Source organism: Pinus tabuliformis, chromosome 6 (assembly GCF_031772625.1).
Source record: "Pinus tabuliformis cultivar Carrire ecotype Pingquan chromosome 6, CPIR1, whole genome shotgun sequence".
Classification (NCBI taxonomy): Eukaryota; Viridiplantae; Streptophyta; class Pinopsida; order Pinales; family Pinaceae; genus Pinus; species Pinus tabuliformis.
The window spans coordinates 518327155-518399243 of NC_142292.1; the positions used below are offsets into that span (position 1 = coordinate 518327155).

At 37.5% G+C, this 72089-nt stretch overlaps 1 long non-coding RNA gene and 2 other non-coding genes across 3 annotated transcripts; 2 read left to right on the plus strand and 1 right to left on the minus strand.

Moving 5' to 3' along the window:
- Window positions 1-23173: 23173 nt before the first annotated feature.
- Window positions 23174-23277, plus strand: LOC149259575 (U6 spliceosomal RNA). Its single transcript, XR_016261285.1, has one exon. It is a non-coding gene; the product is annotated as a U6 spliceosomal RNA (small nuclear RNA).
- Window positions 23278-23279: 2 nt separating this feature from the next.
- LOC149259576 (5S ribosomal RNA) lies at window positions 23280-23398 on the plus strand. Its single transcript, XR_016261294.1, has one exon. It is a non-coding gene; the product is annotated as a 5S ribosomal RNA (ribosomal RNA).
- Window positions 23399-28652: 5254 nt separating this feature from the next.
- Window positions 28653-29158, minus strand: LOC149259577 (uncharacterized). Its single transcript, XR_016247456.1, has 2 exons — window positions 29037-29158; window positions 28653-28901 (listed from the first exon to the last, which is right to left on the minus strand). It is a non-coding gene; the product is annotated as an uncharacterized LOC149259577 (long non-coding RNA).
- Between the last annotated feature and the right edge of the window lie 42931 nt (window positions 29159-72089).

The window sequence follows — 72089 nt, forward strand, 5'->3', positions numbered from 1 at the left end:
TAAAAATATGTAATTTATAATGAATTTTACAAATCATAAATACTAACTAAATTATAATTTTATTTTGAATTATTATTATTATTAATATAAAAAAATTAATATATAAATTAAACATATATACATTTGAAAGTCTATGGGACAATTTTTAATTATAGAGATTTATTATTTTTATATAAGAATCACTGATTTGCAGTGGAGGGATCTTGCTCTTCAACATGAGGTCCAAACAAAGACAACCATTGGACTTTATTCTTGGAGATTTAAACAATCATGTGATGGGGCTGAAGTGGATGGAAGCATAAACTGGGAGACTTGCACTTTATAAGTGGGTTATTTTAGGAGTTCAGTCAAAGGAACCGATATTTTGACTTTCTCAAGTTCCTTTTGAAGGTTGAAGACAGTTTCCAATCTCTACCGGTTCTCTTTCTTTCTCATAGGCCAACTTATGGGTGCAAGGTGCCTTCTCATCTTTAAGGACTTTGGGCTTATAGCAGTTTTGATTTAAGGAATCCTTCTTTTTATGAATATTTGGATATAAGGGTTGTCTCCCATAACTGGATGGTATGGGAGTCTCTTGGGAAGAACCACCTTCATTTTGGTCTTGTTCTCTTGATCCTCTCCTAGAGGACCGAAGATCATATTTCCTATGCAGTTGGGCCTGCATGAAATGAGCAAACTACTTGCAGTAATCACCAATATCTCCATCATTCAACGCTGCATCGAAATTGTTCCCTTCTTCTTCATAAGTTTTGATTTCTTGCTCCTCATCCAAGAAAGAGGAATACAAGTTCCCTCGAATTTCATGGATGTCTTGTATCTGCTCATTTGGCTTGTCCTCTATGTATAATGGGGGATGGATATGGTCTTGATGCTCCTTCCTTTCTCTTTACAATATATGTAATGCCTATCTTCTATACTGGGTATTAAAACCTCGATTAGGAACTTGAGCATTTTGTCTTGGGAGACTTTTATTTTCTACTTCCAAATTAACCAGTTTATTTGAAAAGTTTTTTATTAACTTGTCCATTTCCTCCAACTTCTGTTCCTGGGACTCTTTTCCATGAATGGAGGAGGCTTCTTCCTCTTTTCCTTTCTTCTTTTCTCCAGGATTAATCTTGCTTCTCGACTTCCCTGTGGATGTGAATTTGGCTTCTACCTCGAGAGCATCAATTTTGATTTGATCCAAAGTACGAGAATTCGTTTGTCTCAATGTGAAACCAAACTCAGAGTCAAAGACACTAGCAAAAACTACTCGGGCAATGACCTGGGGAGGTTTAATTTCAACAAGTAGGTTGTTGTATTGTTTATTAAACCTTTTTATAAATTCTAAAATATCTTCATCAAGTTTATTCTTCATGGCATTGAACTCAATGATAATGTACCCATTATCTCTCTTCTCTCCTCACTTCTGCATAAAGGAGTTCTCCATCTCCTCCCAAGTGGAATGGAACCATCTGGTAAGGATTTAAACCAATTCCTGGCTTCCCCATTAGGAGATTGGACAAAGAGCCTTAACACAACATCTAAGTGCTCAACATTTAAATTCTCTGCAAATGCACAAAATATTTCTATATGTCTCTCTGTGGAGATATCATCTTCTCCGTTGAACCTGGGCAAGATTTTGAGGTAGTCTTGCGGCATGCCACTGAAATATTGGGGTAGGTCTAATGGAGCATATTTATTCAGTAGGGAGCTAGGACAACCATCTGGAGTAACGAAGGTGGTCCTAAATTTATCAGGGGTCTTTGTACTGTGACACATTGTGGGAGAGTAGATGAACTGAGACTAGTGGATTAGTTTATACTGTGAGTAGGACGACTACTGAAGATATATATCCCGTCTTTGACTTCAGGGGGAGAAGGGAATGAGAAGGAAGGAGTGTTGGCTGAAACTTCCTCTTCTTTGACTTCTGAGGGGATGGTACTGTGTATCAGACCACTTTCGAAAGGATATATTAGGACTCTAGGAGTAAAGTTTGAGCATTGAATTATGGCATGCTGAGAGCTGGACGAGGAGGTTTCAAGAAACGAGGAGACAGTAGCATCGGTGGTAGGGGTTTTTTCCTTCCAAACTCTTCTATAGATTAGTTTTTCTGGATCATACATATGGTGTTTTTTGTTGAGAGGTATCTGAGCAGGTGTGAGGCCTTCTAAAATCCAGGATGATATTCGTATGGTTTGGATAGTGGAGTTACCAAGGTGATGAATCTACAACCTAGACATCTTTGATCACCTTAAAAAGGAGTGTAGGAATTTTGTACCCAGGGGAAAATTTTCTCTAATCTGCCCCTGACAACGACACCAAAATATTTTGTTGATCCTAGACACAGTCTCAAGATTGCAAGGAGACTAGTGCCTAGGACATCCAGATTTGGTGCATCCTTATTTATCTCTAAAGAACTTAGAGCACCATTTGATCTCATTTATAATTTGACTTTAGTTTGTTAAAGATAACTTTATAAAGATACAACTCATGAATTCTTATACATGAGAGATGCACAGTAAAATAAAATATAACTCAATGGAGTCCAATATCATTCAAGGACTTACAACTAATTTTCTTTGATATAGATACGATAGCAGAAGAAATAAGAGGTGAGATCCATCACATAGAGCTTGAGAACTCAAGAATTCTACACATATCTGGATTTCGAAAGAAATGATAACAAAGAAATATTGGTGGATGATAAGACACATGGAGTGCAATTAAATATATGACTTCCACAATTCATACAGGTATTCTTCATCAATAGTTTGATTTAAATGAATCCACATTTAAGAGGAAACACATCTAGCAGCTTCTTAACATTAAATCTGAGATTAACATGAAACATTTATGAAAACACTAAGGAGAAGAGACATACTGAAATCCCAAAACGAAGGAATCACCATAGGTATTGGATTAAAATTTTGTGAAACATACATGTAGAAAGAACCATAACATTGACAAAACAATGCAAAGTTCCTTTCCAAAATTATGAACCTTTCTTTTGTCTCTCAAAATTAGATAGAGCTAGGCCATTAGCGAGATATTCCTTTCTTGATATAGTTCATTATGAAAAAACATCTTAAAACTCTAGCGTGTGAAAACACACAACTATGAATAATTAGAATGTACTCATGCAACAAAACAAAGTAAAAACATTAAGTGAAAATTCCATAAAAGTAATTAAAATTCCAAAGTTGGCATGATCTCGAGGATCTTCAAGAGCAGTAAGACGATTCGTTCTGTTGTGGAGTGTGTTGTGCCCGTGGATGATGAAATTGTATGAGTGGCGGATTAATAAATTGTTCACACCATTTCCATAATATTGGAGGAGGGTGAGGAGCTGAACTGAACCATTTGTAGTTGATCTTCAAATCAATTATACTTGAGTAGTCCAACCTACAATGAAAGAGACTTCTAACCATCCCGAGTAATTGAAACTCTCCCTTTAATAAATTCACCATTGTTTTACACTTAAGAGTGACATTTTTCTCATGGGATTAACCTGCCTTGCTTTTAGCTTCTATCATTATCTGATTGTACTATCTTGAGGTAGTAACTCCCCACGAGGCCCCCAACAGTTAGGTATCCCAGTCTGTATGATTCTGTCAAACTCTTCATTGAATGAATCCACTTCCTTTTTTACCTTGACGAGGTTCTATTCTTCTCTAGCTCTGACTTCTTCTTTCAAAACCACTTTGGAGATCTCCATCACAACACTGACTCTGTATACTACGTCCATAGGTCTCAACTCCTTGGTTGGCCTTTCATTCAAGAAACAAATAAACTTATGGTAAATATGGAAGATGTTTATACTTATTTCTTTGGTGTTCATGATTGATGATTCATAATCCCTACTAATGACCCTTTTCTCTTGTATTAAAGTCACACATTCCCAACTGCGATCCATTTCCTCAATAATATCATCCCACACGAATTACCTAGCTTTGAGGAGAGACATATTTCCCTTCAATTTGGTCTTCAACTCATTTACCTCATGTGTTGCATTCTGTAGGTTCTTATTAGCATGTTCAACATTGGTAACTATAACCTGTAGCTATTTTTCCTTCTGAGATAACTTAGCTTTTGCAGTATCTAATTCCCTTTGTCTCTTCTTTAGTTCACTTTCAAAAATTTGAAGCTTAGGTAAGGCCTGGTGAAGCAGAAACTTCTTGGACAACAACATATATGTATAAATATTTTTAAATAGATGAAATTATAGATGATGAATGATTACAATGGGGTTCAGGGCTTATATACTACCATGGGCACCCTTTGGGAAAGGGCATGATCTTATGATCGTGCCCTTTCGTCTAACTAAACCTAAAATTAAATAATAAACCTAAAATTAACTAATTTTTTACATAACATTGCCTTCCTATTGAAGGAATTCTTTGTCCCCAAAGCATACGCAACGACGGATGTTGTTGACAAAATGCTTCATTCTCCCAAGAAGCGTCTTCTTCGGTAAGTCCTTCCGCTTGATAAGATATTCCAAGATGATCAAAGTCCCACATTTTAAAAGGTCTTGGATTAATCTTGCAATTTCCATTTTTGGGTGATGTGGATATCGGTATGGCTTGATGTTGACGGGACCTGATTTTGCCTTGACTTCTATTGTATGCCCAATTTCCTTATTAGGCGGCATCTTCATAGGTAGGTCTTGAATTACTTTTTCATGATTTCGAAATAGATCTTGTATCTTTGGTGACTCTTCACTAGTCATATTTGTAGATAACATTTCTAACTGATGACATTGTACTACATAAGCGGGTGCTCCTTTTCAACTCATCTTCATCATCTGAGATGATGATACAATTTGATTCTCTGGTGCTTGGAATCCATCTAATTTGTACTTCTGACCACCCCATTTTAATTTTATAAATTGTACTTGATGGTTGGCGGCATAAGTACCTAAAGTTTGCAGCCATTGGATACCTAAGACTACATCTACTCCTCCTAACGGTACCGTGAAGAATGGAGACTCTAAATTAAAGTCTTGAATTTGCAAATTGACCTTATGGCATTTCCCCACTTTTTCAATCTTCTTACCTTTAGCTACCATCACTTTCATGTTTGGTAAGGGAAATGAAAAAATATTGAGTCTCTTTGCCACGGTTGCATCTAAAATATTGTGTGTGCTACCAGAGTCGATGAGAACCACTACGTTGTTCTTCTTTATGTGTCCTTTTAACTTTAAGGTCTGAGGTTGTGATATACCTGTCATAGCACATAGTGACACTTGCGAAATACTTCCGTCATCTAATTCTGGTGAGAATTCTGAGGCATCTTATGTTTCTTCTATGTCATAATCTTCACTGTTTAAATCATTGGTTGTTTCACAATTATATAGGTTCTTTGGTTCTTTTCCTTTAGGACATCTATGTTTGGGGTCCCACTTCTCACCACAACGTTTACATTTACCCTCTTTTATCCTTTGCATTTCCACATTAGATTTTTCATCTTCACGACGATGTGGTGGAACATATCCGTATTATTTGAGTCCACATACTAGGGTATCCTTCATCTTGAATATGTTTTTTCCGTTTTTGACCAAAATATTGGTTCAGATTTCTTTTCGGCTATTTTTGCTTTCTGTCTTGCTACTTATATTGATGTAATGTCATGCATCTCAAGTTCTGCTTGTAAATGGGTTTTGAGTCCCAAGACGTATGACTGAATTAGATGAGATTCTGATAACAGAAGTACTCGTGTTACTAAGGTCTCCCATTATTGAGTGTATTCATCCACACTTCCTTTTTGTCGTAATTTGATGAGTTTTGAAAAGAACTCTTCTTCCTTTACACCTTGGAATTTTTAAAAGAATGCATCCTTAAATTTTCTCTAGCTAATGACGTGTGTTGTCTTTTTCCACCACATATACCAATTATATACTTCGCCTTCCATTTTCATGGATGCGTGCCTGAGCTTTTTGTCGTCATCATTGATGTCATATATCTCAAAGTATTCTTTTTCTTTATTTATCCATGCAACATTGTTTTTTTTCGTTTCCGTCGAATTTAGGCATCTCGACTTTTTCCCTTCGCTGATATGTCGCTAATGGTTGACCGAAAAAGGGGTGTTGATTGGTAAAGGTATCCCAGAGTTTCTTGTTGGTAAGAGTCGCATTACTCACTTCTTGGTGGGGTGTCACTGATTTCCTTGGGGATTCAACTTTTTCATGAGAGTCTGTTGACTTTGTTGAATATGATGAGATGTGTTCTTGATTCTCTTCATTTTGTTTTAGTAGTTTTTTGGGTTTACAATTCATCTTTTTACAAAGAAGTTTCAGCATTGTTAAGGCATCTCTGATGTTTACTTCTGTTTGGACATGTTGATTTTCCATCTTTATTTCTATTCGATTTGTCGTATCCTAAAGATTTTTGATTTTGTCAGCCTGATTTTTTATATCGTCAGCCTGCCTCTCAAGCCTGATATGGAATTCATCTAATCTTTTACTGACCTCATCGTGGTTGTTAGTTATCCTATGCTCTGCGTCCACCAATTTCTTTTGGAAATCTGCGATTTTCATTGTCGACATTGAGCGAGTTTGCGGGGGTGTGTATTTATCTGCTAGCTTAAAATTTTTAGGTAAATTTTATTTTATTATTATTATTATTTTTAGTTATAAATTATAATAATTATAAATTATAATAATTATAATTTATAATTATTAACTTTATATAGATATATATATATATATATCATAAACATCAACTAGACAATCATGTATTTTCTTTTGATTGTGCAGAAACTTATCGAATTTTTTTATTAACTGGTCGCTACATGTGATAATCGGCCAAGCAAGTGAGGGGCGAGTCATGTCGTAGGGTGAAGAAGTGTGCCTGTCATGGATAACTCGGCGTTCACCAGTGATACGACGGCTGCAAGAGAAAGGTGATTGGTGGAAGGCGGAAACGGACAGGATAAGTCTGGATAGCGAACAGATGGGGACGGTTATGTCAAATATTGCGGACGGAAGTTTGAGGTTTGTTGTGACAGTGTGGGGTGGATGCCAGGAGTTGACACAGGTGGGATGCACGCCGGCAGACAAGAGTGATAAAGGAAGTAACGGGCAGCCAACTATGGTTTGGCGGCACGAGCAGTGACTGAAGCAGGCACGATCAGCTACCTGGAGTAAGTACGATGAAGCACAGCGGAGTTAGAACAACAGACTATGATTGGCTGGAGGGCTACCAGGCGGAAGGATTGGAACAGTGGTGCGGATGGGAGAAATGGTGGCTGCATGCAAGGTGGTGACCTATGCAACAAGAATTTGTCCAGAGGATCAAACCTGCTCTGATACCAATGAAGCAGAAACTTCTTGGACAACAGCAATATATGTATAAATATTTTTAAAAAGATGAAATTACAAATGATGAATGATTACAATGGGGTTCCTGGCTTATATACTGCCTTGGGCACACTTTGGGAAAGGGCATGATCTTATGATCATGCCCTTTTCTCTAACTAAACCTAAAATTAAATAATAAACCTAAAATTAACTAATTTTTTACATAACACCTGGGTGAGGTGCTCAGTGGGGTTCTGGGGTTCTTCAAGCACTGCTACCACACATACATGAGTGTCGATATTCTTCTGCATTTTTGCCACCGATTTTTCTAGAGCCAATATTTCATCTCAACTCCCTGATTAGTTTCTCTTTCTCCATCTCGACCTATGCCAACTCCTTTGTCTAGACATGTTCACTGCCATGCATTTTTAGCATATGCCTTGATTCCTGATTTTCTTTCTGATTTGATTGGAGAATGGCTTCCACAACTATTCCATCATCTGGGTTTACACCCAGTTTTATCAAATCTTTATATGATTCCTTCTAGAGATATAAAGCTCTGGAGTTGGCCTTCTCCATTTTTACTCTATTGGAGACTATTCCTATAAATGTCTCAGCTTTACTGATTGTCATGAGGTTCTTTCCCAGGTCATTATATAACATCTCCCCTACCTACGTATGTAAGTTTACCTTATTTGACAAAGGGACGCTGGTTAAGTTCAGAGAGACATTTAGGGTTTTGAACTAGGATCTTGTAGGAAAAGATTGCACTAATGGATGTTGTGCAGTCAACTATCCAGTGTGACAAGGTGTAGATTGGGAAGCCATCACTCTACACTCTCTCCTTGACCTTTATGTTTCTTTCTTCAATAGATTTTCCTATAGGCCAACTAGATCCTATAGCACCAGCATTGTCCTCAGGGTCTAGGATGACTACTTCAGTAGTGGATGAAGTTGCGATTGGTGGTGGATTTTCTAGAGTAATTTGAAAGCCTGGATGATCCAACATTGGTTCCTCTAGATGTATCCCCAGTTCTTCTTCTTCCTCCTCTTCTAGGCCTTGACTCCTAGTATTTTTATTTATATGGCCCTCCTCTATCTCAATATCCCTAGTTGAGTCAGTTGTCCTCTTTGATGCTTTGCCCATGTTTACTAGGGATTCGGTCTCCATTTATGTATTAAGAGGCCATGAATCATAGTTAGCTTTCCATTCCGTAGTGGGCTTAGGGTCATGCACATACATTGATGCTTTAATCTTTTCTCTCCTTTGGGAAATGATGCCTTAGGGATCATAATGCCAAGTGTCTCCCTTTTTGAGCTCCATGGACTCAAGTAAGGTCTCAACTATTTTAAAATCCTTCCTTTTGTTCACTACAAAAGGACCTACAAGTTGTCCCATTTTAAAAACGTAACCTTTCTTTGCTGGTACAAAATGAAGCAGGTCTACACAGAGGATCTGTCGAATAAATTCAAAGGAAAAAATCATCATAGGAATGAATATTGGTAAGCGGTATGGACAAAATTCACAACCATAAACCCAAATCTTTGTCTAATCCTCATAGAGGTACCACTCTCCTATCATAGCGTCCTTTCTAAGTTGGAGGAAATATTTTTGTGGCGGGATGATTCTAGGTGGCAGGGTCCCATGGATGATCCTATATGCAATAGCCATGAAGGTCAAGATGATTTTGGAATACCCACCCAGGCCAGGTCTTCTTCTTACAGAGATATTCCAGTCAAACACAAAATTCTATTGTTTGTTGGGAGAAAACACACGGAGGTCCAAACATTGGAATTATTCAATATGGGCATATAGGAATAGGTAGAACAAAAGGAATAGTAGCGAAAGTAAGAAGTGGCGGGGAAGTAATGAAGCTGAAAACATATGGTCACGGATATGTAGAGTGGGATGTTGAGCAAGCAAGCAGGTTGTTTCATTTTATGCAGACACCCTAGGATGGCCTTATTTATCATGTGCGAGCTATCTTCGCCAATCAAACAGGAAATTACAAACAAAAAGGGTCGAACAAAATCCTGGATGAGGGTCATTGGGAAAAATTCCTCTAAGGGAAGGGATTTAAGTTCAGGGGCAAATATTTGATATAGGAAGGAATGTTGTTCATCAGGAGGGAGAGTAATGAAGTTTAATAACTAGGGTAGCATCAGTGAATGGTTTCATTATGGAAGATATAGTGAATATTAAAGCTCTTTGGATCAAGGTAGGGGTTACTTCTAGAATTTTAGTCCCTGAGGTAGAAACAAAGAAGTTCTTGTCTTTCTGGTATGCTGCAGCGATATAAATTCAGGGAAATGATGATCTGAAGGTGCAATTTGAAAATACAAAATGGAGTTGACAACCCTAAAAGTGTCTTCTTCCCTCAAATGGTTAGAAAATAGTTCGAAGCAGAGGTTGACGAGCTGATAAGAACAAGAGGGGTCTAAAATTTGACTCTCGGAATCCATTAAGGGCTCGAGACTAGAAGACTTGACTTCACAGGTTTTAGAGGTTGCGAGCACAGTTTGTTTCATTTTATTGAGTGAATCAAAGTAAAAATATAGTTGTTTGAGTTGTCAGGTTACCTAGAGCCCATAGGAGTATCTGAAATAAATGTTGAGATTGGTCCCTATATGGTTCTCGTATGTAGAGCGGGAGTTCCTAGGCAGGTGATCGGGTGGGGATATTCTTGTTGGGACTGTAGAGTAGTTGTCAGAAAAGTAGGTTTTAGCGACAAGTTACTATATAATAAGGAGAGAACAATCGTCAAAGTGGTGAGCTTAGGGATCATAGGAAAGGTACATGGCAACATAGGGTTGGCTGGGAGAAAGGGAAGCAGAGAATATGAGTGAGAGCAGACAGTTATGATTTAACTTTACCTTTAACTTTGGGCCTTGTGGTCACTGGTCGTGAGGAGCCAATGGGAGGAGCACATCTAGAAGTTGGCTCCCACCATGCTACGACAGAAAATCCTGTGACCAGAGCGAACTATCTCCTTGCCCCCGAAACCAATCAGAATTGTAGGAATGGTGTTGAATTTTCAACGTCAACGTTGTTCCTCCCTTTAATTCTCATGCAAGTTACACCCCCGGAGTTGGTTTAGGAGCATCAAAGAGCGGCGGAGGATGGTGGACTTGGTGAAAGAAACACGCCCTTTACCCTGTGCTCAAAATATCATCAGATCCCTTGATCATTTGGGTCGTGGTTAAGTCTGATCCCCTGATTTGCAATACATGATGCACTACGAATTATGTATTAAATGAGGTTGGTCCTTATGATTTCTCTTGAGAGAGGTTATTCCCTTTAACTTACACAATCACAGCCCTATTGTAATCTTTGGAGAAGCATATCAAGGCTGGAGATAACAGTGCCCATAACTTGATAATTTGTAATGGAATTAATAAGTGGCCAACCTCAAGCTAGATGAATTGTATTCATCGGCGTGGCAGTGGTGTTGTGGTATATGCAATATTCTGATATCCTTGTTCTTAACCGTATTATAAATTTTGACCTCCTAAATGACCACGAGCCTGATTATAACCATAGACCTCTAGCACTAACTCTAAACATTGACATTCACACCAGCTACATGCAAGAGAATTGTGAGAGTAAAAGGCACATTTGTCTTAATAGAGGTAAAATGGATCACTTATAAAAGGATTTAAATAGGGGTTTAGATTGCTTTAAATATAATGATAACATTGATTATATCTACCGCAATGTTACTACAACCATTTCCACTACCATTAACAAGTTCTCTATCGAGTTTCATTATAAAATGAATAATAGAACTTCTAACCCTTAGTATGATAATGATTGTAAAATTGCTACGAAAGTAGAATAGAGATGTTTTTGACAATACCATAAAGCTTGAAAAAATAAATATGTACAAATCTCTTATCAAAAGAAAGGAAAGATCCTATATAAATAGAAGCCAAGAGCATCTTCTTCACCTTTCTAAAGTTGATCCTTGGAAGTTTTGAAGGAAAATTCTTGTTCCAAAAAATGAAAGAAAATAATTTGATCCCCTTAAAGAACTGGGATATCTATCTTAAGAATCTTTATGATTCCCATGATGCCATGTGCACCATCTTGAACACTCCTATAGAGGAGGATATATTCTCTTTGGAATATGTTGAGTTTAGGATTAAGCAAGTCAGTAATGGGAAATCTATGGATATTATAGAATACCAAGCTGAAATTCTCAAAATGAGAAGGCTTGTCCTCATCCTTCATATACACAAACTCCTCAATCTGGCAGTGAAACAAGGTTTCCCTAAGACTTGTATGCAAAACCTTATTTTGCCTATATTTAAAAGGGGATAAAATGATTCCCTATAACTATAGGACCATTATGATTAGCCACATTTTAGCCAAGTTGTATGGGGTCATTTTGGAAAAGAAGATTAGCCTTTGGCTTGAAAGCCATGGTAAAAGAGATAAAGGGAAAGTTGGATTTAGGAGACATCACTCAACTATAGACCATCTTGTTACTCTTAGGATCATTGTACAATCTGGCAGTGAAACAAGGTTTCCCTAAGACTTGTATGCAAAACCTTATTCTGCCTATCTTTAAAAGGGGATAAAATGATTCCCTATAACTATAGGACCATTATGATTAGCCACATTTTAGCCATGTTGTATGGGGTCACTTTGGAAAAGAAGATTAGAATTTGGCTTGAAAGCCATGGTAAATGAGATAAGGGGAAAGTTTGGATTTACGAGACATTACTCAACTATAGACCATCTTGTTACTCTTAGGATCATTGTAGAGGAATGTCACAATAATAAGACTGATCTCTTATGTTGTTTTGTTGACTTTAGAAAAACTTTTGACATCGTTCCTTAGGATAAGCTATGGAAGAGGCTAGAAGAGATCATGGTTCCTCTTGATTTGAGGGTTGTTGTGACTAGGCTATACGAGAATGTTATTTCAAAGCTGAAGACCACCGAGGGTTGGTCATAAGAAATTACATGCAATATAAAAGTTAAACAAGGATGTCTCTTATCCCATGACGCGGGAGTATCAATGCCAGTTGTACCATTTTGTCTAAACCCCAAAAGGGGACACTTAAATTCCATATGTAGGTCTTATTTTCTTCAATTTATTTGTATAAACTAGAGGTACAAAGATTTTTATTGCAATGAAAATTGTCCCGATCTAGAGGAATTTGGACTGTCAAGTTGTTAAGATATTTTGAGGTAAGTCTTTGTGAATTTTGACAAGTGTTGGCCTAGCTATTGGGTAGTTTTTGGATAGGTGTTTATTTTCTTGTTATGGAGAGATATTATCCCCATAAATGGGAATTGTATTTGTACAATTAGATAGAATATGAGTTTTGAGTAGAAGAGGAGAGAAGCTCAAGAATCGAGTCACTACACTTCCTTTGTAAATATTTTTTTTTTAATAGAATTGATATGGTTGTTTTGTTTTAATATCTTTTCTGAAATGTGTGTTTAGCCTGTTAGAAGAGTATGTGCCTCTGGTTTGGTAGAATGATGCATACAACAAAGGAGGATATGTGAAAATTATAAAACTTTGATGACTATAGGGTCAATGTTATTAATGATTATTGGCAGATCGAGTGAGAATATAACATTTCATTTGGACCATAAATAATTGTGTTGGTATAGGGTTGTAAGAGTTCGATGGAGACAAATTATTCTTGGTAAGTGAAAAAGGAGCTCCTGTACCCAGTAGGATAGTCTACCCAGGCAGAGGAATTGCCCGGTTTCTGTTGGCGCCCGGAAAAGCTTCCGGCTCCGGCCACCGGCAATTCCTCCACCCTCCACCACCTTCTGCGAGCTCTGCCCAGCTCCGTAACCCTCCGCATTAAATTCGACGCCTGACAGGAATTGCGGAGTCCATCACCGTCTTGCTGTCGGGATTTAATGCACCTTCCCAATTCGAATTCGAAAATAACCGTCGGCTGCTCCCTAGCCAATTTGACCTGGCACTCCCCTGCAGCTCACCTGGTCACTAGAAAAAGGCGGAAAAGGTCTCGATTCAGCTCCTGCAGCTCCCCAGAATAAGGCGGAAAACAGGTAGGTTCATTCATCGAACCCAATCCTCTAGTGATATGGTAGGACCTAGTTTTAGTGACTTTTATCAAGAACCTACCAAGGCATTTTGTTCCCCAATTTCAATGATTTTTACGAAATTGTTATCTGCCAAGGCATAACAATTTCATAATATCAAGCTTCAACACGTTCTCAATAGTACTGTCATTGCAACAAAATTTAAGGGCAATTTTGTGTGCTCTGCTGTATTTATATGAATAATCTAGCTTACATCATCAAATTTTTTAGGTTCCTGATAAAAATCGCTGAAATTGGGGAACAAAATGCAACCATCATGAGATTGAACCCTGCTTTTTGCCTGAAATTGAGCTTATTGAGAATGAAGAAGCAGAGCTCAATCAGCTGTGATCGCTTTCATCCCAATAGGAAGCATGCTTTCCAGATCTAACCAGCTGAAATATTAAAATGTTTTCATATAAACATGGTGAAGTTTTAGTTTTCAACATAAGCAGGCTTCTCAGATCTAACCAGCTGAAATATTAAACTATTTTCACATAAACATGGTGAAATATTAATTCTGTGTGCTCTTGTATTTATATGAATAATCTAGCTTACATCATCGAATTTTTCAGGTTCTTGATAAAAATCATTGAAATTGGGGAACAAAATGCAGCCATCATGAGACTGAACCCTTCCTTTTGCCTGAAATTGAGCTTATTGAGAATGAAGAAGCAGAGCTTAATCAGTTCTGATCGCTTTCATCCCAATAAGAAGCAGGCTTTCCAGATCTAATGTGCTGAAATATTAAACTGTTTTCACATAAACATGGTGAAGAAATTTAAGCCTAGAACCTCATAAAGATTAAACCCCACAAACAAACAAAAATAATTTTCACATTTAAATATGTCATGTGCTTTAAATTCACATAAACATGGTGAAGTTTTCCTTCTATTTGTATATTTTTCAACATCTCTTGATAGTCACGTAATTCCAGGGAAAATAGAAAACCATTAATCAACATTTGTAAAAGTCAGTGTGTAATAAAAGAACAAGGTGGTTCCATGAAAATAATGAATGAGGGTATTAAACAATTGTCTAGATAAGTCAGTGCAACGTTTTTCAACATCTCTTGATAGTCACGTAATTCCCGGGAAAATAGAAAACCATTAATCAGCATTTGTAAAAGTCAGTGTGTAATAAAATAACAAGGTGGTTCCATGAAAATAATGAATGAGGGTATTAAACAATTGTGTAGATAAGTCAGTTCAGCGTGACAAAATGACTCTCCCTGCCCTTGAATGTGGCAGAAGATTGTATATTTTTCAACATCAACTGATAATCACATGATGTTATGGAAAATAGGATACCATTAATTAGCGTTTGTAAAAGTCAAAGCCTGCAATAAAAGAACAAGGTGATTCCATGAAAACAACAAATGAGGGAATTAAAATTTGTCTATACAATTGAATGCAACTTGACAAAATGACTTTCCTTGTCCTTGATTGTGGAAGAAGACACCATAATCAAATTCACCATGAATTCATTGTCCTCTTCAAATACGCTTAAAAATGCCTATTATCTTCCAAAACTGGTGATGTGGATGCATTAGAGTACATGCATCGCTTCAGAGTAACAATGTAGCAATCCTCATTTTATACTTCAGAATATAACTGCTCTTTGTCATCTCTTTCAGTGTCCTGCCACAAGATTAATCTTGTGAATAAACATCTCTATATAACATGAGAGGATTAATCTTCTGAACAATAAACATCTCTGTATAACACAAGATATCACATAGTAAATTATAAAGGGTTTGCTTTATCTACCTTCCTTAAACTGTCTTTGATTGAATCTACTGAACCTCCCCAAAGTTTAATCCGATCTTCAGCTTGTGAAGCCTGCAATTTATGGGTAAAACCAACAATATACTAAATTCCTCTACTATGGAGAAAGTGCATACAAAACACAATCTACAGATTGCCTCTCCTATGTAAGCTTATTTTACAGATTTTGCCAGTAAATCATGATTCCAATTTTCCCAAGTTTTGCTTCAAATGAATTTACTTTCTCTTGAAAATACTTCCATTCATCAAATTTATTTTATATTCATATTTGCATGGTCAAGATATTGATCACCATACTACTAAAAAAGTTTAACCAATGAACCTCTGCTTCTTCTACCCATTAGATGTCTTTTCTGGAAATTTGTGGTATTGCAAACCAATCTTCTGTTGTGGAAGTTCATGACTATGAATTATATTACATAGTATTTTGAAAATATCCCAAGAAGAAGGTGAAATTTAGACAGTCTCCATTAGCGATGAATGTGAAAGAAAAGTGCCTCTACAAGAATGGAAATCATTTTAAAAGGAAAAAAATAGTTGGTTAATCAGCGACATAACTCCAGTTTTACTAACAAGATGCAAGTATGTACCGGTAAATCCATTTTCATCTCAAAAAGGAGGGTTAGGCCATCTTCCAAGTTTTGTATTTGTTGGAAAAGAAACAACAACTTGTCAAACTTCAAAGGTGGCAAAATAATAACAATAGGAACAATATTTCTTTTATTTTGATATTCAAATTGTTGTTTTTGATCAGCACAATTTTGCCATTTACACATAATATTGCTGGATTGCAATAAACATTCCCATCTGAGAAATTGGACAACAGGGAGAAAGTAAGAACAGAAAGCAGCCATTAACTGAAGTAAAACATAAAAACTGTGACTGACAAAAACATTAGAACTCGTATTGATTATTCAAACAACTGCACTGCATTAGTGTGTATACTGTCATTATTTATATGATTATATGGTAGAAAAAGTTGCTTACAAATCATTTCAAATGTTTGCTTTATCTACCTTCCTTAAACTATCTTTCATATGATAAGTATATTTATGTTTTCCTATTGTTATGTTGTTATGAAAATACCTTTTTCATAATCTGTTCATGTTCGTGCTGTTACTTTTTCCCTCTCCATCATGTTGGCTGTCAAATAGAATCTCTTTACTTATTTATGTTCATGCAACATGTTTGATTTTTATACTTAAACATGTAGTTACTATGTTCTCATACCTATGTTCATGGTTCAATGTTTATTAGATTTATAGATCTTTATATTTTACATCTTTATAAATTTATGGTTAGATGGTCAAAGGCCAATGAGGTTTGAACCTTATCATTGCGTTTTTTTGTTGTTGGATTTTTGATTCCTTGCCTCTAGTCAGAGATCTCGTTGGATTTTCATGACTTCATCAAGCTGATTTTGCCTTCATGGAATAGTATATGATAGCGTAGTAGATTGTTATGTTATTTTGAACATGCCCTCTTCATGATTTGTTGATATTCACTGAACGATGTTCTATCCTTTTATGCTTGTGATAAAGTGTTAACTGTCCTGTTTCCCAAATCAACGTAGGTTGTTATCTTTTAGTTGTGTGTTCGGTGAAAGTGTTTATTTTTATCTTGTGTGCTCGTGTATATATGCGTGTTGATGTCCCTGGTCACATATAGTTTATGGTTTGCTAGGATAATGATGGTGTTGATTAATTTTCAAAATTTTAACGTGAATGCTCTTTTTTTTTAGGTTGTTCTATAGTTTTGCTTCCAACCAGGATTGTCCATGCATTGAACCTCAATGTGGAAGACATAAATTCTTAGCCAAGCACACAATGTGGTCTTTTCCCAAGCATGCAATTCTCATCCAAGCACACAATGTGGTCTTTTCCCTAGCACACAATGTTTATCTATACAAATATTTTTTTGTTGTAAAACGCATCATGGAAGTGATGATCATGGTTGAAGGCTTGTATTTTATCTAGTCCATGGTTTTCCAACTCCCAGTTGTACATCAAGTGATAAAGATGTGATAGATTAATTTACCTTTTGTATAAGCATCATTACATGAAATGATGCTCTGGAAGCACAAGGGAATTATTATTCAATACTGTGGCAGTTTCCACAGTCTCGAGGAAACAATTCTAGCATTTTGTAATAAATTGAATATAATGAAATCCATTGTAGTGAATTTTTTGCTAGCAATCTATTATTTTTCTAAACTTTTGATGTTCAACTCCACTCCATTTGGTAATCAATAAAATACAAGTTTAGGAGTTCTTTGATGGAACCTCAGAAAAAGGCACTATTGTGAGTAATTTTCATCTATCTAGAAATCAAATTGTTGAAACAATTGCAAGATTGGGAGCTAGAACAACTATGAATAATTTATGACATTAAGGTTTCTACTCAAATGTGCTCTGAACAACAATGTTTCTCAGCTGCAGGGGTTTAGGGATTCTAGATTGTTAATCAATTGGATGAATGGTGGAGGACCGCTGCACAAGATTTCTTTAAGACTTTGGGTGATCATTTAAAATAAGTTGCAAATTCATTTCAGCCTGTTACTAACATTGATGTCTTTAGAGACCAAAATATGATAGCAGCCGCAACATCAAAGAGGGACTACAAGTAGTTGCAGGGAAAATTATAATCAAAGAGAACATGATATATTGTTATACGCTTCCTCATTTTGTCAACGCTATAAACTTTCAGTGGATTGCTTTGTTTGCTAATAATGTTCAATTTGTTTTAAATGGAGGCAACAAATATTTTGGGTAAAATATGAGAAAATTTGATTTGCAAAGCTACAACTTTTCATTTAGCTAGAGAGCCTATTTAGGGGTTAGTAGGTATTTCATATTTGCTGTTGAATTTTTGTAATCCTCTTTCTGGCAATTTTGTGATTGACATAGTTTACTCAAATTAGTAATTGTCTTATGCATTCTTTTAATATTTTTTAAGATTTGGGTGGTATGGATTTTCACATTTATTATTTTGTTATTTTGGTCAGTGCCTATGATATTATTTAGAATAATTGACGAGTGAAGAATTTTTAATTTGGCCAAAATGGAGGCCAATATCTATTTTAAGTGGGCTTTTGACAATTGTTGCTAGGTTCTCTGAGTCATCTTCTCAAGTGCTATGTTGATCTCCTTTCCGTGGTAGATCCATGTTTATATTAAAAGAATAGTAATATCTTAATGGCACAGTGTCTCAAACCAATGTTGTTGTATTTCATTGTTAACAAGTAATATCTGGTAACCGGTGGATGTGTTAATCAAAGTTCCTTCATAGCTTTAAAGGTTTGGATCACCAGTTTATATGTATCTAATATCTTTCTACTTTCAAGTAAATAATTGGATGGTTGGTTTGTACATTGGACATATACAAAATCTTTAAAACAATGGGGTAATATAATGGCCACTTATACATAAAATACAAGATATTTATGCTGACCCTATTTCATTTTAATATTTGATTTATTGCAATGTCATCATAAAAAAGGGCACTCATCAATTATTAGTCCATCCAAAAAGGTAACAAAATTCTGTGAGGCATTCCATATATGGCTTTTTCAATAACATATAGTTATAAATAAACAATAACATACAGAACAGAAACTAGCCAGGAGTTCCTTTGAAACAAATATATACAAAGCGAAAGCTTGGCATTTTCATCTTTACATACTATAGTCTCATCTCCTCTCCATTGAAATCATGCCACAAGTGCTTGAACTCAAGTAGGCTTCTCTTGAACACAGATACTTGGGACAAAATTGTGTCACGATGGTCTAAAGCCATTAAGGGAATTTTGAACTAGCTCATTATCCTCAATGGTGTCTCCGACTGCTACAATTTTATCTCCTAGTTTTGCTATCTTCATGATATAGCTTGTCATTATATTTGTCTTGCTCATGCAGTTAATGCTGAGCTTGTTCTTTAAGAACATATTTTTGGATACATTCACACTTTGTTATAAGGTTCCCAAGTCATCATACATCTCTTTTGCAGTCTTCTTCTTGATGATATGGGGGATAAAGTGATATTCACTAATTCCAACAGGATTCGCTTTGCTACCACTGCCTTCCTATTGTGTTCTACCAGATCTTGGGGATCTGTAGGTGGCACAGCCACCTACTCAACAAGTTACCACAAATCTGATTTTTAAAAGAAACTGTTATCTCAACATTCATGGTACAAATGACTTTCTTGCATATCGGGAGTCTCCATTGTTACAACATCAAACAAGCTACACTTTACAATCATTAGATCAACAAGGGCTTCTCACCCCACAACTTGTCTTAGGTCCATGTGCCAATCATTGGCACAATTCACTTAGATCACTAAAGTTTGGAACACTGGCTAACACATACTATAGAAAATATATCACTAAAATTCACATTTCTGTCCTAAATCACAGTGCTTTTAATAAGCAGGAATACAAATTACAACATACTAAATCACTGTTAAAAGCATTACAACATACTGAATCACTGTTAAAAGCAAAACAGAAGCTCAATAGATGAACTGTCAAAACTTGTTATTTCTTTCTCATTAATTATGAACTGGAATTTGTTATAGGAAAAATACAACAGGGTAATTCATTGCTTGTTGCTGAACTAAATGAATGAACCTATACCCTTGCTTTCTACTTTATAGACGAAGAAGAGTAAGCCCAATGAATCTGGACACATGTACAACAACGCATCCATTGGAGATGATCTGAAGCATTCAAACATGGATCCTCTTAGAGATCTGTACCCTTATCTGTATGTATGCACCTAACTAAATTTACACTTAATCTACATTTAAAAGACTGCTTAATAAAATGAAATTAACACATGCGACTGTATGTGCCCTCTTTTACTTAGAAATGATATGCAATCTTCTAGAATTGGAATCTAACAATAACCTTAGCTTATCCTAACTATAGATAGCACATGAATTCATGCATGCGCCTTCAATGGTGGAAGCCTAGAATCCTAGATATATTGATGTGCCCAGTGTTGTATGCATCCATTGTGTGTGTGATGTTGTTGTAACAGAAAAATGCTTATATCAGTAACACATGTGTAAAATGCTGTAGAAGACTATCTGAGGTACACTCTTTAACAACTTCTCACTGCAGTAATAATGTAAAAGCTAATTTAAGCCCAAACAAATTTTCGCTTTTGGATTTTCCACCAAACAAAATCTTTCTTTGGTTGGAGACATACATTCTACCACCTCCCTCCCCTAAGGAAGATTCAGAAAAACATGGAACATCCTGCAGTCACTCTAGAGAGTTAAGGACCTCAATAGGATGGGAAATCTGCCCCCAGAGGAGAAAAAGAATATCCTCATAAAAGTTCAGGATATGTTGAAAAGTAGTTTTAAGTGTAGAAGATCTAGTCCTCCATCATTCTATCCAGAATCCCGATATGGAAGCTCTTAGAGGCATCCCAACGTAGAGCCAGACAGGGAGGCCATCGAATAAAAAGCCCCGGGAACCCTCCTTTGATCAAGATTGGCTTGGGTATCACAACGTAAGATGAAACTAATAGGTGACTTGTTTCAAAGAGCTAGAAATGGGGGAATATATTATGAAAGGGAGGAGCACAGAAATTGTGTACTGTCTGAGCTGAAGGCATTGGATAACATCCTAAGAAAGTCTCTATTAGAATTCAAAGAAGTTTTGATTGGATCGCTCTTCGATTTGGTGATTGTAGCCAACAAAAATGTAGGCTCTTCCCCTATGCCTGCACCTCTCACTGTTCTTTGCATGGCATTTAATCCAATTTCTTATGGAGATCTAAAGCTGAATGTTCGTTTCTTGCATTTTGTTATGTAATCAGTTTGTAAGGCAGAATTCTTGTGACTTAGAAGGAGAGAAAATTGGCTTGCATGGAACTCTGTAGGAGCCAAGCCTCTCCCCATATTTTTATGGGTTTATGCAACAACGAACAAAGCGCTGATGAATCTCACTGTTACTCCTACCATACAGGAACAGCCACAGGTTTTTTAGAAGCAATTCATCATAACCATTACTTCTATTGCATTGAGATATGGTACTATAAAGGCCTCGGACTAGAGCATTATTACAAAATTATGAGCTTACATAGAAAATAGCTTTAGTAAAAAGAGTCTAATGCCCAATAAAGATGTCACGAGGTACACAACAATGAAAGAAAACAAAATAGTTGCGTCTTAATATCTTTCCTGAAGTCTTGTTATATAGTTGCGTCATTATATGCTATTGTTCAAGCTACAAACAAAATTTTTTATATCTACGGCAGTCTCGCAACAAACTCTTGTCAAAAGGCTTCACCTTAAAAAATCACATAAAACTCCAGTGACCAATTTGGGAAATTTCTGGAGGGAATTTAAACAAACCTTCAATCCACATATCTATATAATAAATAAAATTTCAATTTTTTTTTTTGTCATTTTAATAAAAATAATAAAAATCTCACTTCAAGCATTATTCTCCAAGTTATATAAAGGAAAAGCTCTCACTTTATATTTGGAGAAATGTAGCAATACACCTATATAAATAAATGAAAAAGCTATTCCTGAATGTGAAGCAACATCCAGTTGGTGCCTTTATAAAGAGCTGGCTAGAGTCAATCAAAGCTTTCGGTCCAACTTCGCTTTCTGGAGCCTGTGCTGCTTCTGAGTGCCTGCAAAAAGACACCCGAGGGAAGCAAAGAATTTATAACTTTCAGTAAACAATTAGCAAAACCGTGTTACATATTATATATAACACGACACAACATCTACCTTCATTGCAAACCATTCGTTGTATACCAATCTCTGTTCATCATGGTCATGGATATGTTTGGGGATGGTCAAGCAGGTAGTGGAACTAAGAGTGGGATTGCACTGTGATAAGTGCATTAAGGAAATCAAGAGGGCCATCAAAAAACTCGAGGGCATAGAGACCTACAAAGTTGACATAGTCGCCCACAAGGTAACTGTTACAGGAGATGTGATGTTATGTACCTATGGGGGGATAATATGGGGTACCAAGGGAGGTACCCAAGGTAATAATGTAATAATGGGATGGGCCATAGTAGTAAATAAGGTGGTTAACCCATGTCATGTAAGGGACCACAAGTAGTTAATAATAATGTAATGGGCCCATGGTATTAGTTGATGGTATGAGGAAACCATGGTAATGATGCATGGTATTGTATGTATGAGGCCTATATAGAGGCTAGAGACTCCACATGGATGAAGATGAAGAGAAGAATTATTGTATGAACAGGCATATGGCTTGTGGAGTGTTCTCCTTCCTTAAGGAGTGAATGTATGGCGTTGCCCTACCTTAAGGGTTTGATATCAATAAAGAATCATTTATATCTATTTTGATCTTGTTCTTATTGGGTATATTTTTTATTCTCTCATATTTTTGGATCAGATCTATAACAAGTGGTATCAGAGCTCTTTCTTGGGCAAACCGTGGAGAATTTTTTTTTTTCATTTTTGCAGGATTTCTAGGCCGGCGAATTTGCAGATCATATCTGTACGTTTTGGTGCTAGATCTGCAAAATATAATTGTAGATCTGTATTCCTGGTGAAAAAATAGCCGATTTCAAAAAAAAAATCGGTCGAATCGGAGTCCGGATGAAGGAGATATCGCTGATTTAAAAATCAGTAGGGTTGTAGACAATTTTTAGGGCAGCGATTTTGCGGCGCAGATCTAGACGTCCTGGTACAAGATCTGTAAAATCTAATTGCAGATCTGGATTCTTTGGGAAAAATTACCCAATTTCAAAAAAAAAAATCAGTCGAATCGGAGTCCGGACGAGGGAGATATCGCTGATATAAAATCAGCTCTTTTTGCAGAAATGTTGGGTGACGCTGGGAGAGTAGCAAAGCAGATCTGAAATTTCAGTGTCTAAATCAGGATTTCTATCACATGGGCAGATGCAGAATGGTTGTTCCATTTCCAAAAACAGGCTATAATAGAGATTCTGAGCAATATTGACGAAACTGTGACAATTACAAATTTTCGCCAAGTAAGTGAATTTATCTCATGGAGAATTATTATTTTACAGGGAAAGATAATGGTCTTACTATTGAAGAATTCATAAAACGAAAAAATTCAGCAATGGCCCCTGCGCAAGGATGACACGCACAAATCGAGAAATGGTCCAAATTTTTTTGGGTGCGATCATACCAGCATTAATGCACCGGATCCCATCAGAACTCCGCAGTTAAGCGCGCTTGGGCTAGAGTAGTACTGGGATGGGTGACCTCCCGGGAAGTCTTAGTGTTGCAGCCTCCCCCCCTTTTTTCTATTCTGCGCCACAGTGCGGAGACGCCACAGCGGCGCCACAGAAGGCGCAGTGCAGAGACGCCACAAAGGCGCCACAGTGCGGAGTCGCCACAGCGGCGCCACAGAGTGCGCAGTGCATAGACGCCACAGAGGCGCCACAGTGCGGAGACGCCACAGCGGCGCCACAGAAGGCGCAGTTCAGAGACGCCACAGAGACGCCACTGAGGCGCCACAGTGCGCAGTCGCCACAGCGGCGCCACAGAGTGCAGAGGCGCCACAGAAGGTGCAGTGCAGAGGCGCCACAGAAGGCGCAGTGCGGAGACGCCACAGAAGGCGCAGTGCGGAGGCGCCACTAAAGGCGCAACTCTTCTGTATCGGTTTCTATTGGTTCTTCTGTATCGGTTTCTATTGGGTGTGTTTTCAGTTCGGTTTCCGCCTTACTCTCTTCTTGCAGCAAACCCTTGTGATAGCAGAAATAAACCAAAGAACAATAATATAGAAATAGATAGAAAAGCTTCTTTATTATCTCAATCCCTTACGGTAGGGCAACACCATACAATCACTCCTTAAGGAAGGAGAACACTCCACAAGCCATATGTCTGTTCATACAAGAATACTTCTCAAAAATATATGAGAATAGAGAATAACCCAAGAATAACAAGATCAAAATAGGTAGAAATTCTTCTTTATTATCAAAACCCTTATGGTAGGGCAACACCATACATTCACTCCTTAAGGAAGGAGAACACTCCACAAGCCATATGTCTGTCATACAATAATTCTTCTCTTCATCTTCATCCATGTGGAGTCTCTAGCCTCTATATAGGCCTCATACATACAATACCATGCATCATTACCATGGTTTCCTCATACCATCAACTAATACCATGGGCCCATTACATTATTATTAACTACTTGTGGTCCCTTACATGACATGGGTTAACCACCTTATTTACTACTATGGCCCATCCCATTATTACATTATTACCTTGGGCACCTCCCTTGGTACCCCATATTATCCCCCCCTAGGTACATAACATGTGACCACTAAAAGGGTTCTCAAAACGCTGGTTAGATCTGGAAAGCATGCTTCTTATTGGGATGAAAGCGGTCACAGCTGATTAAGCTCTGCTTCTTCATTCTCAATAAGCTCAATTTCAGGCAAAAGGCAGGGTTCAGTCTCATAATAGCTGCATTTTGTTCCCCAATTTCAACGATTTTTATCAAGAACCTGAAAAATTCAATGATGTAAGCTAGATTATTCATATAAATACAGCAGAGCACACAGAATTGCCCTTAAATATTGTTGCAATGGCAGTACTTTTGAGAACGTGTTGAAGCTTGATATTATGAAATTGTTATGCCTTGGGAGATAACAATTTCATAAAAATCGTTGAAATTGGGGAACAAAATGCCTTGGCAGGTTCTCGATAAAAATTGCTAAAACTAGACTACCATATCACTAGAGGATTGGGTTGCATGAATGAACCTGCCTGTTTTCTGCGTTATTCTGGTGAGCTGCAGGAGCCGAGTCGAGCCCTTTGCCGCCTTGTTCTGGTGACCAGGGGAGCTGCAGGGGAGTGCCAGGTCGAATTGGCCAGGGAGCAACCCGCGGTTATTTCCGAATTCGAATTGGGAAGGTGTATTAACTCCCGGCTACAAGACAGTGATGGACTCCTCAATCCCTGTCAGACGTCGACTTTAATGGGGAGGGTGGTAGAGCTGGGTGGAGCTCGCAGAGGGCGGAGACAAAGTTCTGACAACAAATATCCCTAGCAAGTCATTGGACTATTGGTAAGTCTTGTATAAACTGATAGGTTTGTATGCGAGAAATTGAGCGAAGTCCTGTAGGCTCCAATCATTTGGTGCCAGGTCCATGTTACAACAGCTGAATGTATTGTTAATGCAAAGCGATCCAACACAAATTGAGAATAGCGGAGATAGCCAACAGTCAGAGGTTGGCTCTGATTCCTCTTTGGTGCCATAAGTAGTTTGTAAATTCAGTCTGTCTCTGACCTTGCACCGTGGGCCCGGTGGCTAGTCAGAAGTTAGAGGAAGCGGGTGTGTGGATTTGGCGATAGGAGAAAGGCCAACTCTCGACCACAAGTCAGGTCTGACCTCCCGACTTGCTCAGGTAAGAATGGAGTCGTCTAACGAGACGGAGGAATTGCTTGGCCGAATTGCTCGTCGGATCAAAAGTGGTCAAAATTCAGGGAAATTTTTTTTTCAAAAAATCTTGTAGAAACAGTGTTTAAATCGTGCTTCTGATGGTGGAAATGAATTCAGAACCATCAAAAACGTCTAAGACACCTATTATTTTAAAGTTTAACAACTATAAATTGGATTTACAAAAATCTTTGCCGGATTTTCTCTAAATATAACCAGAATTTTCATAACTCTCTGGGCAACCCTTCCACCTCATTAAACTACGCGGGTAAAAATTCGTACTCCTCATAAATTTAAATTTAACTTAGTGCCAAGTTTTTAAAAGGAAAAAGAAGGTCTCAATTGAATCAGCTGGGACCATTGGAATGGAGGTTAAAAAAACCCACAAATACCATATATATGAAATCCCAATTGAACTCTATAAGAAAGTAATATTTCCTTCAAAAGTAAAATAAAATGACGACGACGGACGAGATTGGATAGTAATTACACCAGTATATGAGGAGTTTCAAACTCATTGAAAATTATTGCTCCACCTACTAGGGAACCAAAGTAAGCGCCATAAAGGATTATCCGGGTCTTCTTTTTTCGAGAAATATGGTCAGCTCACACAACAAAAGAAAGAAGGCTTGTATGGAAGTAAACGGACCCCTCGTGTGAAAGGAAATAAGGTTTTTGGTTTAATAAGAATAAAATGAAAAAACTTCTCAGAGAAGTGTGGATAGAAGAAACATGATTGGATTGATGCAGAGGAAAAAAAAAGAGATTATGGGAAAATATAGCAGGCCAAGAAGGGGCCTACTATCATTCCATATTTTTATTAGCATTTATATTGATAAGCTAGAAGAATGTTTAGAAGTTGCAAGATGTGATGGTCCCAGGCTCATTGGTATGGTCATTACTCTTATCTTTTACGCTGATGATATCATTCTTTTAGCTAGCAACCTTGATGATCTAGATAAGCAACTGACAAGACTAAAGTCATGATAATTACATCCAAAAATATCAATTATGATACTATTTCATTTATGATAATAACTACTTGGAGAAAGTTTCATCATAAAAATATCTGGGAATCAACATTCATCATGAGCTCAATTGGAATCATATCATTGAGAAAAGGGTAATTGGAGGCTAGAAAACTTATTATGGGCTTGAAAACAATTGTCAGTTGACATATCTTTAGGCATGGAGTAAAAAAAAATCCTCTTTGAGACTCTCCTCGACGCTGTTATTTTATATGGATGTGAGGTTTGGAGTTGCAATATATCTAGAGAATTGTGGAAGAAGATTGAGCTAATCCAAAAGAAATTTGTAACCTACAACCCCACTATTAAAGGAAATACTCCCTACCCTATCCTCCTGATTGAATCCAACCTTTCCCCCATTGAAATAATGACTATGACTAGGTATCTCATGTATAAGAAGAAGCTACACAACATGGAAGCCTAGAGGTATCCTAAAATTGCTTCTAACTCTAGCCAAAACCCCTACTTGTGGGCTCAAGCTAGGCAGGAATAAGGATGCTTGGTCTTAGGTAGACCATTGGGGGGTGAAGGAGGAGATGATCTTGAAGAATAAGGATAATATTAAAAATATTATTACTTCCAAACTTGAGGATAAGATGTGGGACGATAAGGAGTTTGAGGGAAAAATGAAGCTAAGGTATTATAAGGAGGTGATCAGCTCCAATTTCCAAAACCATAATTATCTTTTTATCTTAACTAGTGCTAAGAAGAAATTGAACATTGGTAAGATAAAAACTGATTCTCATGAGCTTCAAAGTGAAACATGGACATTGTAAAGATAAAAAAGACTTTCTCTTGGATTGCCCAAAGCTTACTTACTCACATCCATTCTAATTTTCAAAATAGTTGCCACACTACCAACCTTTTTCACATGTTAAGTCATCAAAACTACAAATATATGAACACTTCTCTGACTCATTTTCCATCAAGAAATAAAATGTTAAAAAATCTCAACTAATTTCTTACTCTCTTAAGGTCCCATAAACCATACTAGTCTTAGTCGACATTAATAAGCATGAGCATTATCATCATCAATATACTTATGGGCAATATTTGATAGATTTTCTTATTAATTTCATACTTTTTATATAAACAAAGTGATACTGCTATACTTTTGATTTGGTTACTTGTAAGAGACCAATAAACATAACAAAACCATCTTATATTAATTTTTTTGAATATGATATATTACAAATTACTTCCTTATACACCTAAAGAAATCTAAATATTATTATTATTTTAAAATCTTAAAATTTACTATGATTTAGTTGATTTTTATTGATGTGACCAAGTCATTTACTTTTTCTATGTAAAAGAAAAAATATTTTAATTAATTACAAATAATTGTAAATATTATTTTAAAATAAAATAATTAATTTTAACATCAAATCAATAAAATATTTTAAACCAAAATAGCGCTGAGTAACTTAACATCATTGCTTAAAAAAAAACCACCATGTGCTCAAGAAATTATTACATCACTGGTTACCCAAAAAAAAAAAAAAAAAAAAAAACCACCATTTTTACCCATCTTTACCAGTGCTCCGAAAATTATTAGCAAAAAAACTTAACATCATTGCTTAAAAAAAAACCACCATGTGCTCAAGAAATTATTACATCACTGGTTACCCAAAAAAAAAAAAAACCACCATTTTTACCCATCTTTACCAGTGCTCCGAAAATTATTAGCAAAGATCACTAGTTACCCAAAAACAAAAAACACCATCTTTACCCGTGCTCAGAAAATTATTACCAAACATCACTCCTTACACACACCCAAAAAAAACACCTTTTACCCATAACATTTACCTTCATAATTGTACATAAAATCTAATACTAATCTAATTATAAATTTTTTTGGGTTAATTTCTTTAAACAATTACAAAATAATTTTAACCTTCATTATAATTTTATGTTTTTGCCATTCATTACACTCCAAAATACACGCTAAAAATACTAGAAATAACTCCGAATTAAAAGAATTCATTTCCCCGTATTTGGACTTATTTTGTAGACCATAAATATAAACATTTCGACTAAACCACAAATCTCAAACTCTAAACACGCCACACGAGGAGAATACAGAGATTCCAGGTCGCATCACACAGCACGCAAAAGGGGGCCTCTCGACTGAGAAAAGCTAACCGTGAGTATCACACAGCACCCACAACTTCGACAGCGATACCACTCGAATCGTTTTCTTCGCCTTCTGCTACAGCTGCTGGAGGCACTACTCCGACAGCGATGCCACTCGAATCGTTTTCTTCGCCTTCCGCTACAGCTGCTGGAGGCACTGCATTGTTGTCTTGGCCAGTCTGCATTATAAATAAAATCACAATGTTATACATATTTGCCACATATATTGCATATTTGGTATTTTGACATTAACTGCATTTTGGACATTAGTTAATCGCCTTAATATTTACAGTGAAGCAGTCAGTAAATTGTACCTGAAACAAAACCGCCAGACCCATGGCTTTCCCTGCAAAAAAGGATGCATGATACATCTTTTCTTCCTCACCGTCCACTGCCCATTTACTGCACTTTTGTATCAGTGCCTTTTCTAGCTCAATTTCCAAGCATAATAACTTTGGCCAACAAACACCCTAAAATTAAAATATGGACTGCGTTAGCTGAAGTATAATCGATCCCTTTTGATTTGATCACTTTCGAAGTTTCGTTCAAGCTAAAGTCTGCGGCGGCCGTCATCCAGTCCACGGAGTCGTGCATATTTTCCACCCTTTCTTGACTTTCTCCTTTGCGAATCCTGGATTTTATATCCTTTTGCATTCGGTTCCTGATGGCCAGCTTCTCGTCGGATTGAATGGGCTTCACCTTAAGATTCTGCTTCCAAATGTTTTTAAGAGTGCTGAATTCCTTGTCGGCTGCAAGACTTACTAAATTGGCTTCCGTGTCTGAACTTTCAATAAAGTCCATCAGAGCCCATGCCTCAGAACAAGCTTTAAAAGCATCACCAACAACTTCATAGTTAGTATCGTCGTAAGAGCACAATATAAAATGGATCAATGACACTGCTCTCATCTTCCACGACGTTTTGCTAAAGTACTTCAAATACTTTTCCTCTGCCCCGTATATTTCTTCACCTTCATCTGTAACAGGAGCCTCTGCTCTCAAGCGCCCTATCATTTCTATCAAATCTTCAGTACTACCCCTGCCTTGTTCCATATGTTTTTTTGTTGAATTAAAGGCCGATTCATTAGCAATCCACAGGCTCTTGGCATTTTCTCCGGGCATTGCTATGCTCTCCAAGACTTCTCTGTACTTGGAAAATTCCGACTTTGTTATGTTCGAGCCACACAACAACATAATCATTTCACGGGCCATTAGTAATGGCCAGAATAGAAGCCAAGAGAGAAGCAAGGAGGCTTTGCTGAGTAAGACCACGAATATTTGCACGAAAAAGCCCATGAACAATACAAAAGTGCGTAGCCGAAGTGGTATGATTGAATCCACCGTAGTAGTTTGTAGGAGAGTTCTGTTACGATCTTTTTTCTCCCACAACAGGCCATTTAACTGCCTATATTTTAACTCAATAAGACTTCTTGTCCAAAAATCCTCCACTTGAAATGAGCACTGTCCATATCTAGGAAAATATATTACAGCTGTTAACCATCTGATTGCGACAGCGATCCATCCTATTAAGATGAATGCGGACTGAACAAAAAAGGTTGTTCGATTCAGAACAATAAATTGTTGAGCACTATTGTAAAATAATATCCCTTGACGCGCAATCTGTAGAACATAAACTGTGACCACCACGCCGGCTAATGAACTTACGACTGACCTCGCCATAATATATTCTGGTTGGCTACAACGAACCACAATCCAACATTTGAGGACATGATCCCCAATGTTTCCACAGTCTCTACATGAATTAGAACAACAGGAGATCAGTGAAGGAACCTTTTGATTCATAATGAACCGAATGGTTTTACCAGCTAAGACGGCGCAGATACAGAGCAGAACCAATAATATATTGGCTGGCAAAAGAATATAATCATACGTATCATCTAACCAATACCAGCCATATATATATATCTCAGAAAGCATATGTGCTAGTACGCTTAATGCCAATACTCCAATGTTGGTCCAAACAATTCTAAAGCCAGAACTTACCAATCCCGGAAGCAAATAAGCAATGAACACATAGACCATAACTCTTCCACTATCAATTACAAGCCAGTAAGGATAGTCCGAGGTATGAGAAGGATGATCTTCTCTTGAAGCTACTTTGACGGTCGTATAATTAACATAGTTTATGAATTGGAGAGTCAAAGCGCTGAGAACAAGAAATGTTCCTGGAAACCAGTACGCTTTTCTCTTGATGGCATGCCTCGCATCCAGTGAGAGCAAGAGAGTAAATATGACCGCGCAAGCGCACCCACGTAACAGATCTGTGCGTTCAGGAGCATTCAGAGCCACCATTTTTGAACGATAATCTGGGAGAGTCCTAGATATCCCCGCCTTCACTACTATGTAACAAATGCTTTGCAAAACAGCAAACCCAAATTAATTTTAAGGTCGCAGCTTTTTCGTCACGACAAATTTGGAGAGAATGGAGGACACGTTAAAAAGTAAAAGCAAGATTAGACTGACGGCACATTTTGAAAGTAAAAGAAAGGGGGAGTTGTAATGGGAACCAATTAAGTAAAAGAAACGGGGTGGTCATGGTACACAGTGGCACTCAGGTCTGAAATTTCAAATTTGCTAATAACATAATTGCGATAAAGTAATAATATAATTGTGATAAAGTGAAAAACATTCATTTTGTTTGGATTAAATGAAAAATATTTATTTTGTTTGGGATTCACTATATAGATTGATAAATGGAAAAGCGGAAAAGTTTTGTCAGTAATATCTAGAAGATTTTTCTCACATTTCCGGATAACAATTCGGTGGTAATCGTAAAACAAAGTTGGTGAGAATATCATAGGCCATCTTCATCGCAAGACTCATTTTTATAATGAGAAATGAGAAACGATGTCGTGCTGGACTGAAAAGAGGATTGCTTTACCTAGAATCAACGTGATCTAACTTACGTATATATAATTACAATTATTCAAATTTACGAGAGTTAAAAATTTACACATCGAATTTACGTTTAACCTGTTGCTGTTAATATTTAAAAAAAAAATACCTTTTAATTTTTTTAACCCATTTAAAAAAGAAACAACTTTGTCATTAATATCTAAAAATTTACATCAATCTTTTAATTTGGTGGTAAGTGATGAGCAAAGTTGCTGAGAATATAATTGCAATCTTTATGGTAAGTTGCTGAGAATAAAATTGCAGTCCTTACTAAAAAACTTTTTTCTAAAAGAAAATTTATACTTTCTTTGGTTGAAGAAAAAATTGCTTTATACAGAATCAATCTCATCAAACTTACATATTTACAACCGATCATCATGACAGTTAAATATCTGCACATCAAATTTATCTTTTAATTTTTTAACCCATCTCTGTGTAAGTTTTAAAAATATTATTTAAAAAAATTGCTTTATACAAAATCAATCTCATCAAACTTACATATTTACAACCAATAATCATAACAGTTAAATATCTACACATCAAATTTATCTTTTAATTTTTTAACCCACCTCCGTGTTCGTTTTAAATTTTTTATTTTTATAAAATATATTTAAAAAATAAAATAAAATAATGTTTCTGGAAAAGTCAGATTCCAGGCCCGGTGGCCCTAATGAAGCCGAAGTACAACGAAAATACTTTAAATTATTAAATTCAAATTAATGGGACGAGGTACATCTCAGGTTAATAAGTTAAACTTGCAAGTGCACCAGAAGTTGTAAAACAAAAGTCTGATGGTATTAATGGGACGAGGTACATTTCAGGTTAATAAGTTAAATTAGGAATTGTATCAAAAGTTGTAAAACAAACGCTTTAAAGTATACATTTGAGAAAAATTATGATATATAGAAAATGGATGAATATAAAAATTAGTAAAAAGTCTTTTACAATTTTTTTTTTTAAGATGATTGGATTTTCTTTTACTTGTTTTTGCTTAACTATTTTTTGGATGCATTTGGATTAGTTTGTGAAAAAAGAAGTTTATTCAAATTTTTTTCCTAAAATGGAAATTTTAAAATTTATTATTGGATAAACTAGTTTAAAGAATAGATATGAAATAGATATATCAATAAAACTAATTTTCATGAGCAATTTTACATTGTTTAATATTACAGAAGTGGATCTTTTGTTGAGAATTGATTAAATAATTTGTTTAACTGACATAACAACTTAATTCACTCTTCAGAAATACCAGAGTGAACTTGTGTGGCAGCAACCACGAAATTTCCTTTACTCCATTAATACTCACCCTATAATTTATAAATAAAATAATTTATTAAATAAGTTAAATAAAATATTCCAATATAATGTATGTATATATTATTCCGTTCAAATATTTTTCACTGTTTTAGATCTCATCTCTTTATTACCCGTAACTGTCTACGTACAGTATCGGTAGTTAAAAAAAACATGAATCACTGACTTCAAAACATGTCTTCTTTACCCGTGACCGTCTATCGTCAGTAAAAGACATGAATCACTGACTTCAAACATGCCAGCATACGTTTAATTACCTGTGTATATGTACCAGCATCCCATCCACCCTGTCCATTTGCATTTCCAAAACTACTTCCAAAGCAAAGCAATCTCTTATAAAATCACGCAATCTCTTATACAGCTGAGCATGATAGGGATTTTGGGCTAGCATTGGAAATAATTCTTCGTTGAACCAGGTGTGGACAAACTGGTCATGATCTCCAAAGTAGATCGAAAGATACGACAATCAGTAAATATCTCCATAACTTTTCAGTATATTTGCTATAAATTGGTTTTGTTTAATTTACCAAAAAATAAATAATAATGTTATCTAGTTGAGCTATAAAACTTCACGGAAACTATTTCTAACTGACAGTTTAACCTACCCTGAATAATATGTACAAGCTACAAATTTTGAATATTCGTGTGGTCAGATTTGATGCCAAAAGTTCCAATCAAAAACTCAAATTTAGTATTTATAAAAGAAAGAAATAGATGGTCCTACCAGATTATGATTCAAGATGTACCACCAACCAAAGAATTAAAATTATTAAAATTTACGTACCATATAGAAAGAGCTTTTGACATCCTCATAAACCAAATACTTAAATATGGACGAGAATAGGAATCGATGAAATGAGAAGATCGGAATCTGTGGCTACGAAAAATCAAAGGCCGGAAACATGCATAACACAGGGCGCTACCGAGCTGGCATACAGGTGGTGGATTCATGTGCATTCCAGCTGGATCCCCAAATCAAATATCTAAAAGTTCCCCAAAACCCATAAATATCTTTTTTCTAAATAGATAAATATGAAAAGTAGAATTAAAAAACCGGTTTACCTCCTGTCCGCTGCCATCCTTTCATCGATTTCTATTCTTTTGTCCATGTTCTCTTTCTTTCCAAAACTGCGAATACATTTGCTGAAATCTGCAGTTTGTTTTTGTGACGCTTTGCCATTGGAACAGTTCACCTCATTCATGGCTTGCACGGTGTCAATGTTGTCTGTGCTGTATTTCCATTGAAGGAAACCAGAGCATTTTCCACGAGCTCAATCTTGTTCTCCATTATTGCAGAAGTAGGAAATGAAGTCCCCAAAATTGAAGCAATGGGCCAATCTTCGCGGCAGTGTCTGCAGACACGGTAGAATTTTTCATCTTAAAACAATTGCGATGAAAATGAAACGAGTGAAGCCGAAAAGCAATTTAACAAAGCTCTTCTTCTCAGCTGTTCCTCCTTGTAATCATTACTCCATTGTTTGTCCTTGTAATCATTACTCCTTTTGTACAAACAATGGCGTACGATGAAAATGAAACGAGTGAAGCGGAGAAGGAATTTCAGAAGCGTGTAGTCTAATCAGGCGGTACTCGGAAAGTTAGGCAAATTCTTTTGCCTCGATCGATCCACCGACCATTTTTGACAGTCCATGCAATTCCTCGGCATCCTCGATCGATCCACCGACCATTTTTGACAGTCCATGCAATTCCTCGGCATCGTTAGACGACTCCTTTAAAAAAGCCTTGCCTCTCAGCGGTTGGTCCTTGTAATCATCACTTCTTTTGTAAAATCAATCTGCACGAAATGTTTATGTTTATTATGTTTATTCTCACGCTTAAGGCTGTGATAGGGAGAATCGTACCATCTTCCTGGAGCGCTTTGAACAAATGCCAGGAAGAGGCTACCAGGCTCTGCAAGAGCCTCCGTATAATCCTTTTTCCAGGTAAAGGTGGCTTATCACTGTACCAAATTATAACTTGTCACTGACAATACCTGGCATGAAAGCACCTGGCATGAGAGGAAAATCTTTTCCCAGGGGAACGCCCCTGGCGTAATTATTAAAGTTATTATTATTGGCACCAGGCTATTAGTTATTTAATGCCAAACAGATGATGACATTTAATGCCTTAACAGATGATGATAGTAACTTGTGATCCGGAAGCCCATGCTCTTGCGCAAGCTATATTTCCTATTCTATAGGATATTTTATGCACGTGAACACTGACAAACATAAGCTATTTCATTCAAGTCGTCTAATTGTTTGGACAGTCAAAAGTGGCTGGAATCAGAGAAAAAAATTTAAAAATCTTGTAGAGACATTATTTGAATAGTGTTTTTGATGGTGGAAATGGATTCAACACCATCAAAAATGTCTAAAACACCTAAAATTTTGAAATTTAACAATTATAACTTAGATTTACAAAAATCCTTGCTAGATTTTCTCTGAATATGATCGGAATTTCCATAACTTTCCAAGCAATTCCTCCGACTAGTTAGAGTACAGTATTTCAGGGTGGGCATGTCATACATTAATTTCTAGCGACCCATATATAAAGAACCATCATGGTATGCTCTTCCGCGATTTTCTGGGCATCGTTGTTCGACAATTTTTTTTTTCCGTGTAGCTCAGCGAACAAGTTGTCACATGGTAGATAAGATAGTTGACCACCCTCAACTAGCAAGTTGTCACATGGTAGATAAGACAGTCCACCACCCTCATTTCCGTGGGATGATTGAAGGATTTGAAGCACCCTAAAAGATAACTTATATATTTCAAAATGTAACATGACCATGACGGCTTATTTGATACCTACCCCCAACAGTGCTAACCTAAACTATAAATTATTTTATGGCCCCTGTGGGGAAATTTAGTTTTTTCAAGTTATGATTGCTTTTAGGTGTCTTCCTTCTCTTATGGTGTGAAAAAGTAAGCTCAAATAAACTATGTACAAAAGCTCTTGAAACTTGATGCCCTTTGTTCAATGTATAGAGTAGCTTAGTGTGTGTAGTGCAATGTGTGTGTAACTGACAAAGTGAACATAAAAAGTGGAATGATGTGGATATACCATGATCCTTTACAAAATCCTCTACTTTCACTAGGTTATGCTTGTTCCTTACCCTCAAATAAAATAATCTGTGGTTGATGGGCCACTTACTACCTTCCTATTACACTATGTTAGCCTAAAAAGGGAGATGGAAAACCAAGTGTTTTGAGAAAGCTTTAGATGAAAGCCCAGGATCGTCTAAAAGACACAGGGGAAGCAGGGGCTACTCCCTTTCTTTAATAACACTCGGTTCCTAGTCCCACTGCTAATGAAGTAAAAATGCTTTGGTTAGTAAAAAATATGTGTGGATTATGGACCACTTACTCCTTTACTAATTAAATTATGTGACTTATGAAAAATAGAAAAACAAATTGAAAATGATGTCACATCATTTCTCTTAAGAGGCTAGCTATAAGCGTTCATTAACAAATATATAGTGTTTAATTAAATAAACGAAAGTATATCTAATCTCACAGTTATTTTCGCAAATGTGTATTATAAATTGAATGTATGTAGATAAATATGAGTAGATATGCATTTTTGAAACCAAAATCATAACAAATTCACATGTAAAATTAGGCCAAATTAAATTAAATGAAATTGAAAAATCATGCAACTCAATATGGTTTTGGTAACCAGTTTCTACTAATAAATCGTAACTAACACAAATGAACCAAATTATATAAACAAATATTATTTTAACTCAAAAATAAATGTAATTAATTTTTTTATAAAAAATAATTTATATTCCATAAAACTTAATTATATGTTAAGAAACTCGAACTAATCCAAATATACTAAATTTATATGTTAAGAAAACTAAATCAACCAAAAACACTAAATTCTTATTAACAAAACAAAATCCTAATGAAAACTTATCCATACAATAATGAGCCTGAGTTAAGTTAATCAAGCTCTATTAATATGCACTTAAACCTGGAATGCTTGATTTAAGGCATAAAATAGAATATTTTTTAAACTTGAAATGACAGATTTTTTAATTTTATTTTTTGATAAGAATATAGTATATGTTTCAAATTTTAAGTCATAGATAGTGATGACCGCTCTTTCAATGATCATTATAAACTAGCAAACACACTGATACTATCCTAAAAAAAAATTAAAATTAAAAAAACGGTTTTACGTTAAACCTATCATTACTTACTATTATTACTTAATTTTAAGATATGGTCTTTTAATAAATGAACAAATAATTAGACACCCGCCGCCCTCCCTGGTCGGTGCCCGGCCTCCGGAGGACACCTGCCTTACCTACGCTTCGCTAGCGAGAGATAAAGCTGGTCCCTATAGGCCGTGGTCGGTTGCGGTCACCCGCCCCCCTCCCTGGTCGGCTACTATTATTACTTAATTTTAAGATATGGTCTTTTAATAAATGAACAAATAATTAGATTTTTTATAGCATTTCTGGGTTACTTATATTTAAGTTTGATCATTATAAACCAACAAACACACTGATACTATCCTACTAATTAAAAAAAATAAAAATAAAAATTAAGAAAACGGTTTTACGTTAAACCTATCATTACTTAATTTTAACATATGGTCTTTTAATAAATGAACAAATAATTAGATTTGTTATAGCATTTCTGGATTACTTATATTTAAGTTTGATCATTATAAACCAGCAAACACACTGATACTATCTTGTTAATTTAAAAAAAAAAGAGATTTAAGAAAACGGTTTTACGTTAAACGTATCATTACTTACTATTATTACTTAAATTTAACATATGGTCTTTTAATAAATGAACAAATAATTATATTTGTTATAGCATTTCTGGATTACTTATATTTAAGTTTTTAAGGTCAATGGTTGTCAAGGTAATCTAGATTTTGATGGTTGTTTTATGAAAACCAAGGTGGGGTTTCGACTGGATCAATATTCTTTGATAAAGATTCTCATTGATGGCGGAGGCGACTTAGTTTTTGAAGTAGGTTGTCAACATGGCCCTGGTTAGTATGGGCGATGAGCTTTCTTCTTTCAATGATCATTATAAACTAGCAAATCTCAGTGGTGCCTGATACGAGGATGGATATACATCGAATGAAAATTCATAAATAAGATAGAATATATGAAGTGATGCTATTTTTAAATTAAAAAACATTAAATCTGCTCGAATAATCTCAACGAGCGGCCCCCTTACAGCTTCTCAGAGCTTCCTAATAGCTACAGGCACTTGTAAGGATATTATGTAGAAACCGAACGACACCACAGTTTCTAGATGCCACGAAAGTATGCTTGAATGACGTTGTTCTGTAGAAAAGGAAACAATCTGAGCATCTCCATAGGCATGAAAATTGGATCCAATATTGAGCTACATGACTAATGAAAACTCAGATAAAGAAAAAGAAAACTCATATAGAAAGGCAGTAAGCATCGTAATGGTACCATCGTAAACTTACTTGTGCAGGTATGAGAAAGCAAGTTTAGTGCCGAATATCTTTGTACAGATCTGAAAATAGCTCAAAATGCATAAAATAGTGCCCATTCCCTGTTTGCCCTAAACCTATAAAATAAAAGGCGGAATTCATTGCATCAGGCGGGAAACGGGGAATTAGTGCATTAGATGTGATTCGTGTTAAACGGAAGCCTTTAATCTGATCCTACCTATCATATCTATCTGCACAAATGCATTCATTGCCCCAGGATGGGGATGGGGATACCATCGCATGGTATGGTGTTGCATAAGCAAGAAGGCATAGGGTACTAGCAAGCATTAATGACCCAATAGCATAGGATTTATTGGTTGCCCAAGAGCATGGGCTTCTGGATCACAAGGTACTTTCATCATTTGTTAAGGCATTAACTAAGAGCGTGGTGCCAATAATAATAACTTTACTAATTACTCCAAATGGGTACCCCTTGGAAAAAAAGTTCCTCTTGTGCCAGGTGTTGTCATGCCAGGTATTGTCAGTTACAAGTTATAATTTGGTAAAGTGATAAGCCACCTTTACCCGAAAAAAAGATGATACAGAGGCTCCAGGAGGCTCTTGCATAGATGCTGGTAGCCTCTTCCTCGTATTTGTTCAAAGCGCTCCAAGAAGATGGCAAGAGTCCCCGAATCACAGCCTTGCGTGAGAATAAACATAAACATTTTGTGTAGATTGATTTTATAGAATAAGTAATGATTACAAGGACCAACAGCTAAGAAGCAAGGTTTTTTCAAAGGAGTCAGACGGTCAAAAGTGGTCGGAATCAGGGTAAAAAAATTAGGAGTCACACGATCAAAAGTGGTCGGAATTAGGGTAAAAAAATTTCAAAAATTCATGTAGAGGCAGTGTTTGAATCATGTTTTTGATGGTGGAAAATGGAATCGATTCAGCACCATCAAAAACGTCTATGACACCTAAAATTTTGAAGTTTAACAACTATATCTCAAATTTACAAAAATCGTTGTCAGATTTTCTTAAAATATGACTAGAATTTCCATAACTTTCCGAGAAACTCCTCCGCCTCATTGGACTAAGCGTTTCTGAAATTGCTTTCCACTTCACTCGTTTCATTTTCATCCTACGCCATTGTTTGTACAAAAGAAGTAATGATTACAAGGAGGAACAACTGAGAAGAAGGGCTTTCTTAAATTTCCTTTCAACATCACTCATTTCATTTTCATCGAAACAGTTTTGAGATGAAAAATTGTACCGTGTCTGTAGACATTGTTGCGAAGATTCGCCCATTAGCTTCAATTTTGGGGACTTCATTTCCAGCTTCTACAATAATGGATGACAAGACTGAGCTCATGGCAAATGCTCTGGTTTCCTTTAACGGAAAATACAGCACAAACAACATTGACACCCTGGGAGCCATAAATGAGGTGAACTGCTCCAATGGCAGGGCTTCACAAAAACAAATTGCAGATTTCAGCAAATGTATTCGCAATTTTGGAAACAAAGAGAACAGGCACAAAAGAATTGAAATCGATGAAAGGATAGCAGGGGATATGAGGTAAACCGATTTTTTTATTGTACTTTTCATATTTATCTATTTGGAAAAGAGATATTTATGCAGTTTGGGGAACTTTTAGATATTTTATTTGGGGATCCAGCTAGAATGCACATGAATCCACCACCTATATGTCTGCTCGGTAGCACGCTGTGTTATGTATCTTTCTGGCCTTTGATTTTTCGTGGCCACAAATTTTGATCTTCTCATTTCATCGATTCCTATTCTCGTCCATATTTAAGTGATTGGTTTATGAGGATGCCAAAAGCTCTTTCTATATGGTACGTAAATTTTAGTAATTCTAATTCTTTGGTTGGTATAAATACTAAATTTGAGTTTTTGATTGGCACTTTTGGTGTCAAATCTAGCAACACGAATATTCAAAATTTATATCTTGTACACATTATTTAGGTTAAACTGTTAGTTAGAAATCTAAGTAACCAGAATCGTTGATATACCCCGGCGAATCTGAATCCCATGTATCCGATATGATTCGCTGGAAAATCGTATCCCAAAATCGGATTCGACGGGTCTGACTAGGATTCGTACAAATCTTGTACGAATCCGGTACATGCTCAGTGAATCTCGATTTTAGGATTCGTATCCCAGAAAACGGCCTGCCGCGGGTTAAAAAGCACTCATTTCACTCATTTCCTTTAATCTTTCACATTGTTTGTCATTTCTATTTGATCCAGGTGGATGTTGGTGGCCACCCACCTATCCCATTTGGACCCCCACAACTGTCTCTTTCAGTTTTCCAGTTTCCTTAATTATAGCGCAGTTTACTATTTTTAGCAGTTTTTCGGGTCCTAAACTTCCAGAGCCGTTTTGAGACCCTAAACGACGTTTTTTGGGAAATCTACCTCTGTAAATTTTTAGGTAAAAAATTATCTTTTTCGTCGTAGTCCTCGGAGAGATCTTTCCAACGGGCTATCATGTGTGCCAAATGGAGATCGTATGCCAAAGTTACGGCCCCGGGAAGTTGATGTACCAATTTACCCAAACGGGGCCCATAGTTTGGCATTTCATCTTTTAGGGTTAGGTTTTGGAATGTTAAGGATTTTCCATTGTTTCTCAATAATAAATAGGCCTTCGAGCCTCATTGTAAACGGAGTTCGAAACAGTTCAGAGGATGTCGCCGACACATCTCTTCTCAGAGATAAGCTACCATCGCCCTAGCTGTGTTATTTCTATTTGTAAGCATATTTCAGTATTCTCCATTAATGAAATGAAGTATTATTTCCGCTGCATCTCTGTTTTTATGGTTATCGCATCTCTGTATTTATGGTTATCTCTGTAATCTATTGCGTTCCTGCTTAAATCCGGATCAGTGGTATCAAAGCGGTCTGCTTTTTCTCTGTTTTTCTTTGCATGTCCCCAACGAGGTCAGGATATAAGGAGTTAGGGCTTGAATTGGTCGAACCTTTGCAAGACCAGCCTCGCAAATCTCGACGACCTCCCATGGCAGATGAGAAGAAAGACGAGGGGGCAGGAGATCCTATCAAAATCTTGCTCGAAGAAGCCCTCGAGCGGCAAAGGAACGCGATGATGGATAGCTTTGCGCAGATCCTTCAGCGGCTACCCAGAGGCGACACATCGGCTTCCAACAGCTACTCTGGCAACGCCACACCGTTTAAGGTACAAGTTAATTTTGAAATCCCCATCTTCGAGGGTCAAATAGATGCAGATGTCGTAGATAAATGGTTAAATCTGCTAGATGGGTATTTTTCTGTTCATGAATTTTCAATTCGGGAAAAGATTGTTTTTGCTCTTCTCAAAATAGCCCCCCACGTCAAGGACTGGTGGGAAACATACTGTGAGCAGAAGGATGAAAGTACAGGCTCACTGTTTTCAGCCACCCCCACTTGGAATGACTTGCGGGATGCCATCAAGGAGCAGTACTACCCTGTCAAAAGCTATGAGGACAAATACATCAAATGGACCACACTGCGGCAGGGACGAGACCAAGATGTACCAGAGTTCACAAATATTTTTCATACCCTTCGCACACAGTTGGGTATCAAATATTCTGAGCTGCATCTGGTACTCAAATACCGCGGCTTCCTACACAGATACATCCAGGAGGCGATGGAGTTCTTGAACATCTCCTCACTCGGCACAGCATACCTATACACTGTCAAAATCGAGCAAAAGTTCAAACAGAAGAAGCGAGACTTTGGATCTGCAAATCCGAAGCCCAAAGGACAAAGCCAAGGCGGGGTGACCCAAGACAACCCCTCTAAGCTGCAAGAAAAGAACAACACCACGAAGCCAAAGAAGGACACAAGAAAGTGGTGTGAGTTCCAAAAGAGTCCCACTCATAACACAAGTGAGTGTCGGACCAAGCAGTCGCTGGTGGCCGAGTTGAAGGCTTCCGAATCAGATGCATGTTCTGACTTTGAGCCGGAACCCGACAAGGGGGATGGCAAAGGGAAGCAAATCATTGATGCGGATCCTAGTGCCACTGTTGCCACTGCCAAGATCCAGAAGAATGAGCCCGAAGAGCCAGAGGAGGGGGAACGTCTTTTCCACTCACAGATGTGGGTGAAGGGTTCGCCGCTGCAATTCATTGTCGATAGTGGCAGCCAAAAGAACCTCGTTTCAGCAGAGGTCATGAAGCAGTTGGGCCTACCAACTACGCCACACTCACAACCGTACAGTATCGGGTAGCTTCACGAAGGACGAGATCTCAAAGTTCACCAGCAGTGCCGCCTTCCCTACAGCATCAAGCCCTTCACAGATGAGGTATTGTGTGATGTTACACTTCTGGATGTTGTGATGTACTATTAGGCCAGCCATACTTGTGGAGGCGACATGCTGTGTATGAGTCAAGGCCTCGCTCTGTCATTATTTCTTTGGATAATTCATTATACAGGATACCAGAGGTAGCTCCACCTACCACCACCTCTTTGATCACTGCTAAGAAAGGCAGCAAGCTCATCTCACAGACTAGGAAATTTATTTTCTGTCTGGTTCGCTCCCAAAGTAACGGCCAACAACACAAACATTCAGTAAAATCTTAGAAGTGCTATGAAGCTTCAAAAAGCAACGATTTCGTTTCTTTTACCGTTAATCAACATATGAAGAAATACTACTTTACACTTCACTATGAAGTCTTGTAAGGTCCTTCACTCTATAAAAATTTAAAAACATATTTAAAATATTTATGTGTTATTCTTGTTATAGACATGATTGAACAAAGCAAAACATTGTTGAAGAAGGTTTATACCTTGATGAATGTCATAGATCCATTAACAAATGTCGTTCATATTAAAAAAACCATAGGAAGTAGATACTAATTAGTTACTTTCTGTAAAGATAGTGTGCATTCATTTTTAATATTTATTATTTATCGTATACCACTTTTTAAAATTCTAAATTGGAAGGTCCTAGTGGGGACCGAAGTTTTCTTTCCTATAATCTATTAGCTAGAGTCTACGATTGTTTCCTACAAGGATTTCTTTACAATGCACATGAAATTATTTTTATTTATACAATAAGTTGCATTTATCATGGGACGATATATTGTGCTTTGTTTATCATATACTTGTGTTTTATGTTTTTTTAAGGAAGTTTCTAATATTTTTCGTTTAAAACAAAGAATGATTATTTATGTATGGTACTCCCAAGTGAATTTCCAAATTGATATTTCTGCAAAAATTACATTAATCAATTAGTTGTAAAAAATATAATGCATAGAATCAATTTTATTAATTCATGAAGAGATTTTGATTAACTACTCATTCTCACTGTGAAGATCTTGGGCAATGGAGAAGACCACCCTTCCTAGGTAGATGCTGGACCACTTGGTGATGGATATAGGCATGGTGGAAGTGAAATAGGAAAAAAGGTAGTGGGTGTGGGCTATGATACACCCCCACTGATTATACAATAGTGGGAATCAGTGTGCTAATTGGGGCCCTTCGAAGAGGGATGAAAGGGAGACATAACACCTCTCCCAGCAAACCCCAAAATATCGAGAGTAAAACCACTAAAACATGTTGTGAATTAAGACAAGAGGCAATCCCCTCTATTAAATCTTCTTTTAGAAAACAAGACACAATGGTGGTGAATTAGTAATGTTATAGAATAGGATAAGGATCGTGCAAATCAAGTAGCTTCGAAAGTTAAGACTCACCAAATCAAACTTTATTTTGCAATCTAGTTACTCTAGCTAAATCCAAAAGCCTACAACCATAATCCCTGAAGAATAAAGGGTGGAATCTCTCGCTGGATTGAAATTGTGTGGAACCAAATAGTTGCTCACATAAGCGACGTGTGGATTGATTTTCATATATCTCGATCAAACCATTATGCTCCGTTAAAGCATGCAAGAAGTTAACCCTAGAGAGGTCTTAGATACCTTCTTCACCCACTTTAGTATTAAAGCCAAATGAGTGTTCAATGGAGTAATGTGAACCATACGCCTTGTTACATTCTAAAAATCCATCACCACCTTCAAAATATGAAAATCAAAGTTGATGGAGGCCTTCAAACCTTTCCATAGTGTATAAGATTCAGCATGATTATTTATTGAAATATCAAGAACCCAAACAAATGCACTTTCAATTAATCATATAGGATCTATAATAACCCCTTTATCACCCACCACCCCACTCTATAACATGCTAGTTAGTAAGTTAAGAAAATTAGTAGAGTTTTTAGAATTTTAATTGAATCATCAATAATTATTAGTGGTAGGAATTTAATTTTTCGTGGAATGTTCTAGAATATTTATGTTTTTTTGGTCTTTTTAATTAAATTGTTTAATTAAAAAAAAAATCCATACAACCAAGTGTCATATAAAATAAGTTATGGTGTTTGGTCATGTGGTATTGATAAGCCTTCATATTATATGAAAGCTGATTTACATTAGCAAATCTCCATGGTAAAGTGAGTGCAAATCCTCATGATTAAAAATCTGGATACATGTTTTTATAAATGTATAGATGTTTAATTTATGTATAACTTGTTTTTATAATTAATAATAATAATATAATTTAAAATAAAATTATAAATTAGTTAAGTTTTATGTTTTTTTAAATCTTAATAAAATGAGATATACTAAAGTAGTGTCTATTGTTATTGATTATGAATTGATATCTATTATTTACTAGTCATCTAATTTATATGGTTGCACTAGTTTCATTGAACTTTTGTAATCAAACATATTGTTTTTCAAAAAGACAAGCTTTGGGAGTAATTTTTTTTACTTTGATATAAATTGAGAAAGGCATGTCTCCTTGAAAATTGATATCTACCAATATTTATTAGCCATCTCATTTTTATGATTGCACTAATTTTATTATTTTGAATTTTTCTAACCGAACATAAACTTTGCAGCTAGTTCTAAGAATTAGAATCCTACTTAAATTGTTAGTTCATTTGATGAACTCGGTAGGTTATTTATTTATTCAATATGTGTGTGCTTTTATTAAAATGTGTTAGTTGTATTTCTTTCTCCACTTATAAATAAATGTTAAGAACATTGATTTGGATCCTAAGACATACAACTTAACAAACCATAACTGGTTCTATATCATTTGGTAACAAATTTCAAAATCTCAATGACAAATACGTTTGTTATTTCCATTTTAGTATAACAAAATTTCCATTTAGATATTAACAAGAGTATTTTGGGAACATATTTCAATTCGTACAAAATATATTATGAAATAAGTTTACACTTCTTTTCATTTTTTGAATTGATCATTTGAATTTGATTAAATTATTAAATTTTGGTAATAATAATAGTATATTTTACAATCCTATTTACATTTCTACAATAGTTAATGGAAAAAAAGGAAACATTATTTATAAGTAATTAGAATTTATAATTATAGTGAATGAAATATAGTTAATGGTTTCAATTTTCTTAATTAATTATAATTTGATTAATTATTTTATTATTTAAAAATATTTTGTTTGTAAACTTAAATATTTTGTTTCAATTTTTATTTGTAGAACTTATTTTAATGCATATTTAGGTGAAACGGGAATTGGAATGTTTTGCATATCATTGTCTATTCTTAATATGAAAAAGTAAGGTATTTATATATTGTTAAATGGATTGTTTGTCACTTCTGTGGTGAGGCCAGGGATATGTATACAAAAAAAATTGCATACATAAAACAAAGTGAAAAATAAATTGTTACTTTCCGTTTAAGTTAAGTTATGTGATCAATCAAACAAGAAAAATGGTTTTCGTTTGTTTTGTGTATGATAAAAGATCCTATGAAGACCTATTCGTCCTTTCCACTCTCAAAGTCGTTGGGCCTTCCGGAGATATCTTTTATGACGAGTGTTGGGGCTACATCTCAAAAGAACTAGTGACGCTTCCAGCAGCCAAAAAAATCAACCAAGGTAATGAATCAGGCTTTAGTGCTTCCCGCACCTCCACCTATAGGGAAAGATGCCCTAAAATTTGTCCAATAAGATACCTTCGTCTCACGGGGGAAGTTGAATCTTTAGCTTCTTCGTAATCGGTGATCAGTATCGAGCACTATACAAGTCGGGTAGCCCCATATAGTACCGCACGCACTGAGCGTAAGCCTACCCCCTTTGAATCGGGTCTCTGTGCTGCCCGGGTAGTCTTTTCCGTGGGATGATTGAAGGATTTGAAGCACCCTAAAATATAACTTCTATGTTTCAAAATGTAACATGACCATGGCGGCTTATTTGATGCCTACCCCCAACAGTCCTAACCTAAACTATAAATTATTTTATGGCCCCTGTGGGGAAATTTAGTTTTTTCAAGTTATGATTGCTTTTAGGTGTCTTCCTTCTCTTATGGTGTGAAAAAGTAAGCTCAAATAAACTATGTACAAAAGCTCTTGAAACTTGATGCCCTTTGTTCAATGTATAGAGTAGCTTAGTGTGTGTAGTGCAATGTGTGTGTAACTGACAAAGTGAACATAAAAAGTGGAATGATGTGGATATACCATGATCCTTTACAAAATCCTCTACTTTCACTAAGTTATGCTTGTTCCTTACCTACAAATAAAATAATGTGTGGTTGATGGGCCACTTCCTACCTTCCTATTACACTATGTTAGCCTAAAAAGGGAGATGGAAAACCAAGTGCTTTGAGAAAGCTTTAGATGAAAGCCCAGGATCGTCTAAAAGACACAGGGGAAGCAGGGGCTACTCCCTTTCTTTAATAACACTCGGTTCCTAGTCCCACTGCTAATGAAGTAAAAATGCTTTGGTTAGTAAAAAATATGTGTGGATTATGGACCACTTACTACTTTACTAATTAAGTTATGTGACTTATGAAAAATAGAAAAACAAATTGAAAACGATGTCACATCGTTTCTCTTAAGAGGCTAGCTATAAGCGTTCATTAACAAATATATAGTGTTTAATTAAATAAACAAAATTATATCTAATCTCACAGTTATTTTCGCAAATGTGTATTATAAATTGAATGTATGTAGATAAATATGAGTAGATATGCATTTTTGAAACCAAAATCATAACAAATTCACATGTAAAATTAGGCCAAATTAAATTAAATGAAATTGAAAAATCATGCAACTCAATATGGTTTTGGTAACCAGTTTCTACTAATAAATCGTAACTAACACAAATGAACCAAAGTATATAAACAAATATTATTTTAACTCAAAAGTAAATGTAATTAATTTTTTTATAAAAAATAATTTATATTCCATGAAACTTAATTATATGTTAAGAAACTCGAGCTAATCCAAATATACTAAATTTATATGTTAAGAAAATTAAATCAACCAAAAACACTAAATTCTTATTTAAAAAACAAAATCCTAATGAAAACTTATCCATACAATAATGAGCCTGAGTTAAGTTAATCAAGCTCTATTAATATGCACTTAAACCTGGAATGCTTGATTTAAGGCATGAACTCGAATATTTTTTAAACTTGAAATGACAGATTTTTTTATTTTATTTTTTTGTAAGAATATAGTATATGTTTCAAATTTTAAGTCATAGATAGTGATGACCGCTCTTTCAATGATCATTATAAACTAGCAAACACACTGATACTATCCTTAAAAAAAAATTAAAATTAAAAAAACAGTTTTACGTTAAACCTATCATTACTTACTATTATTACTTAATTTTAAGATATGGTCTTTTAATAAATGAACAAATAATTAGATTTGTTATAGCATTTCTGGATTACTTATATTTAAGTTTGATCATTATAAACCAACAAACACACTGATACTATCCTACTAATTAAAAAAAAAAATTAAGAAAACGGTTTTACGTTAAACCTATCATTACTTAATTTTAACATATGGTCTTTTAATAAATGAACAAATAATTAGATTTGTTATAGCATTTTTGGATTACTTATATTTAAGTTTGATCATTATAAACCAGCAAACACGCTGATACTATCTTATTAATTTTAAAAAAAGAGATTTAAGAAAACGGTTTTACGTTAAACCTATCATTACTTACTATTTTTACTTAAATTTAACATATGGTCTTTTAATAAATGAACAAATAATTAGATTTGTTATAGCATTTCTGGATTACTTATATTTAAGTTTTTAAGGTCAATGGTTGTCAAGGTAATCTAGATTTTGATGGTTGTTTTACGAAAACCAGGGTGGGGATTCGACTGGATCAATATTCTTTGATAAAGATTCTCATTGATGGTGGAGGCGACTTAGTTTTTGAAGTAGGTTGTCAACATGGCCTTGGTTAGTATGGGCGATGAGCTTCCTTCTTTCAATGATCATTATAAACCAGCAAATCTCAGTGGTGCCTGATACGAGGATGGATATACATTGAATGAAAATTCATAAATAAGATAAAATATATGAAGCGATGCTATTTTTAAATTAAAAAACATTAAATCTGCTCGAATAATCTCAACCAGCGGCCCCCTTACAGCTTCTCAGAGCTTCCTAATAGCTACAGGCACCTGTAAGGATATTATGTAGAAACCGAACGACACCACAGTTTCTAGATGCCACGCAAGTATGCTTGAATGACGTTGTTCTGTGGAAAAGGAAACAATCTGAGCATCTCCATAGGCACAAAAATTGGATCCAATATTGAGCTACATGACTAATGAAAACTCAGATAAAGCAAAAGAAAACTCATATAGAAAGGCAGTAAGCATCGTAATGGTAGCATCGTAAAATTACTTGTGCAGGTATGAGAAAGCAAGTTTAGTGCCGAATATCCTTTGTGCAGGTCTGAAAATAGCTCAAAATGCAGAAAATAGTGCCCATTCCATGTTCGCCCTAAACTTGTAAAATAAAACGCGGAATTCATTGCATCAGGCGGGAAACGGGGAATTAGTGCATTAGATGTGATTCGTGTTAAATGGAAGCCTTTAATCCGATCGTACCTATCATATCTATTTGCACAAATGCATTCATTGCCCCAGGATGGGGATGGGGATACCATCGCATGGTATGGTGTTGCATAAGCAAGAAGGCATAGGGTACTAGCAAGCATTAATGACCCAATAGCATAGGATTTATTGGTTGCCCAAGAGCATGGGCTTCCGGATCACAAGGTACTTTCATCATTTGTTAAGGCATTAACTAAGAGCATGGTGCCAATAATAATAACTTTAGTAATTACGCCAGATGGGTACCCCTTGGAAAAAAAGTTCCTCTCATGCCAGGTGCTGTCATGCCAGGTATTGTCAGTTACAAGTTATAATTTGGTAAAGTGATAAGCGACCTTTACCCGAAAAAAAGATGATATAGAGGCTCCAGGAGGCTCTTGCATAGATGCTGGTAGCCTCTTCCTCGCATTTGTTCAAAGGGCTCCAAGAAGATGGCAAGAGTCCCCGAATCACAGCCTTGCGTGAGAATAAACATAAACATTTTGTGTAGATTGATTTTACAGAATAAGTAATGATTACAAGGACCAACAGCTAAGAAGCAAGGTTTTTTCAAAGGAGTCAGACGGTCAAAAGTGGTCGGAATCAGGGTAAAAAAATTAGGAGTCAGACGATCAAAAGTGGTCGGAATTAGGGTAAAAAAATTTCAAAAATTCATGTAGAGGCAGTGTTTGAATCATGTTTTTGATGGTGCAAAATGGAATCAATTCAGCACCATCAAAAACGCCTATGACACCTAAAATTTTGAAGTTTAACAACTATATCTCAGATTTACAAAAATCGTTGTTAGATTTTCTTAAAATATGACTAGAATTTCCATAACTTTCCGGGAAACTCCTCCGCCTCATTGGACTAAGCGTTTCTGAAATTTCTTTCCACTTCACTCGTTTCATTTTCATCCTACGCCATTGTTTGTACAAAAGAAGTAATGATTACAAGGAGGAACAACTGAGAAGAAGGGCTTTCTTAAATTTCTTTTCGGCGTCACTCATTTCATTTTCATCGAAACTGTTCTGAGATGAAAAATTGTACCGTGTCTGCAGACACTGTTGCGAAGATTCGCCCATTAGCTTCAATTTTGGGGACTTCATTTCCTGCTTCTACAATAATGGAGGACAAGACTGAGCTCATGGCAAATGTTCCACTTTCCTTTAATGGAAAATACAACACAAACAACATTGACACCCTGGGATCCATAAATGAGGTGAACTGCTCCAATGGCAGGGCTTCACAAAAACAAATTGCAGATTTCAGCAAATGTATTCGCAGTTTTGGAAACAAAGAGAACAGGCACAAAAGAATTGAAATCGATGAAAGGATAGCAGGGGATAGGAGGTAAACCAATTTTTTTATTGTACTTTTCATATTTATCTATTTGGAAAAGAGATATTTATGCAGTTTGGGGAACTTTTAGATATTTTATTTGGGGATCCAGCTAGAATGCACATGAATCCACCACCTCTATGTCTGCTCGGTAGCGCGTTGTGTTATGTATCTTTCTGGCCTTTGATTTTTCGTGGCCACAAATTTTGATCTTCTCATTTCATCGATTCCTATTCTCGTCCATATTTAAGTGATTGGTTTATGAGGATGCCAAAAGCTCCTTCTATATGGTACGTAAATTTTAGTAATTCTAATTCTTTGGTTGGTATAAATACTAAATTTGAGTTTTTGATTGGCACTTTTGGTGTCAAATCTAGCAACACGAATATTCAAAATTTATATCTTGTACATATTATTTAGGTTAAACTGTTAGTTAGAAATCTAAGTAACCAGATTTGTTGATATACCCCGGCGAATCCGAATCCCACGTATCCGATACGATTCGCTGGAAAATCGTATCCCAAAATCGGATTCGACGGGTCCGACTAGGATTCATACAAATCTTGTACGAATCCGGTACATGCTCAGTGAATCTCGATTTTAGGATTCGTATCCCAGAAAACTGCCTGCCGCGGGTTAAAAAGCACTCATTTCACTCATTTCCTTTAATCTTTCACGTTGTTTGTCATTTGTATTTGATCCAGGTGGATGTTGGTGGCCACCCACCTATCCCATTTGGACCCCCACAACTGTCTCTTTCAGTTTTTTCAGTTTCCTTAATTATAGCGCAGTTTACTAAATTTAGCAGTTTTTCGGGTCCTAAACTTCCGGAGCCGTTTTGAGACCCTAAACGAAGTTTTTTGGGAAATCTACCTCCATGAATTTCTAAGTAAAAAAGTGTCTTTTTCGTCATAGTCCTCGGAGAGATCTTTCCAACGGGCTATCATGCGCGTCAAACAGAGATCGTATGCCAAAGTTACGACCCCAGGAAGTTGATGTACCAATTTTCCCAAACGGGGCCCATAGTTTGGCATTTCATATTTTAGGGTTAGGTTTTGGAATGTTAAGGATTTTCCATTGTTTCTCAATAATAAATAGGCCTTCGAGCCTCATTGTAAACGGAGTTCGAAACAGTTCAGAGGATGTAGCCAACACATCTCTTCTCAGAGATAAGCTACCATCGCCCTAGCTAGGTTATTTCTATTTGTAAGCATATTTCAGTATTCTCCATTAATGAAATGAAGTATTATTTCTGCTGCATCTCTGTTTTTATGGTTATCGCATCTTTGTATTTATGGTTATCTCTGTAATCTTTTGCGTTCTTGCTTAAATCCGGATCAGTGGTATCAAAGCGGTCTGCTTTTTCTCTGTTTTTCTTTGCATGTCCCCAACAAGGTCGGGATATAAGGAGTTAGGGCTTGAATTGGTCGAACCTTTGCAAGACCAGCCTCGCAAATATCGACGACCTCCCATGGCGGATGAGAAGAAAGACGAGGGGGCAGGAGATCCTATCAGAATCTTGCTCGAAGAAGCCCTCGAGCGGCAAAGCAACGCGATGATGGATAGCTTTGCGCAGATCCTTCAGCGGCTACCCAGAGGCGACGCATCGGTTTCCAATAGCTACTCTGGAAACGCCACACCATTTAAGGTACAAGTTAATTTTGAAATCCCCATCTTCTAGGGTCAATAGACGCATATGCCGTAGATAAATGGTTAAATCTGCTAGATGGGTATTTTTCTGTTCATGAATTTTCAAGTCGGGAAGAGATTGTTTTCGCTCTTCTCAAAGCAGCCCCCCACGTCAAGGACTAGTGGGAAACATACTGCGAGCAGAAGGATGAAAGTACAGGCTCACTGTTTCAGCCACCCCCACTTGGAATGACTTGTGGGATGCCATCAAGGAGCAGTACTACCCTGTCAAAAGCTATGAGGACAAATACATCAAATGGACCACATTGCGGCAGGGACGAGACCAAGATGTACCAGAGTTCACAAATATTTTTCATACCCTTCGCACACAGTTGGGTATCAAAGATTCTGAGCTTCATCTGGTACTCAAATACCGCGGCTTCCTACATAGATACATCCAGGAAGAGATGGAGTTCTTGAACATCTCCTCACTCGGCACAGCATACCGATACGCTGTCAAAATTGAGCAAAAGTTCAAACAGAAGAAGCGAGACTTTGGATCTGCAAATCCGAAGCCCAAAGGACAAAGCCAAGGCGGGGTGACCCAAGAAAACCCCTCTAAGCTGCAAGAAAAGAACAACACCACGAAGCCGAAGAAGGACACAGGAAAGTGGTGTGAGTTCCAAAAGAGTCCCACTCATAACACAAGTGAGTGTCGGACCAAGCAGTCGCTAGTGGCCGAGTTGAAGGCTTCCGAATCAGATGCATGTTCTGACTTTGAGTCGGAACCTGACAAGGGGGATGGCAAAGGGAAGCAAATCATTGATGCGGATCCTAGTTCCACTGTTGCCACTACCAATATCCAGAAGAATGAGCCTGAAGAGCCAGAGGAGGGGGAACGTCTTTTCCACTCACAGATGTGGGTGAAGGGTTCGCCGCTGCAATTCATTGTCGATAGTGGCAGCCAAAAGAACCTAGTTTCAGCAGAGGTCGTGAAGCAGTTGGGCCTACCAACTATGCCACACCCACAACCGTACAGTATCGGGTGGCTTCACGAAGGACGAGATCTCAAAGTTTACCAGCAGTGCCGCCTTCCCTACAGCATCAAGCCCTTCACAGATGAGGTATTGTGTGATGTTACACCTCTGGATGTTTGTGATGTACTATTAGGCCAGCCATACTTGTGGAGGCGACATGCTGTGTATGAGTCAAGGCCTCGCGCTGTCATTATTTCTTTGGATAATTCATTATATAGGATACCAGAGGTAGCTCCACCTACCACCACCTCTTTGATCACTGCTAAGAAAGGCAGCAAGCTCATCTCACAGACTAGGAAATTTATTTCTTGTCTGGTTCGCTCCCAAAGTAATGGCCAACAACACAAACATTCAGTAAAATCTTGGAAGTGCCATGAAGCTTCAAAAAGCAACGATTTTGTTTCTTTTACCGTTAATCAACATATGAAGAAATACTACTTTACATTTCACTATGTAGTCTTGTAAGGTCCTTCACTCTATAAAAATTTAAAAACATATTTAATATATTTATGTGTTATTCTTGTTATAGACATGATTGAACAAAACAAAACATTGTTGAAGAAGGTTTATACCTTGATGAATGTCATAGATCCATTAATAAATTTCGTTCATATTAAAAAAAACCATAGGAAGTAGATACTAATTAGTTACTTTCTGTAAAGATAGTGTGCATTAATTTTTAATATTTATTATTTATCGTATGCCACTTTTTAAAATTCTAAATTGGAAGGTCCTAGTGGGGACCGAAGTTTTCTTTCCTATAATATATTAGCTAGAGTCTACGATTGTTTTCTACAAGGATTTATTTACAATGCACATGAAATTATTTTTATTTATACAATAAGTTGCATTTATCATGGGACGATATATTGTGCTTTGTTTATCATATACTTGTGTTTTATGTTTTTTTCAGGAAGTTTCTAATATTTTTCATTTAAAACAAAGAATGATTATTTATGTATGGTACTCCCAAGTGAATTTCCAAATTGATATTTCTGCAAAAATTACATTAATCAATTAGTTGTAAAAAATATAATGCATAGAATCAATTTTATTAATTCATGAAGAGATTTTGATTAACTACTCATTCTCACTGTGAAGATCTTGGGCAATGGAGAAGACCACCCTTCCTAGGTAGATGCTGGACCACTTGGTGATGGATATAAGCATGGTGGAAGTGAAATAGGAAAAAAGGTAGTGGGTGTGGGCTATGATACACCCCCACTGATTATACAATAGTGGGAATCAGTGTGCTAATTGGGGCCCTTCGAAGAGGGATGAAAGGGAGACATAACACCTCTCCCAACAAACTTCCAAATATTGAGAGTAAAACCACTAAAACATGTTGTGAATTAAGACAAGAGGCAATCCCCTCTATTAAATCTTCTTTTAGAAAACAAGACACAATGGTGGTGACTTAGTAATGTTATAGAATAGGATAAGGATCGTGCAAATCAAGTAGCTCCGAAAGTTAAGACTCACCAAATCAAACTTTATTTTGCAGTCTAGTTACTCTAGCTAAATCCAAAAGCCTACAACCATAAGCCCTAAAGAATAAAGGGTGGAACCTCTCGCTGGATTTAAATTGTGTGGAACCAAATAGTAGCTCACATAAGCGACGTGCGAATTGATTTTCATATATCTCGATCAAACCATTATGCTCTGTTAAAGCATGCAAGAAGTTAACCCTAGAGAGGTCTTAGATACCTTCTTCACCCACTTTAGTATTAAAGCCAAATGAGTGTTCAATGGAGTAATGTGAACCATACGCCTTGTTACATTCTAAAAATCCATCACCACCTTACGCTGTCATTATTTCTTTGGATAATTCATTATACAGGATACCAAAGGTAGCTCCACCTACTACCACCTCTTTGATCACTGCTAAGAAAGGCAACAAGCTCATCTCACAGACTAGGAAATTTATTTTCTGTCTAGTTCACTCCCAAAGTAAGGGGAAGATCGTTGCTACATCCATGACCCCCGCAAAGGGTTCCTCCACGCAACAGCAGCAACATAGGGATACTGTCATGACAGAACACAGGAAAAACTTCTCCTTACCCAGAGGGGTACCACACAAGTTTCAGGTGGGTGAAAAAGTTTGGTTACATCTGCAGAGAGAACGCCTTACCAGAACCCATCAGAAACTCAGACCGCTTCGACATGGTCCTTACACCAGTAACAAGGCTGTGGGCAACAATGCTTTGAAGCACAACATTCCTCCATTCCTTCGCTTGCACCGATTGTTCAATGTGGACCATCGCCGACCATGCTTCCCACCATTTCTGGACACATCAGAGATTGCGGAACAGCCCGCTGGAGACCCAGCTCAGCAGAAGCTTCCTCATCTCAAGGAGGAACTCAACGCAATGGGGACCATTGCTTCCTAAGGGGGGAGGAATGATCCAGGTGGATGTTGGTGGCCACCCACCTATCCCATTTGGACCCCCACAACTGTCTCTTTCAGTTTTTCAGTTTCCTTAATTATAGCGCAATTTACTATTTTTAGCAGTTTTTCAGGTCCTAAACTTCCGGAGCCGTTTTGAGGCCCTAAACGACGTCTTTTGGGAAATCTACCTCCATGATTTTTTAGATAAAAAATCGTTTTTTCCGTCGTAGTCCTCGGAGAGATCTTTCCAACGAGCTATCATGCGCATCAAACGGAGATCGTATGCCAAAGTTACGACCTCGGGAAGTTTATGTGCCAATTTACCCAAACAGGGCCCATAGTTTGGCGTTTCATCTTCTAGGGTTAGGTTTTGGAATGTTAAGGGTTTTCCATTGTTTCTCAATAATAAATAGGCCTTCGAGCCTCATTGTAAACGGAGTTCGAAACAGTTCAGAGGATGTAGCCGACACATCTCTTCTCAGAGATAAGCAACCATCACCCTAGCTAGGTTATTTCTATTTGTAAGCATATTTCAGTATTCTCCATTAATGAAATGAAGTATTATTTCCGTTGCATCTTTGTTTTTATGGTTATCGCATCTCTGTATTTATGGTTATCTCTGTAATCTATTGTGTTCCTACTTAAATCCGGATCAGTATTTGCATTGTTTGAGATGTTTGCAAGGAGATAAGGGTTTGGAGCAAGGAGCTAAGGGAGTAGAGCGTTCGACAAGGAGATTCAAGCACCAAGTAAGTGCATTTCAGCTCCTTTTTTTTTGCATTTCTTATTCTGTTACAACAGTTTGTATATGATTTTTTGTTTACAAATTTGTGCACGTTTTGTTCATTTTTTTTACAGTATTCATGGCTCAATCAAAGGCAGCAGTTAGGGGGCAAAGGATGGGCAAGAATGTCTCCATTGGAGATGCCCCTCCTTCCCCAATATCATCAAAGTCTGCTGCAAGTAATGTTGAGGGAAGAAGAGGACCTAAAGACAACATTGAGAAATATCCCTTGTGGAAATATGTCACAAGAGAGGATGCGACAAGCACCAAGGGGAAGGGAGGAGGCAATGTGAAATGGAGATGTAACTTTTGTCACATTGCTTTCAAAAGCACATATTTCCATGTGAAAGCCCATTTGTTGGCTTTACCAGGTTGTGGGATTGGAGCTTGTAAAGCTACTCGTTTACAAAAGAGAAAAGAATTGGAAAAGGAGTCCACTGTTGGTATGGAAAATGTGGCTTCAAAATCAAGAAACTCCAAGAATGAAGACCCCCTTCCATTTTTGAGGAAAGCCACCACCAAATTTCCATTTGAGAGTTCTATTGGGGGACAAGCAACGAAAAGAAGAGCAATTGCACTTAGTTCAATGGACAAGATTTTCCAAAAAGAGAGACAAGAAGAGCTTGATCTCACCATTGCCTTCTTCTTCTATCAAAACTTCATATCATTTAATGTTGCATGCTCACCTCTATTTATTGAGATGTGTCGAGCTCTAACTCAAGGGGGTCCATCAGGGTATGTGCCTCCTGGGTCAGAGAAGCTGAGAACCACATTGTTGACGAAGGCAAAAAAAGAGGTGCAAAAAATGCTTGAGCCTATTGTAGCATCATGGCCAACATCTGGGGTTAGCATTGTTTCTGATGGATGGATAGATCTAACATGACACCCAATCATCAACTTCATGGTGTCTTCCTTGAATGGTCCAGTTTTCATGAAAGTGGTGGATACACTTGGAGAATACAAGGATGCACAATTTATTGGTGAGTTATTTATTAAAGTTATTGAAGATGTAGGTTTTGATTCTTGTTTGCAAATCATTACAGATAATGTACTTGTTTGCAAAGCTGATGGCATGGTTATGGAAGCTAAATATCCACAAGTGTTTTGGACACCTTGCATTGTCCATTCATTGAACTTAACACTGAAATCCATTGCTTTTGATGTGCTTTGGATTAGTAACATTATTGAGGATGCACGACATATCCGTAACTTTGTGCAAAATCATACAAATTCCCTCAATATCTACAAGGAGTACATCAATCTATCATTGTTGAAGATTGCTGATACACGATTTACCTCATCATTCATGATGTTGAAGAGGTTGAGGGAGGTCAAGACTGCTCTTGGGTCCATGGTTATTTATGAGTTTTGGTCTTTTTGGAGAAAGACATATTAGGTAGCGTCTAAAAGAGTGAAGGACACAGTGCTAGATGATGCTTGGTGGGAGAGGGTAGATCTAATTATTCAGATCATGGACCCTATCATTTTTTTTCTTCAATTTGCAGATACAGACAAACCCATCCTAGGATAGGTTTATGAGGGATGGGATACCATGGTTGAGTCTGTGAGGAGCATTATTCTACAGAGTGAGTGCCCCGAGTATGAGACATCACTAGAGGCCTTCTGTGATACTATACAGGATATTCTTGTCAGCAGATGGGACAAGAATTGTACACCTTTAAATTGTTTGGCTCACTCATTGAACCCCAAATACTACAGCGATGAGTGGCTGAATGGTGGACCTTCTCGCAGATTCCCTATTCAAATGGATAGTGAAATCTCACAGAGGAGGAAAGAGGGATTCAGACGGATTTTTCAGGATAGTGCATTGCTTGATGAGGTGGAGGATGCCTTTGCAGAGTTTTCCACTGGCAGTGGTCGATTTGGAGGTTATGATGTGATTAGAGATAGGGGGGCTAAGAAGCCCTATTCTTGGGGGGAAAATCATGGGGAAACGAGCCCTCCTCTTCAACAGTTAGGCATGCGACTCCTCTCTTAGGTGACTTCATCCTCTTGTTGCGAGAGGAATTGGAGCACATATGGGAATTTGTATAGTGTGAAGAAGAGCAGGCTTGAGCAGTCCATGGTAGAGACAATGGTGTATGTGCACACCAACCTTCGTCTTATTTACAGGCAGAGGGAAGAGTGGTTGAGTGGAAAGACAAAGATGTGGGATGTCTTTCCTGATGATATGGGTGTGGACAGCAGTGTTGAGTTGGCATTGGCCAACATGGATCTCAATGATCTAGTGCTAGAGCCTGTTAGATTTGATGACTTAGAGGGGTCATCCTCCACACCAGCAGATGCAGAGGTGACTATGGATATAGGGGAGGAGGAGGATGCAGAGGAGAGCAGTGGGGACTATGATGACGAGGACATTGATGTTGATTCTGATGGTGAGGATGAGGATTGATGCCTTGAGGCTTGTATACCTGTAGTTGTTTTATATTTTCTATTTCTATTTGCCATTGGCATTGCACCAGCACTACCTATGTAACACATTTTGATTTGATGACTTAATGAGAAAACTATAGTTGTCAGTGCTATCTTGTAGTTGTAAGTTGTCTTTCATTTATGAATTATGAATCATGATTTATGTGACCACTGGCATGTATTTGAATTTTGTATGTACTATGCATACTATAGATGAATATCTATGTTTGAAATCAATAAATTTGTATCATTAATTAAAATTTGTGTAAAAAATATCTAATCTTTACTATATATCTATCTATATATATATATATATATATATATATATATATATATATATATAACGAATCCTACGTGTCCTGTTCCGAGGGGTCAACGTGTCCGAATCCTACGAATCCCGAATCCCTGTGTCAGGTGACTTAGTTAGAAATAGTTTTCTTGAAGTTTTATCACTCAGCTAGATAGCATTAATTTTTAATTTTTGGTAAATTAAACAGAACCAGTTTATAGCAAATATATTGAAAAGTTATGGAGATATTTACAGATTGTCGTTTCTTTCGATCTACTTTTGAGATCATGACTAGTTTGTCCACAGCTGGTTCAACGAAGAATTATTTCCAATGCTAGCCCAAAATCACTGTGATGCTCAGCGGTATAAGAGATTGTGCGCTTTTATAAGAGATTGCTTTGCTTTGGAAGTAGTTTTGGAAAGGCAAATGGACAGGGTGGATGGGATGCTGGTACATATACACAGGAAATTAGACGTCTGTTGGCATGTTTGAAGTCAATGATTCATGTCTTTTACTAACGATAGACAGTCACAGGTAAAGAAGGGATGAGATGTAAAATAGTGCAAAATATTTGAACTGAATAATATATACATACATTATATTGGAATATTTTATTTAACTTATTTATTAAATTATTTTATTTATAAATTATATGCCGAGTATTAATGGAATAAAAGAAATTTCGTCTTCGCTGCCATACAAGTTCACTTTGGTATTTCTGAAGAGTGAATTAAAGTTGTTATGTCAGTTAAACAAATAATTTAATCAATTCTGAACAAAAAATCTATTTCTCTAATATTAAACAATATAAAGTTACTTTGTGAGAAACTAGCTTTATTGGTATATCTATTTCATATCTATTCTTTAAACTAGTTTATCCAATAGTAAATTTTAAAATTTTCACTTTGCAAAAATTACTTTGAATAAACTTATTTTGTCACAAACTAGTCCAAATGCACAAAAAAAAATTAAGCAAAGACAAGTAAAGAAAAATCCATTCATCTTAAAAGAAAATTGTAAAAGACTTTTTTCTAATTTTTATATTCATTCATTTTCTATATATCATAATTTTTCTAAATTTATACTTTAAAATAACTTTTATGCAATTGCTAATTTAACTTATTAACCTTAGATGTACCTCGTCCCATTAATACTATGAGACTTTTGTTTTACAACTTATGGTGCACTTGCTAGTTTAACTTATTAACCTGAAATGTCCCTGGTCCCACTAATACCAGCAACCAATAAATCCTTTGCTATTGGGTCATTAATGATGGGGAGTACCCAATGAAACCCGCCGCTATGAATGCATGTAGCCAAGCAGCAATTAAAATCGGAGGTAATCAATTTGAGGTTAAAATAAGATCTTGGATTAAGAAGTAATTTTTTAAGTTTAAGCGAAGATGAACATTGAGGCATGATATGGTAATCAACGCAATCTTCAAACTTCGGAATTTGTTTCGCATTTGTTCAAGTATGTTGTGTATTTTGGTTTAGCTTTTCCATGCTACCGATCAAGTTTAAAACCCTAACATATTGATACTACTATTCACTGTGAAAAACACTATTCACAAATATTAATAAAGTGTTGTTATGTTATTGATTTTTTAATTATAACATTATATATAAGTTTTTAAAATTTTGAAGTATTATTAATATAGATTTTAAATAAGCAAATGCCAATATTAAAATATTATAAATATTTTATAATATTTTATAATATTATAAATATTATAAGTTTTTTTCCCGCGGCTAGAGAGTTTCTTCTCTGGCCTTTTTGTTTTCTTTTGCGGCCAGAGGGTTTCTTTTGCGACTTTTTGGAGGGATCTTCGGCTAGTGGATCACATATTTCCAGATACGTTGGTTCGAAATCATGCAACTTCCAGCGATTGCGGGCAATGGAACCGTCGACAGGACTTGAAATAGCGGCGATCTGTAAGCTCAGATTTTACGTGTTATAGACATCTCTCCTAGATAATTGCTTATTGGATCTGTAACAAAGAGCCTTGTTTATGGGATCTGTATGATTCGACACACAATTATCTTCATTTTTTCTCTTAATTCCAATTAATTTTGGACATTTTGTATGATGATGTTGGGTCTAATCTTCTACGGGCAAGTAAAATATTACAGATCTGAACGATTTGTGTGGTTGGCTCCCTTTTGTAAAATTCTTTAGAAACATTTTTATACTTAGTAGGAGAGTACTCTCCAGCTTCGCGAAAATAGCTGCTGGTTCAATCCATTCGCCTCTGGGGGGCAAGCTCCTGCCCATATCGTCAGTGAAGCCCCAGCTCCCACTGCCCAAGTGGACCAGGCCTCACTCGATGAGGTTTTGAATTTTTCTGAAAGTGTCATAATCTTCCGATTCAATGGTTTTTGGCCACGATTGACAACTCTCCACAGTTGAATCTCGGAGGTATGGAAGCCTGTCGTTTCTGATGCAATTAATATCTACCCCTGTGCTAGGGGTTTCTTTATAGTAGATTTTGAAAACCCTGAAAGTAGACAATGTATTCTAGATTCCGGCCCTCGGTTTTGGGAAAACTTAGGCCTATTCATGAAGTCATGGAACCCATCATTCGATCCCTCAACAACAGTCATGCCTCAGCGCTAGTCTGAGTGAGATTTCCAAACATACCCTTGTATCTTTGGAATTCCTCCTCGTTAAAAGCCATTGGAAATGCAATTGGGAAATTTTACTACAGGTGCCCAGAAACAGAGGAATATGTCAAAACCACCTTTGCACGCATCTGTGTGGAAATGGACTTCAGCGCCGGATTCCCAGCTGAAATACACCTAACAAGTAAAGACTATGTGTAGAACCAGAAACTCGATTATGAAAATGTCCTCTTCAGATGTCAATCCTGCTTTGAGACAGACCATCTAGCCAAAAATTGCCCAAAAGCCTCCCAGAAAAATTTTGCTAGAAAAAATCACCATAGATCTACATGGTGGGAAGGAGCACAAAAAGAACACTACACTGTCATCAAAGAAGAATACTCTCGAGAAAACTCTGAATTACAAGAAATCGGGCAAGAAAGAAACAACTCTCAAGACAAGAAGGGGAAAAGCCTTGCCCAACAACAAAAAAGTGAACTCAACAACACCTCAAGCATCAACAGTTATGAGGATTCAAATACCACACAAAATAAATCTTCATTTAACAGCAAAGCAGATCTCCTAGACCAAACTTCTTCTCCGACTATCTTCAAAAGGACGAACACAATAGATCGCGAAGCTAAGACACCAATGTCCCAAGAACTAGAAGAGATAAAGGAGATGCAAGATAAAGGAAGTTGGAAGACCTTAGAAAAAAAAAAAAAAAAAAAAACTACAACACCAATCTCGCCAAAAAAGACGAGGAGCCAGACAATTAAAGACTAAGAAAATCATAAGTCCGATAAACCAATTTGATCTCAATAGATGTTAACCAGCATTATAATCATCATCGACAATATTAAAAAAAATAAAAAAAAAATATAATTATATCTCAATTTTTAAAAAAGATAATAGCTATTAATATAAAAATAAAAAGATATTTGGTTACAATTATACTCTCTATTTTATGAAACTTCTTATTATACTTGCCTCCCAGCAAGTATAACACATCAATTTTGTTATTGATGGTACATTAATTTAACTTTAATTGTTTTATTATATATATATATATATATATATATTCATCTTATTAATTAATATTATTAACTTTAATTGTTTTTAATATATATATATATTATTAATTAATATTATTTACTTTTTATTGCCTATAATAACCCTGAATAAAATAATAACCTCAGAGAGGATGCATGTTTCAAACATAAATAACAAGTGTAGGTGTAATTTATTTAATATTAACCGATTTTGAAAAGTTTGAACATTATTTAACATTTTGACTATAATTCATTTGAAGATATTCAAAGATATTATATTAAAATCTTATTATTTCCATGCTCATTCACATTATATATCACGGAAAAAGGAAAGAAATGTAACAATTCAAGATGACCACAATTGTTTTACATTAATTTATTCAAATGACATACTTAAATTCATTTATTCAAACAATATGCTTCTAGAATAAGATGACCGGTATATATCTACCAAATTCACCAAATTCCTTTGATTTAATGTTTTCGTGATCCTCTCATGAAAGAATTAGATTTGTTAAGTGATAAAATATATTTTTAATAGTTTATTTAATGAGATTTTGTTTATTCATATTACCTTTTTATATATGATTTTATTTGTGAGAAAGAATCTCCATTCTCCCATATTTTCTCTTTGTTGTAGGTATTTTTTCTTTGAGTTTTTCTTGAATATATTTATTCTCTATAAAATTCTAAAATTATTGACTGAAAATTACTACCTCACAAATTAGCTTTTAAAAATTTTTTTAATTATTTTTTTACTGTTTAAATATTATTTAGTTTTAAAAATTAAGACAAGTTTACTCTTTTATTTATTATATCTATCCTAGGTATGGTATTATGCATTCTATTTTTCTTTTGATTAGGTATTACTTTACTTTGTTTTTGACAAAAAAAATTGCTTCTCCATAGTTTAATATTATGGATTGAATTCTATTATTTTTATTAATATTTAAAATTATTTATTTGCAATATGATTGGTTGAGGTCTTATTTTGTAATGATTGTTACTGCAGCCTTTGAACAAAACAATGCCATGTGGATAACTACTTTAGATTTTTCTTTGCTATAATTTTTAGATGCAGTTACAATATTTATGTCATGATTCTTAGATACTTTTAGATTTTTCATTGTTAAGCTTCATAGAAAACCACCAAAAATTAAAATCCTTGAAATTAGATCATACTCAAGTCGCAAAAACAATCATCCCTTAAAATATATCTATCTATTTGTCCTTTAAAACCCTACACAAAATCTTCTCAACAAAAACATTATCACTACAATAAGACATTATTATTGTCACTCCATAGGATTGAATTTTCCATAATGAAATTACAATTAACAAAATAACTCAATTTACCAATCAGTAAAACATAAATTGACTATATTCTAAACCTAAACACTAACTTGAATTCAATATTTTTACTTTAATTTAGTTATATTTTCAACTAAACAGCAAGTACTAGCTGTTTTTTTTTTCTCGTTAAGACTATGCTATTCTATTATATACATAAACAGGAAAACAGTTACAGTCATGAGGTCATATTGCCAGAGGCCATGGATGGCACTCTGGACTGACAGTGATAAAAAAAACAGCCCACGCAGGGGCCACACCACTGAGACAAATCACCCGCGCAGGGGCCCTACCACAGAGACAAGTCACCCGCGCAGGGGCACCACCACTGAGACAAATCACCCACGCAGGGGCACCACCACTGAGACAAATCACCCACGCAGGGGCGTTAAACCGTTGAGGTGCAGTAAGAGCAAAAATTGACATCCCACGCAGGGGCTCAAAAAAGAAAAAGAAGACCTTCATAAGGATCCCTTGCAGGGGCATTGACAAACATTGAACAAGATATTTCTCGAACCAAACAGAAACAACCAAAACATACAGTAAGCCATTGTAGCAAACGTAGCAAATCATGGGAGAACCTGAGCAGCGTCTGAAGGGGAGAACCTGAGCGAACGGACAACTATTCGTCCGGCTCCTCCTCGATGATCCAGCACATACCTTCCGGGAGAGAGTCCCATGCGGCCTTGTCCTTCTCTGGAGAAGGTTATGCCTGAGTCGAAGGTGGAATAACAGCAGGCTCTGGGCTAACCTCTGGCAAACCCTCAGCATCCCTAGAGCTTCCAGCCTGGTGCATCTTTGTGCTGGGTTGTTCCTCGCCCTCCTCCTTCGGTTCTTCAAGAAAAAGGACCGAGACATGGGCGTTGATGCGAGAATTGCCCTGGGAACTGCTGAAGGAGAAGACTGCAGTTCCAAACGCAGGTAGCGGAGCCGAGTCCGAATCTGGATTGCTGGAGTCCAGGAAATGGCTCGACTGGATGGGATGGGCCTCTGCAACTTGATGGCATAGACATCGACAGCAGCGGGAAGGGGGAGTTGCAACTGAGGGACGAGAGGACCCGCCTCTGCTAGAGCCTCGACGACTGAGAAGGCGTTGTCGAGGCCTGACCATGTTTCCACTGATAGCAGGAGAACGAAACAGAGCAGGATAAGAGGAGTTGGAGAGATTGAAACACCCTTCACCCACCCTTGCAGACCTGAAACCACCGTCAATTGCCAAAGGGGCGACGTGAGCACTAGCTCTGTGAGCCGTCGACCATAAACCCAATTCTGAAATCTGAGCTCGACCCAACACATTACATTCCATTCCCTCACCATTCTTATGCTCCTCTGCTCTTCCTCGAACTCCGCATGCCATAACTGCACTTTGAATTCGCATTTGAAACTCGGACAGAGCAATGAATTGTCGTCCCTTATCGCACCTACACTCACGCTTAAGATCCATGGCGGCAGATCGCAATAAATGCGAGTCTTAGGCTTGGGGCCGCCCATGGTGACCATGTGGCACCTCATTCTCAGCCATCGTGTCACCCGCATCCGGGGAGGCAGCATCGCTTTGGACCAGCCTATCAAAGTCCTGAGCCTGGGCATTATCTGGTATAATGGCCGAGGTTCCTGTGAGGAGATTATGATCATTATCTGCTCCTATGTTAGCTAAGAGGTCTGCGACCTTGTTTCCTTCTCTTTTTGTGTGAATGAAGGTGATGGCCCTGTTGCTGCGGAGAGCTTGTTCAATGGCTTCTAGTCTGGCTGCGAGTCTCCAACTGTTTGTGATTTTTTTCGCTTGTGAGCCATTCTGCAGTCTCTTGGCCATGTTTATGAGAATCTGGGAGTCTCCTTCCACGATCAAGGGTTGGAAATTGAGGTTCCAAGCGAGAAGGAGTCCTTGCCATAATCCTTCAATCTCCGCCGAGTTGTTGGTGTCCCAACCCAAGGATCCGAAGTATATCTGCAGGGGGGTGCCTTCGTGATTCCTAAGGATGCCTCCAAAACCTGCCATTCCAGGGTTACCTTTGGAGGCCCCATCAAAGTTGAGCTTATAAGAATGCTTAGGGGGGGCGATCCAAGTGCCTTTGATTGTACTACTGCTTGTGGAGGTACTGATCTTGTGTTGAGTCTGAGGTAGGAGCAATTGCCAGTTGCTTAGAATGCCTTTTTCGACATCTAGAGATGGAAGATCTTCCGGGGTCCAGGAGTGGAGCAGCAGCGTCTCATTGAGGTTCCCACATAGTCTGGTCCATATGTCTTCGATCCTTGAGCTCTGATTTTTGAATATACGTTTATTCCTTTCCTTCCATATACCCCATAAGATGAGTCCAGGGAGCAGGTTCCACAAACAGTTGAGAAGCTCGCTCTTGTAAGGATTCTGCGGCCAATGTCTTAGGGAGTCGGTTATATCGTTCTTTGTTCTGCATCTTTTTTGACATCTGAAGCTAGCCTTTTCCCATAGTTGATTGGCTAGGGGGCAGGAGTCCAAGAGGTGTTGGAGCGTTTCCTCATTTTGATTGCAATTGGGACATATCGATGGTCCATGAAAATTTCTTCTTCTTAGTTTGTCCCAAGTGAGGATTCTTTTGTGACTAACCAGCCATAGGAAGTAAGAGACTTTGGGCCAGGAACCAAGACCCCATATTTTGCTCCAGATTGGATCAGAAGGGGTATTGATGTTGCAGACTATCTTGTAGGCTTCTGAAGTGGAAAAGTCACCTTTTGGTCGGTATCCCCATCTTAGGATGTCATTGCCTTCGTCGTGTCTGATTCTTCTTTTTCCAAGCTCCTTCTCCAATTCCCCTATATCCTGTAGGTTTGTGAAGTTAATTAACTGATTACCCTGTTTCCATTTTCTGAATCCGTGCTCCATTTCCTGCATCCAGTAGTGATGGATCTTTTCTTGTTGTTGCTCCGGCCTTACATGATCCAGAGGTGAATGAAGAATGTGGGTAAGTTTTGGCAGATGGTTCCATGCATCTGTCCAAAATCTAGCTGTTTTGCCATCCCTGACCTCCCAAAAACTGTGCTGCTGTATTAACTGGAAGTGTTGTTTGGCCGCATTCCAAATTAGCGAACCTTTTTCCGTGGGGGTGAACCAGATGAGCTCCTCCTGGGGTCGGTTATTAGCATATTTAGCTGTCCAAATTCTTGCCCAGGGTTTTTCTGGATTAGTGATCCAGTGCCACCATATTTTGGCACTCATGATGGAATTACTATGCTCCGGGTCTCTCAGACCAATACCCCCTTTATCTTTTGGTTGACAGACTGTGGGCCATTTGACTAACGCCCATTTACGATTAGTTGCCGAACCGCCCCATAGAAAGCTGCGCTGAAGATTCCTGATTCTTTTTAAGACCCATTTGGGTGCAACAAGGATTGAGAAAATGTACAGGGGTATTGCCTGAAGGATTGACTTAATGAGCACAACCCGGCTGGCCAGATTGAGAGATTTGTGCGTCCAAAGGTTGAGACGAGATTCAAGCTTCTCAATGAGGGTACGCCAAGAGGAGTGCTTTATAGCTGAGGCTGTGAGGGGGGCTCCTAGGTATTTAGAGGGAAGGGAGGCTGTGGGAAAGCCAAGGATTCGGGTAACTACCGATTTAACAAGAGGAGGCGTGTGAAAGAAGAATATCTGCGATTTGGTACAGTTAACATCAGTGCCAGACGCTTCAGCAAAGTCATTGAGCAGGGATTTGAGGCATGCGGCTTCCTGGACCGAGGGATATCCAAATAGCATGGTGTCATCAACAAACTGCTGATGAGATGTGGCAGGGGTGTTGTGAACTGAAAGACCTTTGAGTTGGCGGGATTGGAGGGCTTGCTTAATGTGACGGCCAAGCCCTTCTGCCATGAGAACGAAGAGGAAGGGGGATAGGGGGTCCCCTTGCCTAATTCCTCTTGATGGTTTGAAGGGTCAGGAAGGGATTCCATTCACAAGGATGGAGAATTGAGTGGAGTTAATTAAGCTCATGATCCAGCGAATCCACATAGTACTAAAACCAAAAGACTTTAGCATTTGCTGAATGAAAGTCCAGCTGAGTTTATCAAAAGCCTTAGAAAGATCTAGCTTAAGAAGCATACCTGCCTGTTTTGATTGTTTGAGGGAGTGTATAATCTCGTGCGTAAGGAGAATACCGTCCATGATCTGTCTTCCTTCCACGTAACCCGACTGTTCCTGAGATATGAGCAGCGGTAGCAGGGGCTTCAGCCGGTTAGCCACAACTTTAGAAATAACTTTGTAAATGACATTACAAAGTGCAATCGGCCTGTATTTGTCGGGAGTAATTGAGTCCTCTTTGGGGATGAGGGCAATGAAGGTGGTATTGAGAGAAGGCAGCAGCCAGTGGAGAGCTCTTGATTCTTCAACGATTTGCCAGACTTCCTGTTTTATCAACTCCCAAAAGGTGTGAAAGAACGTGGTGGTAAATCCATCCGGTCCGAGGGGCTTTTCCTTCCTTAAGCTGGGACATTGCCTCATCCACCTCCTGAGGCTGAATCGGGCAGAGGAGAAGCTCATTGTGTTCCTCCGTAATGATCCTTGGCACATTGTTGGTGATTCTTTCAATTTCCTGTCGTCTGTCTCCTTTCGGCTCTTGAAGGATCTGGTTGAAGTGATTGCGAAATTATTCCTCGATTTCCTCATGCGTTTCTACTTTCACCCCTCCTTGCTTTTGGATAAACGGAATGTTGTTGTGCATTCTTCTTCGAATGGTGGTTCTGTGGAAGAATTTGGTGTTGCGTTCGCCCTCCTTCAACCATCTTATTCTGGATTTTTGCTTCCAGTAAACTTCCTCCTGCTTCTGCCTTTCCTCAATCTGTATGTGGATACGTCGTTCCTGTTCCAAGGTCCCTTCAGTGTGTCCCTCTGTGGTTACTCTTTGTTGGAGATCCGTCAGTTCCCGATTGAGGTCTTGCTGCGCTTTGAAAATATCTCCAAAGGTTTCTCTGTTCCAGCGCTTTAGGTGGTTTTTAAGGAACCGAAGCTTCTGTTGGAATTTATACATCTTAGACCCTTCTGGAGGGATAAAGGATGTCCATGTGGTTTTGACAAAGTCCTTGAACTCAGGGTGCGTGAGCCAGAATCCTTCGAAGCGGAAGGGTCTCCGAGTCTGATCACCGGGTCGTTGCCATTGGAGGGCTATCGGCCAATGGTCCGAGCCGGTATGCGGAAGAATTGCAGCTGTGATATCTCCTCCAAGGTGAATCGCGTTATCTGAGATAAGGAAGCGATCTAGTTTGGATGCGATTTGGTGTTTTCCCGCTCTGCGATTGCTCCATGTGAAGGTTCCATTGCAAAAAGGCAAGTCTATGAGGGAGGCGTTTTGAATGAAGTCCTTGAAATGGATGTTTTCTTGTTCCAGTCTATATCTCCCCCCAATCTTCTCCTCTAGCTTGGTGATCATGTTAAAATCCCCCCTGATGATCCAGAGTGGGTGCCTTCTGTTACTGTTCAATGCCTCTATGGTGTCTAGAAGCGCAATTTTGCTCCCTGTATCCTGCGGGAAATATACATTTGAGAGATTTCCATGGACATTCGTACCCAAAATGTGGAAGGCTGCCTGTATGAGGTGATGAGAAGCGTGGAAATCTGAGAGATTTAATGCTTGAGTATTCCATGCAATGGCCAACCCCCCTGATGCTCCAGATGCATCTACTGCTACTGAGCGACATCCTGGCCAAGCTTTTGTGAGAATGCTACCTAATGTAGATCCGTTACATTTGGTTTCCTGGAGTAAGCATATTTGCGGATTTTCCATTTTAATCATGTTTTTTAACATTCTAAGTTTCCCTGGGCTATTGAGCCCTCTTAAGTTCCATGATACCAGCTTCATGGTTCAACTATTTGCAGAGGGTTTATAGTACTTTGTCAATTTCGCATACCTGCCTGAGTCTACCAGGAGTTTCCCAATCTCGATCGTTCTCTGTAGATCTATTCTTCGTCCTCTCTTTTTGGTTTCTTTTGGGGGGTGGCTTCCATCCCACTGGCTTCCTGGTTGAATCCCTAGTTGCTGTTGTTGGTAAGCTCTCGAGATAACCACCTCCAGCTTGCTGAGTTGGGTTTCGGTTATGCTGTCATATGCTTTTGTTTTGCATGCTAGTTCCAGTTCCAGAATGTCTAAGCCATGCAGGTCTATGCTTTCTGGTTCTTCTTCCATCTGTTGCACATGATTGCCTTCTGCCCCATTTATCTCTGAGCTAGAAGGAGGGTCTAGCTTTCCATCAATTTCCATATCCTTGTCTTTCTCTGTCGGTTCTTTCCTATCTCCTGAGGGGAAATCATGGAAGATTATGGGGGTTTGGCATTTGGGGGAGGAGGCTGAGGGAGGGGGGGGCGGAAGATGAGGGATGGGAAGGGTTAGACTCAGAGATCGGGGGAAGATCATCAGAGGATTGAGCCAGGATTTCGAAACTGTTCTTAGAAGCTTGGCCGATAGTGCTGTTTTGCTGGGGCTTGAGCCCATTAGAAGGTTTCTTGTGCGCTCGTCTTCGGCTTGGGGCTTTGGTGAAGCCATCCTGGGTAGCAGAAACAAAAGGGTCAGGTGAGGTGGCTTTGGTGTTCAGGGGACAATCACGGAAAAGATGCCCAAGAGCATGGCATCTCCTGCAACGGAAGGGTACATGCTCATAGTCCAAGGGTTGAATCCACTCTTCGTCACGGTGGGAGAGACTTACCGATTCTGGTAATGCTTCATTCAGTCGCATGAAGACGCAGATGCGAGCATAGGAAATGAATCTGCGCAGTTTGGTCTCTTCTGCAGTCCTGATGTACTCCCCTAGTCCATTTCCTATGTTCTTGAGTATGTCCTCGTCCCAATATTCGTCTGGAAGTCCATACATTCTGATCCAGACTGGCGCCCAGGTGAGATCTTCCTTATCCGGATTGAATCTCGGTATCCAATCTCTCATATACAAGCCCGCTGCGTTGAAGAAGTGAGGCCTTGTTCCCAGTACCCTGAGTTTGTCCTCAATACAGTAAAAAATTACTGTAAAGAAGCCCTTCGGCCCTAGCTGCAGGGTAACGTCTCCTTTTGGCTTCCATTTCGCTGCGATCCACCCGTATAAGGCTCTTTCCGTCGGCCAGAACCCTATAAACTTCCCAATAATGGCATGATCCCTCATGAACTCGATTCGTGCATCTATCTTGTGTCCAGGTAGCTCTATTCGTGGCCTTTCTGTGGCTATTGGCTTGCATGTTGTTGAGGATACTTTTGGGGTTTCCTCCGGATTTTTCCCTCTGTCTTGAGTGACGCTAGCTTGGTCCTTTCGTCCTCCTGTCTTCTTGTTTCCTTGTTGTTGCCTGTTCCCATTGTTCAAGATCTCCCTGTCAACCGATCCAAAGAGGAACGCCTGCTCCGGATCATGCTGCATTGGGGAGGGCTCTGACGCCCCCCCTGAGGATATTCCATAGAGCCGCTCTAGTACTCTGCTATTCTGCTACGCACCAGTGGATTTGGTCTGGTTTGTGAGCAGAGCCAGTGCTGTACTGTCTGCGCCATCGATGGTTTCCGCAAAACCCTAATCGCTACGGCTTCCCAGAGCGAGGACCAGTAGACCATTCCGAAGGTTGTCAATTATAATCTGCAAGTACTAGCTGTTACGTAACACCTTTTTTTGTTTTTGCTAAAGTAAGCGTAAGTCCTTCTATTCTATTTATAAGAAAAAGTTATATAATATACATATTGAGGAGTAGTTGCCCAAACAAATGTGAACCCCCACAAAGCCTTTGTAATCGGTCTGTGTGCCCACAAACTAAGACTAGGGCCCATACAACCTTTCCACGTTACCACTGTAGAACTAGCGATCTACAAGACCGTTCGATCATGCCCTGAAGATCTATCGGTCAAGATGTTATTTCGGGTTACCGTCATGCTCACACTTTACCAACTAACACGGACCCGAAAAG